At 41.2% G+C, this 72089-nt stretch overlaps 1 long non-coding RNA gene across 1 annotated transcript; it reads left to right on the top strand.

The window, feature by feature from the left end:
- The first annotated feature begins 12273 nt into the window (after positions 1-12273).
- LOC145529725 (uncharacterized) lies at positions 12274-57975 on the top strand. The gene is made up of 3 exons (XR_014071315.1): positions 12274-14045; positions 56171-56291; positions 57537-57975. It is a non-coding gene; the product is annotated as an uncharacterized LOC145529725 (long non-coding RNA).
- Positions 57976-72089: the final 14114 nt, after the last annotated feature.

The following is a 72089-nucleotide window of genomic DNA, read 5'->3' as shown; positions in this document are numbered from 1 at the left end:
TGAAATGTCCACATTTATCACATATGCTTTAGCATTTTCTCCACATACATATACACAGTATTTCTGCTTTTTTTGAATTGTTTGAGAGAAAATTGCATTCAGTATCTTCAATGTCTTTAACTGTAAGTACTTTAATGTATATTTCCTTGATGAGCATGGATACAGTTCTCCTGGATACAGGTAGATTTTATCAGTTGTCCCACTAATATCTTATATACCAAAGAAAAGAACTGTTTCTGGTCCAGAGTCCAGTCCAGGATCCTACATTGAATTTTGCTGTCATTTTCCCTTAGTCTCTTTTAATTTGTACAGTTCTTCATTCTTTTCTCTGTCTCTTTGTGGCCTTGACATTTTTGAAGAGCATGCGCAGGCCAGTTGTTTTGTAGAATATCCTTGCATTGCAGTTGTCCATGGTCCTCATGGTTAGATTCAGGTTGTGTATTTTGGGCAGGAATTCCTCAGCAGTGCTTCTCAGAGCATGATATATATTGGTGCCGCTATTGGTGATTGGGGACTCAGCTACTTAGATGAAATGCACCATGTCTCTTCCTGTCCACTGTCATTCCAACTCCGGTGGTTGTTGAACTGTGGTTTTTCAAATTCCATCGTTCCATTTACATTTCTTACTTAGAATTCTGCAAGGAAGAGCTTCGGACATGCTTCTGAGCAAACTCCAAGCAATAGTGGAGGAGAGAGAAGCCATGAGGTCACAAAGAGTCAGAAAGAACTTGGTGACTACACAACAACAGCAGAGGAAAAGCTCTTCTTTGTTTCTATCAATATGATCTCATGGTGCCTCTAAATTTAATAAATTGTATCAGGCATTACTTTGCTTTTGTATGACATATTAGCATTGACAGATTTACTGTTATGTATGAAAATGGAATCATTTAAAACACTACTAGTTCAAAATCTGTTTAATTTGGCTTTGGTATATTATTTGCTTCTTTAAAAAATGAGCTATTAGTAAAACTTGATTTTACTCAGAACATCCCTGGTATTGGATAAGCAAAGAGTAGAGAATAGTAAGTGTCAGGTAAATAAACTTGCCTAGAGTTAAATTTTTACTAAGGGAATGATCCTACATATAATATAAACTTGTTGCTTAGTCTCTAAGTCGTGTGTGACTCTTTGAGACCCCATGGATGTAGCCCATCATGCTCTTCTATGTGTGGGATTCCCCAGGCAAGAATACTGGAGTGTGTTGCCATTCCTTCTCTAGGGGATCTTCCTGACCCAGGGATCAAATCTGAGTCTACTGCATTGGCAGGTGGATTCTTTACCACTGAGCCAACAGGGAAGCTCATAATATAATTGTCTTCATTTCAAACCCAAATGTCACTGGGGTCTTGCAGATTGACAGATGATTTGTTGTCTTTATTACTAAAAAGGTTCTGCTTTAAAAACAAATACTAAGATTGTAGCATACTGAGGGAACATTCATAATTTGTTCCCCCAGTCAACCCTGGGTCTTGAAAAGAATCTTTTACATTTTGGCATCAGATAATTTTCTGCCCTAGGTTATAACCAATACACACAAGAGGTTTTGAAATAAAAATAATTATCTCAGTTGTTAATGGCCATATGAAAATTAGTATGTTATGGAAAATTAGTGTTTTACCTCACAGTGTAATAGTAAGTAAGTACACCTTTGTCTTTCAGTAGTATGATGAGACATTCAAGTTTCAATCGTATATAAAATACTGTATTAAGGTTAATTATTGGATTTTGGGTTTGAAGATGGTACTATTAAGTTCGTGTTTTCTTCTGCTTTCTGGCAATTGGCTAATAACAACAAAGACAGGGAAAAACTAAAATAAAAACGCCATAGTCTACTAAGTCACAGAATAGGGCAATGGCTGCCTGAAGCAGTGGAGACCAGGCAGGCCGCCTATGGGAGAAGGTGGATGATCCATGGCTGCAGAGCTTGGAGCCAGCAGGAGATGCTTCATGAAGTTGAGAGGCCCAGCTTGGGGTGCAAAACCTGTTAGCCTTTGTTTGTAAAAGCAGGATGGCTTCCCAAGCCAATGACAGGAGTTTCCCTGCCTCTGGTTTGATTTTGAGAAGCTGGGAAGTAAAACCAAATAGGGAGTCACACAGCCAAGGGAAGGAGATGTTTTTGACAAATGTCAAGACCTTCTATCTCCTGTGGATGCTGAGAAGTAAATAGCTAACTGATTCTCATGTAAAACCATGAATCAAAACAGAATTTTGCTGGTGCAGAACTGATCCACTATGGCCTTCTGCACTAGCTTCCTGTAGACAGCTTGTCCTGGAGAAGGCAGTGGAGCCCCAGTGGTGCCCCACTCCAGTACTCTTGCCTGGCAAATCCCATGGACGGAGGAGCCTGGTAGGCTGCAGTCCATGGGGTCGGGAAGAGTCGGACACGACTGAGCGACTTCACTTTCACTTTTCACTTTCATGCATTGGAGAAGGAAATGGCAACCCACTCCAGTGTTCTTGCCTGGAGAATCCCAGGGACGGGGGAGCTTGGTGGGCTTCCGTCTATGGAGTCGCACAGAATTGGACACGACTGAAGCGACTTAGCAGTAGCAACAGCAGACAGCTTGTCCAGGAAAACCTCATCACTTTCAGTGATGACTTGGCAAAAAGAATCCAGCTCAAGGCCACTCCTGCCATTCAAGAATTGAAAAAGGAGAAAGGAATGGAAAAACAAAGGACAGGTGAAGAATACTGATCAAAAAACAATATTGCTGTAAAGAAGATGAAAAGAATGACCAAACATTTTACCATGAATTTAAGACCGTTAATGGAAATATTTATCGGTGAGAGTACAAAACAGTGGTATGAGGTCAGGGAAGAGACAGTGTGACTACATGAGAAAGTGCAGTGTAAGCTGACTGAGTGGAAAGAAAAATAAGATAAGAAAATAAAACTATGGCTGAAGTGAAGATGAAATTGGAAGGCTCACAAGGGACAGTAGAGACTGTGGAAAACACAATAAAGAACAATAAGCTAGAAATGGATAAGTGGGTAGAATTTACCAAAATGAATAAGAATGTTAAAACAAATTAGAGTGAGAAAACATGGAAATCACAAAAGAAGACAGAAAACTATAAAACACTGGTGAAAGAAATCAAAGAGAACACAAATAGATGGAGAAATATACTGTGTTCATGGATTGGAAGAATCAATATAGTGAAAATGAGTATACTACCCAAAGCAATCTATAGATTCAATGAAATCCCTATCAATCTTCCAACGGCATTCTTCAGAGAACTAGAAAAAATAATTTCACAATTTGTATGGAAATACAAAAAACCTCGAATAGCCAAAGCAATCTTGAGAAAGAAGAATGGAACTGGAGGAATCAACCTGCCTGACTTCAGGCTCTACTACAAAGCCACAGTCATCAAGACAGCATGGTACTGGCACAAAGAGAGAAATATACATCAATGGAACAAGATAGAAAGTCCAGAGATAAATCCACGCACCTATGGACACCTTATCTTCGACAAAGGAGGCAAGAATATACAATGGAAAAAAGACAATCTCTTTAACAAGTGGTGCTGGGAAAACTGGTCAACCACTTGTAAAAGAATGAAACTAGAACACTTTCTAACACCATACATAAAAATAAACTCAAAATGGATTAAAGATCTAAACATAAGACCAGAAACTATAAAACTCCTAGAGGAAAACATAGGCAAAACTCTCTCCGACATAAACCACAGCAGGACCCTCTATGACCCACCTCCCAGAATATTGGAAATAAAAGTAAAAATAAACAAATGGGACCTAATTAAACTTAAAAGCTTTTGCACAACAAAGGAAACTATAAGCAAGGTGAAAAGACAGCCTTCGGAATGGGAGAAAATAATAGCAAATGAAACAACGGACAAAGAATTAATCTCAAAAATATACAAGCAACTCCTGCAGCTGAATTCAAGAAAAATAAACGACCCAATCAAAAAGTGGGCCAAAGGACTAAACAGACACTTCTCCAAAGAAGACATACAGATGGCTAACAAACACATGAAAAGATGCTCAACATCACTCATTATCAGAGAAATGCAAATCAAAACCACAATGAGGTACCATTTCACGCCAGTAAGAATGGCTGCTATCCAAAAGTCTACAAGCAATAAATGCTGGAGACGGTGTAGAGGAAAGGGAACCCTCTTACATTGTTGGTGGGAATGCAAACTAGTACAGCCACTATGGAGAACAGTGTGGAGATTCCTCAAAAGACTGAAAATAGAACTGCCATATGCCCCAGCAATCTCACAGCTGGGCATACACACTGAGGAAACCAGAACTGAAAGAGACATGTGTACACCAATGTTCATCGCAGCACTGTTTACGATAGCCAAGACATGGAATCAGCCTAGATGTCCATCAGCAGATGAATGGATAAGGAAGCTGTGGTACATATACACAATGGAATATTACTCAGCCATTAAAAAGAATACATTTGAATCAGTTCTAATGAAGTGGATGAAACTGGAGCCTATTATACAGAGTGAAGTAATCCAGAAAGAAAAACACCAATACAGTATACTAACACATATATATGGAATTTAGTCAATCAGTAAAGATAACCCTGTATGCGAGACAGCAAAAGAGACACAGATAAATAGAACAGTATTATGGACTCTATGGGAGAGAGCGAGGGCGGGATGATATGGGAGAATGGCATGGAAGCATGTAAATAATCATATGTGAAAGGAATCGCCAGTCCAGGTGTGATGCATGATACAGGGTGCTCGAGGCTGGTGCACCGGGATGACCTGGCGGGATGGGATGGGGAGGGAGGTGGAAGGTGGGTTCTGGAAGGGGAAAACATATACACCCGTGGTGGATTCTTGTCAATATATGGCAAAACAAATACAATATTGTAAAGTTAAAAAATAGAAAATAAACTAATTAAAAAAAAGAGATTGTTATGTAGTCTGTTTTCATCTTAAAGAAGAAACATAATGAAACAGCCAATATTTAATGATACAGTCCAAAGTGACATTTCTGACATAAAAATAAACACACACACAGAGAATACTGTAAGAATATTTTGACCATGTTTTTGTTTGTAACATGGGAGTGTTTGGGGGAGGGATTAGATTTTTCTTTTTTCCATGGCCAGGCCATAAGATGATGCTTAATCACGTCTTTACTTGAAGTACTTATCAGCTGCATTAGATATAGTAGGTTGAATTTGAGGATGGATATTAGAGGTAGTCTGAGTAAACATCCAAAATTTTCTTCATGTATTCTGTGTTTTTTTAAATTTACCCTTTCTAAAGAAACCTTTGAATGCAAAAAAGAGTGCTTTAAGTAAAACTTTTCAAATAAAGAGAAAATTTAGAACTGGTTCTCAAGCTATTATTTCTTAATTTGTAAGACTTATAATTATTGCAAATGCAGAAGTACTTTTTGGGGGTTGGTGCATTTCAGCTTAAGTTAGACAAATTTTGGTTGTTGTTGGTAGGCTTAGGCCAGTGATTCTTATCACTCCCTTAGTAAGTTTTTAAAGATACCCATTTTGGCTTCTAAGGGCAGATACAAGATCTCCTCCATCCACATGTTACTTTATCATTTGGGCTTATGTAACAGAAAAATAATTTAATGAAAATAGAAAGCAGCTAATACATCTTGTTTAATGACATAATATAACCTTGTTAAAATATTTAGAAATGTGAGATAACCTAAAGAAAAATAGAACTATTCTATTTCATATAATGTCATTCAGGTAAACATTTTAAAAGTAAAGCTATAAATATGGTTCTGACATTTCTTTATTTAGAATAATGACAAATGGTGTTTATCATATATAAATTGTTTCTTTTTTCCATTCTACTTAGAGGCTTTATTAGGAAAGGTTGTGATTTTTTTTTTATGTGCTTTTCAGCACTGACTGATGGTTGACAGACATTTTTATACTGAAATGTCCTTGCTTTCCTAGTTAAGTCTTTACTCATTTTGTTTGATGTATTTCTGGATTTGGTATATTGCTTTGGGTGGTGTAGCCATTTTCACAACACTGATTCTTCCAGTCCACTAACATGGTATGTCTCTGCACTTGTGTCAACTTTGTTTTCTTTCATCCAGTATATTTTTCTGTCTTCTGGTCTTTCTGAAGTGATTCATTCCATCAGTACCTTATTCTGATTTTATTTTTTTAACTTGTTGCTTAGACTAAACATACATCTCTTTGAGTGAACTACCACCCTACATATTTTCCTGGTTTCCTTTCTGGACAGTTAGAATTTTCTTCTTGACTTTTTCTTTTGTTTTGAGTCATGAGGACTCCCTTCCTTAACCTCTTTTTTTCTGGTTGCTATGGATAAGTTTGTGATTGAATCAACTAATGCTTTTTTTTTTTTTTCTTAATGAGTTTGGGATTTTGTGTCACAGTAGACAGACTTTTTTCTTTCTGAGATTATCACTATCTACTTTTTTACACTTAAATATTGAGCCATCTGGAAACTTATTTTAAAGTAATGTAAAGAGGTTGAGAATCAATGATATTGAATGCTTGCTTCAAACAAAAATTGTGCCCCCTTTTCATAATATGGAATTTAATTGAAATATGGCTGCCCAATCAAGGATCTCATTTTCCAAGTCCTTTAACTTACATGTGTGGCCATGTGACCAGTAGTCACTAGATGTACATGAGAGTGATGTATATCACCTGCAGGCCAAGACTTTTAAGAAGTTCTCTGTCCCATTTGCCATCTAAACACAGGTAACAGAAGAGGCAATTGGATTCTGACACCAGAGGTTTGGCAGGAACCTGGGTCCCTGAGTTACCGGGGTCAAGATAGCCACTCACTGACCAGGAATATCAACGGTGACTGTTGCACAAGTGAGAATTAGACTCTCATTGTGGTAAGCCACGAAAAAGTTGGGGTTTATTTATTGAAGTGGCCAGTATGGCTTCACCAATACAGAATCCAGAGAAAAGCTAACATTCCCTGAGCACTTGTGTCTGAGCACACTTCATTGTATTTAGTGAGCACTCTGTCCACTGTCAATGAACAGGAAATGTTAGTTATATAATATTTGTAAAGGATCGGGAAGGGGAGGGCGGTTTATCAGTGGGTGACTTTCACAATTAACTACATGTTAAAGTGAAAATTCTATTCAGTGATCTTATGTCATCCACATCACTAAACTAGACCATGGAAAAATCTGAATGTAAAAAGCCAGAGATATATCAAGCCAATCCAGGCTTATTTTCATTTATCTCTTAATAATAATACTTCATCTAAAACAAGGCCTCCAGTACAAACTTAAAATAGGTGGCATACCAGGATGACAGTAGGGAACAATTTTGGCTTCTGGAGACAGAATTCACAATTGTGCAGGAAATTTATCAATTACCTCTATTAAGCAAAATAGGCTTCATCTATAAATATGAATGGATAACCCAAGATTACATCTGGAGGAATACATGAAAGGAGGAGATGAGCTAATAAAATACCTAAAGTTACTGAACAACAAATATTTGGCAATTAAGTTGAGGTTGAATGAAAAATATTCAAGCATGATAGCACACAGTTGTTCCTCTTAGCTGCCCAGTATCAGGCAGAGTTTACAAATACTTGATTCTTTGTGGAACTGCTTTGAAAATCAAGCTGCTGCCCTGCAAAGTTATTGAGCTAATTTGTAAAACTGTGACCAGTTTCTAAATAGAGTCCTCTACTCTTTTTTGTTGCAATTTGTTCAAAATCAGTTGTGATTCTTTAATCAAAATGTTCAATGAAGGGAACACCATAGAAACATAAAGTTTTGAAGACTTCAGCAAAATGGAATTCTTGAAAACATGGTACATAAACAGGAAGGAGTTGAATTTGTCAATTCAAAAGTGAGGGACAAAATTACAAAATCAAATAAGAGTTCAGTGTACCTGATTGAACTTTTATAACTGTGGTTTGTAATTTCATAAATTGAGAGAAGAATTTTTGGATGAGCTTCCATTTGTAGGGTAAATTTACATTCTATAATGAATAGAATGAAATTGAAAAGCCCTATTTTTGTGACATCTCCATTTTGTTTGGCAAAGTATTCAAGATAATTAGAAACAGAGACAACACTGTTGAGGAATTTTGTGTTATAAAGTATTTGTCTAAGAATGAGTTTTAATGAAATAAAAATGATAATATGATGAAAATGTTTTGACTAAAATATTTAAACATTTCCATACATAAAAGCGTAATTATGTACCTTCACTGAGAATTTTCCTGAGCTTACCAGGAATCTCAACATATATAGAAAGAGTTAATTTTTTCAACAAAATACGGGCTACAGAGAAGAGCTTTTTGAAGGTGTCAATAAATTTTGATTTATTAATGATAGAATGCAATCTTTGGGACTATTACAATTTTATGACAACTGAAAATAATGAGAGCATATTTGTAATTAAGGTCACTGAATGAAAGGGGAGAGACAATGTGGCAGAAAAAACATTTGAAGAAAGAAAGGCTAAAATATTTTCAAATATGATGGAAAATATCAAGCCACAGGTTCTAAGTGCTTAAAGGTATCTAAGAAGATTGAATAGAAAAAAACACCACATGTAATCTTATCATAGTCAAATTGCTGAAAGCCAGTAATAAAAAAATATTAAATGAATATAGAGGGGAAAAAGGCATATACCATAGAAAAGATAAATATGAAAGTGAAGACTGAATTCTAATCAGCATTGCATCAAGAAGACAACGCAATGACATTTTTAAAGTGTTGAAGGAAAAAGTTCTTTTCAACCTAGAGTTCTATATCTGTTTAAACTATTCTTCGAAAATGAAGAGAAAATAAAGGTATTGTTTCATTCATGGTTAAAGAAGAAATCACAAGGGAAATAGGAGCTTATTTTGGAATGAATAATAACAAACATCCCTCATAAAAAAAATTTTTGTGGATACAGTTAAAACAGTAGCTTAGAAAGAAATTGATAGCATTAAAAGTTTTCTTAGAAGAGAATAGATGTGACTTATCCTACCACCTTAAAAAACTGGAAAATGTAGAGAAAGTTAAACTCAAAGAAAACTAGAAAGAATAAAGAGTAGAAATCAATCAGTTAGCAAATAGAGAAACAGAAGAGAAAATAGAGCCAAAAGTTGGTTCTTGAAGAAATTTAATAAAATTAATAATTCCTTAAGAAATAGAAGATATATAATACAAATTCCCAATATCAAGAATTGCATTGGGGATTTCCTTAGAGACATTTAAATGATAAGACATTTAAGTCACCAAGGCTTCCCTGATGACGCATCAGTAAAGAATTGGCCTGTCAAAGGAGACTCAGATTCAATCCCAGGGTCAGGAAGATACTCTGGAGAATGAGACAGCAACCCACTCCAGAATTCTTGCCTGGGAAATCCCAAGGACAGAGGACCCTGGTCCATGGGGTCACAAAGAGTCTGACATGACTAAACAACAAGAAAATAATCAATTAGCCAATTAGCAGAATGGGCAAATTCCATATAAAATAAACATACCAAAATTGACCCAAGGAGAAAAAGAACATCTTAATGGCCTTCTATTTGTTAAAGAAAGGGAATCTGAAATAAAAATTCTTCTCAGAAAAACTCCACGCCCAAAGACTTCACCAGTGAACTCTACCAAACATTTTATAAGAAATGAAAAATAATGCTAACCATACATCATATATTTCAGAAAACTGAAGAAGAGGAATATTTACTGGCTTGTTTCCTGAAGGCAATGTAACCCTGATATCAAGACCTGAGAAACGCATTACAAAAAAGAAATTGTAACCAATATGCCTCATGAACATAGGAATAAATATCACTGACAAAATATCAACAAAAACAGCAATATGTGAAAATAACAATGTGCCATGACCAAATGTGAATTATTCTAGGAATGCAAGGTTAGTATAAAATGATTCCATGTAAGCTGATTTGATTTAAAAAATCATTCAGTATAAGTTGTCACATTCCACAGACTAAAATAGAAAAATAGACATGATAATCTCAGTTGACAGAAATTCGACAAAATTTATTACCCATTCATGTTAAAACATCCCAGAAAACTAGAATTAGATAGGAGCTTCCACAATCTGACAGAATATGGCTATGAAAAACTTCCAGGTAGTCATTATATTTGATTAAACATTGATTCCATTCCTTACAAAGTTGACAACAAGGCAATGATGTCTCTATGTTTTCCTACATTTTCCTGGACGTTTTAAGCCAGTGCTTAAGTAAGAGAGAAAGTTTGTGTAGGGAGAAATAAAATGGTCTTTATGTGATCTTTACATAATTGCATAGATAAAAACTACTAAAAAAAAACTACAAAGATCTACATAAAAAAATCTACACCAATAATGAGCAGGAGGCTGAATTGGTCATTAAAAAAACCTTTTTTTTTTAAACTCTAAGGATTGAGGTTTGTTTTTGTTGTCCTCATTTCAAGGTCAGGAAGATGGAAACATTTCTAGGTGTGAGAGAAAGTCAATGTGTTTTGAGGAAATATGACTATTGAAGACAGTCTTAAAGACAAAAGAAGAAATTGATTTACTATGTATGCTGTGAGTGGTGAATTCTAAGTACAGGGGAAGGAAAGAAAGATTGCTGAAAGATAAGAAGAAATAAATAAGGAGTGTGAGAAGCCTGTTTGGTCAATTTAAAAGAAAAAATAAAGGGAAAGCAAAATCAATACAGATTTATTCCTCAAGTTCATCTGGAAGAAAAATAAAAGTATCAATAATTGGTGAAAATAGAAAGTTTTTTAAAGAGAAAGTACAAGGAGAATAATGGGTTTCTCCTAATGTAAAATATAATGTAAATATTATATATTTAATATAAAAATAAATTAGATGGCTACAAGAAATAAAGCAGTGGGGCACTGGTCAAACACCTAATAAACAAAGCAATAAGACAAAATAATGAGTCCTGAAAGAGACTCTAAAACTAAAAAAAAAAAAAAAGAAAAGAAAACTTTGAAAATAAGATACAGGAAATATCACAAAGCAATGATGAAATAGGATGAGGGGAAAGATAGATCTGATTTACAATATATGCTCAAATAAAATCCAGGAAGAGGGAACTAATGGAAACAAAACAGAAGAAAGGAATAATATTTTCCAGGTAAACTGGTAGTTGGACTTTAGCTGAATTTGGTTGGGAAATGACTTCACAGTTGCTCAGCCTTGCTGTGTCCCTCCACCCAGAGGAGAGCTAACTGATCACAGAGTGAGAGCTGACTTCCTTTCACCTGTGGAAATTGTCTCCTGAAACAGGTGGATCTGGATTCTCAGGATCAGGACCTGATGTCTCAAGACTGTTTCTCTCACTGTGGTCAGTGGATCAACTGCATCCAAATTTCCTGAGATAAACTGAAGGGATCAATGAAGGAAGGAGGAAGAGAAGAGAAGGAAGGACAGGAGGGAGGAAGGGAGGGAAGAAAAAAAGGAGGAAAGAAGACATGATTAAAAAAAAGATTAAAAAGACATTTAGATTCTATCTTAAACTGAATTAAAGTCTCTGGCAGTACAGCTCAAGACGTTATTTTAACCCACATTTCAAGCACAGTATCAAGTTTTGAGAATTGCTGGCATAAAAAGAAACATTGCTAAGTAGACTAGAAGGAGGGCTTTTGAACAGAGGTGTTAGAACGTTTCAAGGTCCCTATTGTGACATCCTAGGGTCACCCACAGAAAGACGTGGGTTTCTGGTTAAGAACAAGGCAGGTTCTCTGACTCTGATCCCACTCCCTACCCTTCACATCCCCTACCATTCTGTCTGGCTTCACAGCAGCAGTTGATCCATTTGCTCACAATCAAATGGTAGAAGTGCAAGAGAGAAATCTGTACAGTGTCTAGGCAGATTTTCTGTCGCTTGCAGAGAAAGTAAGCTACCTGTCATTTGTCATCACTGGAAAAATTCCTGCTGACTAGGTCCAAACCAGAACTGGCTCGTCCAATCTTCATTTCACCTTCCTTCTAAGTTTGAGAGGTTAGAAAGCCGAACACTCTATTTCCCAGGCTTCTTTGCTGTTGGAGGTAACGAATGAAAATTCGATTCTGCGAATTGGATTGACTCACATGATACTTGGATCATAGGAGCTCAGTGAAGATTGTCTTCCCGTACTCTCTGCTGCTAAGCCAGGGGACTCTGAAGCATCTTCCTGTTATACGTCTCCAGTTTCTTGATGTATAGACACCAGAGTCCTGTTGATGTGGGGACAACTCCAGGGGTGGTCTCCAAGGAGGTAGTTCTACTGGTGGCCAGTTCTACAGTGTTCTGACAACAAAGATCCTGGAATCCCAGCTTAGAACTTGTGTTAGACTCCACAGTAACTGTGTAAGCACCTAAGACTATATTCAACTCTTTCTTGCTTAAAATATACAGAGTGGATTCTGTTCTTACATCAAACCCTCATGAACAAAATAACAATAAACAGTGTCAGGGGTTCACCTTTAAATGTCTTGATCAGGTTTTAAAATGCCAGTTTCACTGAAGAATTACCTTGAAGAAGCAGTAACAATTATTATGAAATGGGAGGTAAGCATAAAGCACTTCTGCTTCACACCAGGTTGTGTTTGTCCAAAGGAAAAACTCCTTGGAAGGTTGTTGAGTTGCGAAATGAACTATCTACTTTTTCACAAAACATCATTTTTACTCTAGATAACAAATGACAGGCAAAGCAAGTTTATTGAGATTTGAATATTGGCAGATATTTTCTCAAAAATGCACAAAATAAACCTGTCATTGCAAGAAAAGTCACTTGGCAGTTGTTGTCAATGACACAATTTGAACTTTCAAAGCAAAAAGCAAAATTTGGGGAAATTTGTGTCTACCACAGTGGACTAGACATTTTCTCAACTTAAACACTTTTCTGATGACATTGGTGGTGAAAATGCTAAATACATTTTTTTCCTGTTGTAGAATGTAGTGGAATATGTTAAAACTCATAACTCAGCAGCCAGTGGCTTTCCAGATGGTCACAGGTCAGTGTTACAAAATCAGGTGTGGATAAAGATAGATTCAAATTGCAACAGAGACAACAGATTTTAATGTAACAGAAAAGAAGTTCACTGATAGGCTTTAAGATTTCACAGAGCAGCTAAACCTTAAGAAACTGCAACTTGTCAGATTTCAATGTAGTATCAGAGAAGAATATACCCAATTATTTGAAAAGGCTATATACCTGTGAGGGTGGATTTTCTTCATGTACTTCAACCAAAGCACCGCCTTGAAATTGACTAAATGTAGAAGTGGACATGAGAATCTCGGTGTCTTTTATTAAGTTCTATACTACATATGCAGCAATTTCAAACAAGACAGTTATTCTCACCAATTTTTTGTTTTGGGAAACGATCTTTTTCATGAAGATGTTATTTATATTAATATGTAATGATTTTATTTTTGCTATTTTAATGATTTAAGAAATGTTAACATTTTTGTTTGCAATTTATAATACTATAAATATTGATTCTCAATATTGATCCTCAATAATTTTGGGGTGTACAGGGTTTCTGTGAACAAAAACCTTGAGAACTCTTTCAGTGTGCTGTTCAATACCACATGGCACCAGGAGGTGGCGTCATGAGCACACGTTGCACACTCCCTGGCCGTAGCTTAAATTGAACGCTTCAGTTTCCGCAGCACACACAACCTTGCACCAACAACCTAAGGAGTCCAATACTCTACATGAGTTGATGGTGAGGAAGGAGACGATAAAGAGAGGAAGATCAACTCTAAGTCTTATTAAAGCCCTAAAAGAACCTGTGATCGTCCTTAGGGAGGGATGGAAGAAAACCAAACAGACGATCAGGAATCTGCAGGGGTGAAGTAAGCGCATTTTAGTGGCAGCGCCTACATTAGTGATGCTGGCTCATCTGCACCTTGAACCTGGAAAGCATCTCTGCATGCCTTGCTGTTAAATGAGACCAGACTTTTCCCCAAAGGAAACCCTTCCACTCCTCTGGTTGCTCATTACACCCAGATAACGATTTCTTACTGTGAACATCAAGTTACTGTGAGACTTGGCCCTGATTTCATTCTTCATTGTCCACAAATTCAATTTCCCTCACCAAATTAACAGAAGCAGTTCTCTGAGTGGTAAGTCACAACCTTGTAGCTAGTGTGTACCTAGAAATGCAAGTTTCCTAGCATCATGAAAAATTATTTGATATAGCATATATTCATGTGGTTCGTTCCTTGGGAAATTTGTTCTGAAAAAGCCACATCATTTTGAAGATGTGGTGCCCACCCCCCGGAATGTAATTGTGGTTATTGTAAGGTTAGACTCGGCCAGTTCTTCATTGCTAATCATCCAGCCCCAGGAGCAACGCTTTGAAAGGTCAATGTCCCCTCCGTGGACTGAGGTCACTGCACTCAGAGGTCATCCACCCCTTCTAATTTGCTGCTGCTGCTGCTAAGTCGCTTCAGTCGTGTCCGACTCTGTGCGACCCCATAGACGGCAGCCCACCAGGCTCCGCCGTCCCTGGGATTCTCCAGGCAAGAATACTGGAGTGGGTTGCCATTTCCTTCTCCAGTGCATGAAAGGGAAAAGTGAAAGTGAAGTCGCTCAGTCGTGTCCGACTCTTAGCGACCCCATGGACTGTAGCCCACCAGGCTCCTCCGTCCATGGGATTTTCCAGGCAAGAGTACTTCCAATTTACAGCTGCTCTAAACTATGAAATGTGAGGCTATTACTGTCCTGAGCTTCAGTTCTGGAGCAGTGTCACTTCCTTTACCGACCTTCCTTCTCTGTTTCCTGTTCTGTGTCTGAATCCTCCTTGCTGGGCTGGCGCAGGCTCACTTCTTTCCTCCCGATTTTCATTTCTCTGTCCCTCAAGGAAATCCCCATGCATTGAGCTGATGTTGCATCCCCTGGCCTTCCTCTCACCACCCTCCACCCTCCACCAGACAAGAAAAGGCAATAGCTGTGTCTTCACCTGCAGAAGGAGAACCCTATCTAGATCTGGCATGGATAGGAGATGAGGCATGTTTTCTTAGGGTTTCTCACTTACTCCTGTCCCTTCTACCCTGTTTTCCAGACAGCCAGGTGGACTTGACCATCAGAGCCACCCCTCTGATTTGCCACCCCATGGACTGTAGCCCCCCAGGCTCCTCTGTCCATGGGGATTCTCCAGGCAAGAATGCTGGAGTGGGTTGCCATGCCCTCCTCCAGGGGATCTTCCCAACCCAGGGATTGAACCCAGGTCTCCCTCATTGCTGGTAGATTCTTAACCAACTGAGACACCAGGGAAGACCAAATATGTAAGGCATCATCTCAGCCTCAGGCTCTGCTTCCATTCCTCCCGGTCTCTGTTTTGTCTCATGAGATAAGAACCTCAATACCTTGTTTATGCAGAAGTCCAGCCACTCACAGGTACTGCTAGTGGTAAAGAACCTGCCTGCCAACGCAGGAAACATAAGAGATGCAGGTTTGATCCCTGAGTTGGGAAGATCCCCTGCAGAAGGAAATGGCAACCCTTTCCAGTATTCTTGCCTGGAAAAATCTCATGGACAGAGGAGCCTGGCGAGCTACAGTCCATAGGGTCACAAAGAGTTAGACATGACTGAAGCAACTTAGCACAGCACAACCCACTCACAGCACTGGTGAGCCCTGTGCACTTGTGGGACCTTAGAGGAGTTCACAGGAGGACATTGATAGAAATCACGCTGTCATGGGCTGCAGGTTTCATCAGGCTCCTTAGCCGGGTCCCCCTCCCCTGGTCCCAGTTGCATCCAACTTACTTGTTCCTTTCTCCCTATCCTTCCTTTGCTTTCATCTCTCCTTTGTCTTCCTGAATCATAAGTATCAATACTTTTCTTTGTTTAGGAAGAAAGGCTGGTTTTACCTTCTCTTCTGTGGTCAGGTCCCAGGAAGGACTCTGTCCTTTAAATTCTCACTGTTCATCCTAGGATATATCAAGCTGTATTTAGAAAATCAAAACAAAACAAGAGAAGCTCTTTTGGTTAAATAATGGATGACAATTTTTCTACCTCATTGTTATTTTAGATTTCAGTTTCTATAAACTGGGATCCCACAAGCAGAACCCAAGTCAAGAGTTTTCCCAAGAATGCCTTACTTGGGAGGTGACTGTGAAGGGGAGGAAAAGCAGTAAGTTCAGTGGAACACTTACCGTGATGGTGCTGGAACGTTCCTGTGTGAGTCTTTCTGGGACATGGGCTTCCATTCCTCCTGGGAAATGCCTGGCAGCATATGGTCGGGTCATATACCAGACGTAGGTTTAATTTTCTAGGAAATTGTCAAACTTTTCCAAAGTGGCTGTGACTTTTTACATTGGCATCAGCTCTGTGTGTGAGGGATCCGGTTTTTCAAGATCTTTATGCCAAAAATGATAACGCAGTGTGTGTGCGTGCGTGTCAAGTGCTTCAGGCCTGTCTGACTCTTTGCGACCCCATGGACTGTAGCCTGCCAGGCCCCTCTGTCCATGAGATTCTCCTGGCAAGAATACTGGAGTGGGTTGTCATGCCCTCCTCCAGGGGATCCTCCCCACCCATGGATCAAACCCACGTGTGCTGCATTTCCTGCTTTGCAGGTGGATTCTTTACCACTTAAGCCAGAAATGCAAAAGACCTGGACAGACAAAATAACTTTGAGTAAAGAACAACCGAGTTGAAGGGATAATTTAACCTGACTTCAAGAATTCTCATAAATCCGGGCAATGCTTAAAAGTTCTGAGGCCTGGCCCATGCTCAGCTGGGGTGGGACCGAGCAGCAGGAAGTTTGAGTTTCCCTAATTCCTGTGTGCTAATTCCTCTGTGCAGACTACTCTGAAAATCTACTTTAAAAGATTCTTAAGTGAACATATTTCATGAAACCATTAGGGGTCAGCCTAAGCTTAGGACTGCTGGGATATTGCATTTACATCGCAACGGAGGGTCAATCTGACACTTCCTAATTTTTTCAGATAATCACATAATGTGGGGAAGAGGGGAAAGGGGAAATAATAAAGAAAATAAGACGGATGTTTACTACCTCTGGTAGTACTTTTTTTTTTTTTTCTTTTTTAAAGTTTTCCTCCAGAATTTTTTTTTTTAATAAATTTATTTATTTTAGTTGGGGGCTAATTACTTTACAATATTATAGTGGTTTTTGCCATACATTGACATGAATCAGCCATGGGTTTACATGTGTTCCCCATCCTGAATCCCCCTCCCACCTCCCTCCCCATCCCATCCCTCTGGGTCATCCCATTGCCCCAGCCCTGAGCATTTGTCTCATGCATTGAACCTGGAGTGGTGTTCTGTTTCACATATGATAATATGCATGTTTCAATGCTATTCTCTCAGAACAACCCACCCTCACCTTCTCCCTCAGAGTCCATAAGACTGTTCTATGCATCTGTGTCTCTTAATCTGTCTCGCATATAGGGTTATCATTACCATCTTTCAAATTCCATATATATGCATTAGCATACTGTATTGGTGTTTTTCTTTCTGGTTAACTTCACTCTGTATAATGGGCTCCAGTTTCATCCATCTCAATAGAACTGATTCAAATGTATTCTTTTTAATTGCTGAGTAATATTCCATTGTGTATATGTACCACAGCTTCCTTATCCATTTGTCTGCTGATGGGCATCTAGGATGCTTCCATGTCCTGGCTATTGTAAACAGTGCTGCGATGAACATTGGCGTACACGCATCTCTTTCAATTCTGGTTTCCTCGGTGTGTATGCCCAGCAGTGGGATTGCTGGGTCATATGGCAGTTCTATTCCCAGTTTTTTAAGGAATCTCCACACTGTTATCCATAGTGGCTGTACTAGTTTGCATTCCCACCAACAGTGTAAGAGGGTTCCCTTTTCTCCACACCCTCTCCAGCATTTATTGCTTGTAGACTTTTGGATAGCAGCCATTCTGACTGGTGTGAAATGGTACCTCATTTTGGTTTTGGTTTGCATTTCTCTAATAGTGATTGATGTTGAGCATCTTTTCATGTGTTTGTTAGCCATCTGTATGTCTTCTTTGAAGAAATGTCTGTTTAGTTCTTTGGCCCATTTTTTGATTGGGTCGTTTGTTTTTCTGGAATTCAGCTGTAGGAGTTGCTTGTATATTTTTGAGATTAATTGTTTGTCTGTTGCTTAGTTTGCTCTTATTTTCTCCCATTCTGAAGGCTGTCTTTTCACCTTGCTTATAGTTTCCTTTGTTGTGCAAAAGCTTTTAATTTTAATTAGGTCCCATTTGTTTATTTTTGCTTTTATTTCCAATATTCTGGGAGGTGGGTCATGGAGGATCCTGCTGTGATTTATGTCGGAGAATGTTTTGCCTATGTTTTCCTCTATGAGTTTTATAGTTTCTGGTATTACGTTTAGATCTGGTAGTACTTTTAAAAATGCACTAAATATTCACTGGGCATGGGGATTGAGCATGCCTTGATTGGTTTTTGATTCTGTGTTGATTGATGGCATCCTGATATAAAAAGTAGCACCCACTACCTACACATGTTGGCGGCTGATAGAATTTTAGACTTAGCCTGGCATTTGAAACCTTATCAAACTTGGCTCTAGTTTAAACTTCCGCACTCTTTGAAGCTGTCTCAGACTCCTACATAAGCCCTCTGCTTCAGCCATGTTGATCTAGTCTAATCACCTCTTTCCCAACTTGAAGACCACCCTGCTCTGACCTTTGAGTCCCCCAGGCAGAGAACGCCCCAGTCCTCCTCCTCGGGATGTCCTCTGTTTCCCTCTAGCCCTCAGGAACTGCTCCTCCTCAGAGTCCACTAAGACCTCTTGTTCCTTGCTGGGGATTTATCACAAGCGTGTGCATGTGCGCAGTCATGTCCAATTCTTTGCGACTGCATGAACTGTAGTCCGCCAGTCTCCTCCGGCCATGGAATTTTCCAGGCAAGAATACTGGAGTGGGTTGCCATTCCCTACTCCAGGGTATCTTCCCCACCCAGGGATCGAACACACATCTCCTGCATCTCCTACACTGGCAAGAGGATCCTTTACCACTGAGCCACTTGAGAAGACCCACTTATTACAGGACACTCCCCTGTAATCCTGAATTGCTTTGTAACTTGTCCAACTGACCACATTGGAAGGCTCTTTGAGTCCTGGAGCCCCACTCCCTTTTAATTTAATAATCGTTGGTAGTGTTGCATGTAGATGATTGATATTTACTTAATGAAAAATTTTGTTATGATTAGATGAGCTTAAAGTGAATTTCCCAAGAAAAGAGCTACATTTTATGATTCTTAACTCTTGTGCTTAGCATCCTGCCTGGACAGTGCAGGTGCTTGATATATGATCATTGCCTTTAGATAAATGTGTCCACGTTCAGTATTTCCTTGTTTTAAGCTGAATCTTTTCCCTCCTCCTCTTTTCTCCTTCTCTCTTTTCAAGAGACTGCTTGGTGCAATCTGGCCCTGGGCTGCTGCTTTTCCTTCCCTCCCCCTACTTCCCCTCTCTTCTCCTTTCCTCTCTCTGATACATGTGCATCTGTGATAGAATAAGAAACCTAGGTTTGGTCTCTGCCCCCAGTTTCTGGCAAAGAACTTGCAAGACCCTTGTAACTTTCTGAGTGATGGGTGCCGAGAACATCTCTTGGTTTCATATTTGCTTCTTGATTCCTAGTTCCTGACCCAGGGCTCCTGAATTCATTATAATTTCAGGGGTGATAGGAACACCTTTTGTTCTAAGGAGGGCACTCTGGATAGGCTCTCAAGTGGCTTCAGAATGGAGGCTGGTCACCAGAAAGACAAGATGTGATTAGAAGCTTAGGAATTTCATCTCCATCCTCCATACTCCAGGAAGGGAGAGAGGCTGGAGACTGAGTCAGTGAGAGGTCACGCCTACAAGGTGAAGCCTCCATTTAAAAAATCCCTAAACTATGGGGTTTGAGGAGTTTCTGGGTCTGTGAACACATCCACGGGTGTGGGGTGATGCACCCCAACTCTGTAGGGACAGAAGCTCCTCAACATGGGACTCTTCCAGGCATCAACCTACACACCTCTTCATCTGGCTATTCATTTGTATCCTTTGTCATAAACAAGTCAGTCCTAAAGGAAATCAATCCCGAGTATTCATTGGAAGGACTGATGCTGAAGCTGAAGCTCCAATACGTTGGCCACCTGATACGAAGAGCTGACTCATAGGAAAAGACCCTGATGCTGGGAAAGATTGAGGGCAGGAGGAGAAGGGGATGACAGAGGATGAGATGTTTGGATGGCATCACCGACTCGATGGACATGAGTTGAGAAAACTCTGGGAGATGGTGAGGGACAGGAAAGCCTGGCGTGCTGCAGTCCATGGGCTTGCAAAGAGTTGGATACAACCAAGTGACTGAAAGACAACAATAAACCACCGTAAATGTAAGCACTTTTCTGAGTTCTGTCATCCATTTTCACAAATAATAGAACCTGGAAGGGAGTCTTGGGAACAAACTCCAGTCTAGACCTGGTTAGTCAGAAGTACAGGTGATGTGATGGCTTAGGAAGTGGGATCAGCCTTGCGGGCCGATTCCCTAACACATGGGTTCTGTGCTGACTCTGTGTGGTTAGTGTCAGCATTGAATTAAGTTGTAGGACACCCCTTACCACTGAGGTCGAGAGAATGGTTATCAGTGAGAAGAAAAACCCTATGCATTAGTGTCATAAGTTTTACAAGGGGAGAAATGGTTCTCCTTGAGCTCTGTTAACACATTCAATAACAAGACTGAAGCAGAGACAGGCACACTAGCCAAGGTATCTACAACAACTCTCAAGTGTTCTGCACAGAGCCATGGTGTTACTGGTGACACAGTCACAAGAGCCACCGATGCCACTCTGGTTTATCAGCCGATGTTCAGGGTTGAATAAAAGTGTTAAATTGTGGCAGAATTTAGTGAACATGAGATGTAATTTCTCCCCAGATATGCTCACAAATCCATTCTGTCTAGAAAACTTTGGTGCCAGGAGGGGTCTGTGGTGTCCCCAAGTTAAAAACCTCTCTTGCAGCATGATATGTGAAGTACATATTTTTCTTTAATGGTCAAAGTAATTCTCTTTCATTTTCTCTTTATCAAAAAATTCTAATCTTCAGAAAAGTTTCTAAGCTGCTACCTTTGAGTATAATGTCCCACGGATAACCTGAGACCAATATCAATGGCGTTTAGACTTAAGTATCAGAATCAGAGGGCATATTCAGTCCAGAGGCCAGGAATGGCTCACCTGAGGCACATAGGAACTGAGCATCTTCATTTCCAGCAAGCTCCCAGGCAATGTTCCTGGTGTGGAATGACCCTGAGAGTGCCACTCCCTTATAAGAGTTTGGCCTTCTGACACGCTGAGACTTTGAATTGGGCGAGTGACTACTTGGGAAGGAGGTAGCCCAGGGGAAGCAGGAAGAGCTGCTGTGTGTGCTCGTGATCTGAGGGGGCTTTGAGGGTGGACAGCTTTGGGGAGGGGCTGTGTGTGGACACTGGAGACCAAGCCGGGTGGCAGGCGACCTCACTCTGTGGTCACCCTCCAGCTTGCTGACATTGCCCGGGGCCAGGCCTGTCCCCCACACCACCGGGGTCTGTGCCCCTGCACACTGGGAGAGGGATGCCCTGGTTGGCGGCATCTTCCCGTCGAGGTCTCGGAACACATTTCCAGCCACACTGTTCTTGCACCACCTACTTCCATGTGTCTGAGAGCCTGTCGCCCAGGGCAGGGACAGGCAGGCTGCATCCCACTTTACCTGCCATCTCTGCCTTTCCTGTCTCACCCTCTTCTCTCTCCTCTCACCTTCCAAAGAAAATGACTCCTTCCCCAGTGCTCGCAGCAGAGGCTGTTTTGTGGGGGAAACTCAACTCACCCTAAGGCATGCCTTCAAATCCCAGCATGCCCCTCACCCTCGAGGCACTCCAGGAGTGGATAGGTCTCCTCAGCTCTATTTTTGCACCAGAACTAGGGGACCCACCTACCTACTTCCCAATTATCACTGAGATGGACTCATATTCCAGAGGCATCCTGGGGGCCAGAGCCTGCAGTGGGTTCTGGAGCTCAGCAGAGTGTAGTCCCTGGTCCTCCCTTGAGGCTGGCGGCAACCTGGGAGGAGGAAGGAAGAAGGCAGAGGAGAGAATGAAAGTGTCAGATCCGTGAAGCCCACAGGCAAGGGGTTCGAACCCACCTAGTGATCCTCAGGGTGAGTGGGCAGACTGTGTCTCTACTCTCCAGAGATGCAGCTTTCCCTCTTATAGAATCTGACTGACAGTAAAAACGTGGGTGGCAGCCTCAGATGCTTTGAGCCATCCTGCTTATCTCCTGGGATTTAAAAATCCTCCTCCCATAGCGCCTTCTCCCGTATAACATATTCGGTTTCAGAGACAGAGTTCTGAGTGGAGATGGCCTCATTGATTATCTAACAACCTGGTATTGCCTTCTCCTCCCTCCTCATCTCACCCAGGAAGTGGGTTTTCATTTTTATTATTCTGATCATTTATGTCAGAAGTATTAATGACATGCTTGGCATTCACTGGTTTGTTTGATGGTGGACCTTTTAATTTATTTATGGCTTGGATAAAATTCTATACAGTAGAGACAGAAATAAAAAAAAATCTTTAAATTGATTTTAGAATTTCTTGGTCAGCAAGCGTCTCCCCTTCCAACTGAAAACAATATATTGAAACAATCGGACAAGTGGTGCGGATGGGGAGAGGCGATCAGTGGGACTGCCTCTTCCTTCTCCTCTACTCTGTGTGAATTTTCAAGCAAGCTATTTCAGGGGAGATGTGTTTCTAAAAACATTTGCTGCAGGCAGATGCATCCAAAGGACAGAAAAGGAGGAAGCCAGAGCTAGAGAAGATGAAGAAAGCATGAAATGCAAGAGAATCCCAAATAAATATGTTTAGAGTGGCATATCACTTTCTGTAATTTAAAAGAATTTTAAAAGACAGTTTTAATGAGTTCAGACTGAAAGGAGGGCATCTTTCTTCTGAGGAAATTTTACATGTAATTTGAAGTACGGAGCTGTGGATAGCAAAGTGCGCTTTATCAGCCATTTCATCCCTCAAGTTGGTCTTAGCTCAAAAGAGCCTGTGTGAGCCAGTGAGTCCATTTTTCTGGCTCCTGGCTGAGCAATGGAATGTAACAGTGGGTCAGGAAGATCAGGGCAGATTTTAAATAGACAAATGGAATTTGAGATGCAGATGATTAAAAGCTAAGAAGCTGAAGTGAATTGCTTATTCTTTTGATAGATCATGGCAGCCTGTTTCTTCAACCACAGTAGACACCAAGCTGTTTGGGTCCATGATTCATACCTGGTACATCCTGAGTTTTTGCACAGCACCCCTGGCCCTTGAAAATATCTTGTGCAAATAGTTTTAGCCTTCAGATTTTATTGCATAACATCTTTGCTATATATAGTGTGTATGTATAAGCAAGATGTCAGATATCAAGTGTATACATGTGCATTCACACACTCAGAGTGAAGAGAGAGAAAGGATAAAGATAGACAGATAGAGACAGAGACAGAGAGAGAACTTTAAACACAGAGCCCAGAAATTTGTATGAATTCAGTTGGCCACAATAGTCGGTCACTAAAAGTTTGTGTGTGGAGTATTGATAAAATCAACATTTGCTTTCAAGAAATTTATAGTGGTGATAGATGGATTAATTGTCTAAGAATTGGTAGTGCTGGGGTTGGTGATTAGAAGTAGAAAGGATAATCTGGAAGCTCTTGAAGATTGTCTGGGTGAAAAATAAGTCAAGCTTACCCAGTACCTGGATGATGCCATCTAGCCATCTCATCCTCTGTTGTCCCCTTCTCCTCCCGCCCTCAATCTTTCCCAGCATCAGGGTATTTTCCAGTGAGTCAGTTCTTCGCATCAGGTGGCCAAAGTATTGGAGTTTCAGCTTCAACATCAGTCCTTCCAATGAACACCCAGGACTGATCTCCTCTAGGATGGACTGGTTGGATCTCCTTGCAGGCCAAGGGACTCTCAAGAGTCTTCTCCAACACCACAGTTCAAAAGCATCAATTCTTCAGCTTTCAGCTTTCTTTATAGTCCAACTCTCACATCCATACGTGACCACTGGAAAAACCATAGGCTTGACTAGACGGACCTTTGTTGACAAAGTAATGTCTCTGCTTTATAATATGCTGTCTAGGTTGGTCATAACTTTCCTTCCAAGAAGCAAGCGTCTTTTAATTTCATTGCTGCAATCACCATCTGCAGTGATTTTGGAGCCCAGAAGAATAAAGTCAGCCACTGTTTCCACTGTTTCCCCATCTATCTGCCATGAAGTGATGGGACTGGACAACATGATCTTAGTTTTCTGGATGTTGAGCTTTAAGCCAACTTTTTCACTCTCCTCTTTCACTTTCATCAAGAGGCTCTTTAGGTCTTCTTCGCTTTCTGCCATAAGGGTGGTGTCATCTGCATATCTGAGGTTATTAATATTTCTCCCAGCAATCTTGATTACAGCAGGAGGAGAAGGGGACGACAGAGGATGAGATGGCTGTATGGCATCATCGACTTTATGGACACGGGTTTGGGTGGACTCCGGGAGCTGGTGATGGACAGGGAGGCCTGGCATGCTGCGGTTCATGGGGTTGCAAAGAGTCAGACACGACTGGGTGACTGAACTGAACTGACCCAGTGCCAGGGGCTTCCTGAGGGTTCAGATGGTGAAGAATCTGCCTGCAAGGCAGGAGACCTGGGTTTGACCCCTGGGTTAGGAAGATCCCCTGGTGAAGGAAATGGTAACCCATTCCAGTATTCTTGCCTGGAGAATTCCATGGACAGAGGAGCCTGGTGGGCTTACAGTCCATGGGGTCACATCATGTCAGACACGATTGAATGACCAACACTTTCACTTTCACCCAGGACCGGGAACAGAGGTGAATTAACATGCTGGGGAGACATTGAAGGAGCCAGGGCCAGTGACACAGCAGCTCCTCGTGTGAGGGGTGAAAGGAAGGAGCCACAGAGAGTTCAGAAATGCCACGTCCTGTCTGTCCATCTCTGAGTCAGGACCTCATTAAGAGTCCCACACCCAGTTATTTATAGTGCTGGAAAGTCCTCCCGAGAAACGCTGTGTGTCCGCCAGCCTCTGCTACCCTAATGCTTTCCGTGCTGTGCTGTCTATTCCACAGGTGACAACACTCCTTCCTTCCAGGTAATCGGTGTGAAAGCTCTGGTTTTATGTAAAAGTAAGGGGGCAGCCTTTTAACATTGGATATACTCTTTTTAGGGCTTCCCAGGTGGCTCAACGGTAAAGAATCCACCTGCCAATGCAAGACATGCAGGAGACAAAGATTCCATCTCTGGGTTAGGAAGATTCCCTGGAGGAGAAAACAGCAACCCACTCCAGTGTTCTTACTACAGTCCATAGGGTTGCAAAGAGTTGGACATGACTGAGTGACTAAGCAGCGGCAACATACTCTTTTTTGAGATGGAATTTGGTTTGCCTTTATAAGATCAGCTGAATTATCTGAGAAGAAGAGAAGATGGCCTCCTCAGCTTTTGGATGGGAAAATGGTACTCTGGGGCACACAGACAACTGGAACTCTAGCCCCCACAAAGGATGGCAGGACCTGAAGAGTGCCAGCCTGGATGTTTCTGAAGTCTGGGCAGTAAGCACTGGACCTAGGGATGAGAGGAGAGGAACCCCAGGGATCCAGCCAGTGGTCAGTGGGGTGGACATCAAGAGGGACACACTTGTGGTTTTCCTGAGCCAGACTTCTTTCTTGAAGCCATATAAGAAAACTTCTGGTTTATCTATAGCCCAAGAGATGGAATGAGGGAGCCACAATAAGGACTGACATCACATGGACATCTTACCAGTCCTAGTAAATGGAATCTGAAACCCAGGCTTACCTTGATTTTTCTTTCACAGGTCTGTTCTCAACTTCATTCTGTTCCATTGATCCACTTGTTTATTTTTGTGCCAGTTTCATCAGCTCAGTTCAGTCACTCAGTTGTGTTCATAATTATTACATTCCATGTGTGTGCTAAATCACTTCAGTCATGTCCAACTCTTGCAACTCAGTGGACCATGGTCTGCCAGGCTTCTCTGTCCATGGGATTCTCTAGGCAAGAATATTTAAGTGGGTTGCCATTTCCTTCTCCAGAGGATCTTCCTGATTCAGGGATTAAACCCAAGTCTCTTAGATCTCCTGCATTCTGCTGATGGGTTTTATTTTTTAAAAACTAGCACCACCTGGTACCTACCGCAGCTCCATTGTAAGCCTTAATATCTGGGAAGTCCTTTAGCTTTGATTGTTTCCTTCTAGATTATTCAGAATTTCCATGTAAATATTATAACTAGTTTGTCAGTTTGCTATAGGAAAAACTTCTGGGGTTTAGACTGGAATTGCATTGAATCTATAAATCAGTTTTACATATTTGCAATGTCAAATTGTTCTTCCCATACATGAACATGGCATATTCCTCCATACATGAACAAGCTGCTAAGTCACCTCAGTCGTGTCCGGCTCTGTGCAACCCCATAGATGGCAGCCCAGCAGGCTCCGCCATCCCTGGGATTCTCCAGGCAAGAACAGTGGAGTGGGTTGCCATTTCCGTCTCCAATGCATGAAAGTGAAAAGTGAAAGTGAAGTCGCTCAGTCTTGTCCGACTCTTAGTGATCCCATGGACTGCAGCCTACCAGGCTCCTCCATCCATGGGATTTTCCAGGCAAGAGTACTGGAGTGGGGTGCCATTGCCTTCTCTGACATGAGCACGAGTCTCCCTTAATTTCTCTAAATAACGTTTACCTTGTTTTAGAGAATAAAGACATAGGGTGATTTATCTACTTAAATACTGTGGGCCACAAATACCTGCTACAGTGACTAAAGTGCATGGCTCTGAAGTTTTGTTGGGCATGCTTGTTAGAGGTGTTTCTATGACTAATTTAATTGGGTTTCAGTTCAGTTCAGTTCAGTCACTCAGTTGTGTCCGACTCTTTGCGACTCCAAGGACTGCAGCACTCCAGGCTTCCCTGTCCTTTACCAACTCCTGGAGCTTGCTCAAACTCAGTCCATGGAGTCAGTGATGCCATCCAACCATCTTATCCTCTGTTGTTCCCTTATCCTCCCACCTTCAATCTTTCCCAGCATCAGGTCTTTTCCAATGAGTCAGTTGCCTGCATCAGGTGGCCAAAGTATTGGAGTTTCAGTTTCAGCATCAGTCCTTCCAATGAATATTCAGGGCTGATTTCCTTTAGGATTGACTGGTTTGGTCTCCTTGCAGTCCAAGGGACTCTCAAGAGTCTTCTCCAAGCCACAGTTCAAAAGCATCAGTTCTTTGGTGCTCAGCTTTCTTTAGAGTTCAACTCTCATTGCAAAACTCTCAGCTTCCTGGGCTAGCCTGATGCTAGAGTGGAAATCTACAGCAGTGTCATCAGGAGCCTGGGAAATGTAAGCTATATTGTGGATAATTTTTTTAGCCCTTGTTAATTGTGTGTGTGTCTCTAAGTTCTTTCTGAGCCTCATCATGGTAATTCCAAGTCTGTCATACCATTCTGGAGATCGACTTTGGGCATCCCTGTTGTTGTTGTTCATTCTCTAAGTTGGGTCAGTTTCTTTTTGACCCCATGGACTGCAGCACACCAAGCTCCTCTGTTCTCTGCTATTTCTTGGAGTTTGCTGAAATTCATGTCCACTGAGTCAGTGATGCTATCTAACCATCTCATCCTCTGTCTGCCCCCTGCTTGTCTTGGATGGGTAGGATGACCATCTCTACTGAAGAGGAAAGTTACGTTCAGATCAGAAATAGATAAATAGGAAATACTTTTTCGAAAGTAGGGAAAACCACTAGTTCATTCAGGTATGACCTAGATCATATCCCTTATGAGTATACAGTGGAAGTGACAAATAGATTTAAGGGACTAGACCTGATAGACAGAGTGCCTGATGAACTATGGACAGAGATTTGTGACATTGTACAGGAGACAGGGATCAAGACAATCCCCATGGAAAAGAAATGCAAAAAAGCAAAATGGCTGTCTGAGGAGGCTTTACAGATAGCTGGGAAGAAAAGAGAAGTGAAAAGCAAAGGAGAAAAGGAAAGATATTCCCATCTGAATGCAGAGTTCTAAAGAATAGCAAGGAGAGATAAGAAAGCCTTCCTCAGTGATCAATGCAAAGAAATAGAGGAAAACAACAGATTGGGAAAGACTAGAGAGCTCTTCAAGAAAATTAGAGATACCAAAGGAACATTTCATGCAAAGATAGGCTTGATAAAGGACAGAAATGGTATGGACCTAACAGAAGCAGAAGATATTAAGAAGAGGTGGCAAGAATACACAGAAGAACTGTACAAAAAAGATCTTCATGACCCAGATAATCACGATGGTGTGATCACTCACCTAGAGCCAAACATCCTGGAATGAGAAGTCAAGTGGGCCTTAGAAAACATCTCTACGAACAAAGCTAGTGGAGGTGATGGAATTCCAGTTGAGCTATTTCAAATCCTCAAAGGTGATGCTGTGAAAGTGCTGCACTCAATATGCCAGCAAATTTGGAAAACTCAGCAGTGGCCACAGGACTGGAAAAGGTCAGTTTTCGTTCCAATCCCAAAGAAAGGTAATGCCAAAGAATGCTCAAACTACTGCACAATTGCACTCATCTCACATGCTAGTAAAGTAATGCTCAAAATTCTCCAAGCCAGGCTTCAGCAATACGTGAACCGTGAACTTCCAGATGTTCAAGCTGGTTTTAGAAAAGGCAGAGGAACCAGAGATCAAATTGCCAATATCTGCTGGATCATCGAAAAAGCAAGAGAGTTCCAGAAAAACATCTATTTCTGCTTTATTGACTATGCCAAAGCCTTTGACTGTGTGGATCACAATAAACTGTGGAAAATTCTGAAAGAGATGGCAATACCAGACTATCTGACCTGTCTCTTGAGAAACCTGTATGCAAGTCAGGAAGCAACAGTTAGAACTGGACATGGAACAACAGACTGGTTCCAAATAGGAAAAGGAGTACGTCAAGGCTGTATATTGTCACCCTGCTTATTTAACTTCTATGTAGAGTACATCATGAGAAATGCTGGGCTGGAAGAAACACAAGTGGGGATCAAGATTGCCAGGAGAAATATCAATAACCTCAGATATGTGGATGACACCACCCTTATGGCAGAAAGTGAAGAAGAACTAAAGAGCATCTTGATCAAAGTGAAAGAGGAGAGTGAAAAAGTTGGCTTAAAGCTCAACGTTCTGAAAACTAAGATCATGGCATCTGGTCCCATCACTTCATGGGAAATAGATGGGGAAACAGTGGACACAGTGTCAGACTTTATTTTTTTGGGCTCCAGAATCACTGCTAATGGTGACTGCAGCCATGAAATTAAAAGACGCTTACTCCTTGGAAGGAAGGTTATGGCCAACCTAGGTAGCATATTTAAAAGCAGAGACATTACTTTGCCAACAAAAGTCCGTCTAGTCAAGGCTATGGTTTTTCCAGTGGTCATGTATGGATGTGAGCGTTGGATGGTGAAGAAAGCTGAGCGCCGAAGAATTGATGCTTTTGAACTGTGGTGTTGGAGAAGACTCTTGAGAGTCCCTTGGACTGCAAGGAGATCCAATCAATCCATCCTAAAGGAGATCAGTCCTGGGTGTTCATTGGAAGGTCTGATGTTGAAGCTGAAACTCCAATACTTTGGCCACCTCATGCAAAGGGTTGACTCATTGGAAAAGACCCTAATGCTGGGTAGGATTGGGGGCAGGAGGAGAAGGGGGCGACAGAGGATGAGATGGTTGGATGACATAACCGACTCGATGGACATGGGTTTGGGTAGACTCCAGGAGTTGGTCATGGACAGAGAGGCCTGGCGTGCTGCAATTCATGGGGTCGCAACAAGTCAGACACGACTGAGTGACTGAACTGAACTGAAGATGTAGTAAGATGTAGCCTTATCCTGTGGAATGCTGGGTTCGTTCTTTTAAAAATACACACACACATACCCATAAACACACATGCAAACAAACAAATGTCAAGTCATCTAAATGGTAGCATTACTTGATTAGGACCGTATATCAGGTTTTCTGAATAAAGCTCTTGAGATTCTGCACTGAGGCTTAGAATCTGTTTTGTAGAAGAAGGAGAAGATAATCCTGTACTGGTCTAGAAGCCACCTTAGACTAATGAATGGAAGTTATTTTAGGGGGCTGGCTTCAATCCGATATGTGAAAAAAGAGCTTTCTTACAATGACGACATGACTACATATTCATAATACACTCTGTTGTCAGTTTTTAGAATCTCAGTTTTTAGAGCAGTCTTTTCTTTAATTAGTTAATTAATTTTTGACTATGCTGGGTCTTGGTTGCCTCCCATGTCACTTCTCTAATTGCAGTGCGTGGGCTTCTCATTGCAGTAGCTTTTCTTATTGCAGAACACAGGCTTTAGGGTGCACAGGGTTCAGTAGCTGCAGTGCACCAGATTAGTTTCACTGTGGCATGTGGAATCTTCCCATACCAGGGACTGAACCCATGTCTCCTACATTGGCAGGTGAGTTTTTAACCACTGCACCACCAAGGAAGTCCTAGAGCAGTCTTTATAGTACAATACTATTTTTATCAAAAGGAAAACATGCTATATGCACAGTATAAAAAGTTTGATAAGACTGAGTTTAAAAGATAGTATTTTTCGTTCTTTTAATGTATGTTTTCTAATATGTATCCACAAGTCTGCATTTCTTGTGTCACAAAAATAGTCATGCAGAATAAAAGGACTTATTGATAGTCAGAGCTTTTCAAAGATGGGGCAGGGTATAAGGCAATAAATCACTCATTAGCAGGGCAAATGAGCAAAAGTGAGAAGGTTAATTGATAGAAATTCCACAGAAAGAGAGCCTTCCACTTAATTACCATTGGGTGAAGATAGCCTCTAATCCCCAGCTCAGCTCCAAGGTCTGTAACTCAGAATTCCTCTCATGTGGGGTCTATTTTTCCAAGCCAATTACAAATACTCTGACAGTCATGGCTCCTGGTCACATAAAGTGAAGAGACTGCTAAGATATTTTTAGCTAGGGTTAAATCTCAAATATCCTCGGTATGTATTTTTTTTCAGCAAAGTGAAAAGGGTACCATTTTGTATAGAGACTGGGCTGGTTGCATAGTAACTGTCAGCACCCCTCATGCAGACCTGCCTCCTTCTGGAAACCCCACTTCATTATCCCTGAAGGAAGCCAAATTAGCAGTCACTTAATGGCAGATCGATAACTTCTTGATGAAGTAAATAAAATAATTGACAAATAAAGGATAACCCAGATTTTCCTGGCATGATGCAGTCTCTTTTTTTTTTTAAGAAAAAATCTAGAAAACATTTTAACAGGCAGTCATCCTCCTATCCAGACAGGCTTTTAAAAGAAAGGGGAGACCCTGCCATAGGGCCTGTCCATGGGGGCCCTTGTTCAGTTTCTGTAGCTGGAGCAAACACTTTTATATAGAAATGAGAAAATCTATTTGTGGAGGATCAGAGCAATGCTTCCTCATGGGGGAGACAGGAGCAGAGGGATCTCGTCAGAAGATTTTATCCATTTCATGGGTCTCCTGCGTCTCACCTTGTGAAATGAAAGGAACTCCGTGAATAGAAACCCCAACTCATGAAAGAAAAGACACAAAACACTGAGTACATTTTCTTCACTTTCCTCTTACTATTATTATTATTATTTTTCTCTCTTAGGACAGTTTGTTAGGCTGGTAGGATCTGCAGGCCACCTGGCCCCATATCTACCATTCCTCTAGATGTTCACTGGTCTTCTGCTTGTCCCAAGTGACATTTCAGAAATAATAAGGAGGTTAGCGATTGCTGCTGTGCAGAATTTAGCCAGCAGAGAGGGCATCTCCGCCTAAGTAACCCCATGCTTCTGGGATCATTTCTTAAGAAAAAAGATGAAGTTCAACCACTGAGAGAGATTTTTTGCATCATAGTTTTCATTGCCATTTACATCATAGTTTTCATTGCCATTTTTGTTATTGTTAGGCGAGAAGAGCAGTATGACAGGGTTTTTTCTAATCACAGGATATTTGTTCGGCATCTTTGACGCTGGGCTTTCTGACTGCACAGGGCTTCAAAGCCTCCAATTTTAACTCTGTCCACCGACTGTCTTAAACCAGCTTTCTGAACTCAATTAGAAGGGATTCATTTTCCATTTTCCCCTTCCATATAAAATTGTTACACAGACAATATTACGAAGGGAAGGAAGGCACCTTTTATTTATTTACATTTTTGACCTGCTACACAGCCTTCCTCAGTGATCAATGCAAAGAAATAGAGGAAAAACAATAGAATAGGAAAGACTAGAGATCTTTTCAAGAAAATTAAATATACAAGGGAACATTGCATGCAAAGACGGGCACAATAAAGGACAGAAATGGTATGGACCTAACGGAAGCAGAAGATATTAAGAAGAGGTGACAAGAATACACAGAAAAACTATATAAAAAAGATCTTCATGACCCAGATAACCACGATGGTGTGATCACTTACCTAGAACCAGACATCCTGAATGCAAAATCAGGTGGGCCTTAGGAAGCATCACTATGAACAAAGCTAGTGGAGGTGATAGAATGCCAGTTGAGTTATTTCAAATCCTTAAAGATGATGCTGTGAAAGTGCTGCACTCAATATGCCAGCAAATTTGGAAAACTCAGCAGTGGCCACAGGACTGGAAAAGGTCAGTTTTCATTCCAATCCCAAAGAAAGGCAACGCCAAAGAATATTCAAACTACTGCACAATTGCACTCATCTCACATGCTAGCAAAGTAATGCTCAAAATTCTCCAAGCCAGGCTTCAGCAATATATGAACCATGAACTTCCAGATGTTCAAGCTGGATTTAGAAAAGGCAGAGGAACCAGAGATCAAATTCCAACATCTGTTGGATCATCGAAAAAGCAAGAGAGTTCCAGAAAAAACATCTATTTCTGCTTTATTGACTATGCCAAAGCCTTTGACTGTGTGGATCACAACAAACTGTGGAAAATTCAAGAGATGGGAATACCAGACTACCTGACCTGCCTCTTGAGAAATCTGTATATAGGACAAGAAGCAACAGTTAGAACTGGACATGGAACAACACACTGGTTCCAAATCGGGAAAAGAGTATGTCAAGGCATTTTATTGTCACCCTGCTCATTTAACTTATATGCAGAGTACATCATGCGAAATGCTGGGCTGGAAGAAGCAGAAGCTGGGGTCAAGATTGCCAGGAGAAATATCAATAACCTGAGACATGCAGATGACACCAACCTTATGGCAGAAAGCAAAGAACTAAGAAGCCTCTTGATGAAAGTGAAAGAGGAGAGTGAAAATTTTGACTTAAAACTCAACATTAAGAAAACTAAGATATGGCATCTGGTCCTATCACTTCATGGCAAATAGATGAGGCAACAATGGAAACAGTGACAGATTTTATTTTTTATTTTGGGGGCCCCCAAAATCACTGCAGATGGTGACTGCAGTCATGTTCGATGCATGAGACAAATGCTCAGGGCTGGGGCAATGGGATGACCCAGAGGGATGGGATGGGGAGGGAGGTGGGAGGGGGGTCCAGGAAGGGGAACACATGTAAACCCATGTCAATGTATGGCAAAAACTACTACAATATTGTAAAGTAATTAGCCCCCAATTAAAATAAATAAATTTATTTAATAAAATAAATAAATAAATAAATAAAATATGCTTGCTCCTTGGAAGAAAAGCTATGACCAACCTAGACAGCATATTAAAAAGCAGAGATATCACTTTTCCGACAAAGATCCATCAGTCAGAGCTATGGTTTTTCCAATAGTCATGTATGGATGTGAGAGTTGGACTATAAAGAAAGCTGAACGCCGAAGAATTGATGCTTTTGTATTGTATTGATGGAGAAGACTCTTGAGAGTCCCTTGGACTGCAAAGAGATCCAACCAGTCCATCCTAAATATCCATTGAAAAGACTGATGTTGAAGCTGAAACTCCAATACTTTGGCCACCTGATGTGAGCAACTGACTCACTGGAATAGAACTGACTCATTGGATGTAGGAGGAGAAGGGGGTAACAGAGGATGAGATGGTTGGATGGCATCACTGACTCAATAGACATGAGTTTGAGTAGGCTCCAGGGGTTGGTGATGGACAGGGAAGCCTGGCGTGCTGCAGTCCATGGGGTTGCAAAGAGTCAGACACAACTATGTGACTGAACTGAACTGACCTCACAGCACATGGGATCTTAGTTCCCTCACCAAGGTTTGGACTCATGCTCTCAGCAGTGGAAGTGCCGAGTCTTAGCCACTGAACTGCCTGGGATGTCTCAGGAAGGTGCCCCTTTTAGCTGAAGAAATATGATCTCACCCTAAGGTGTCAATTATTTTGTACTGTTGTGCTTTCTTCTGATCCTTATGTATATTACATATGGTGCATATATATTTTATAGAGGTATTTGTAGAATAACCCAACTGTTGTTGGCTTCATATTCTGTGGTTTTCAGTTAACTTTGTGTTGTAAACACCTTTTCCCATTTCTTATGGTTGTTTGTAACTACTCTGTGACATAATATCATAGGGTATGATGTACTGTAATTTTCTAGGCCTTCTCTTATTGAACTTTTGGTCATTTTATTAATGTATTCACACTATTGTAGATATGATATAAAGATAGGCTTTGCTTGCATTTCAGTAAAGACACAAGCTATCATTTGACTCCCTGATGGGTTACTAAAGATGTCACTAGCTGTGTAATTGTTTTCTAGTGTCTTTTATACATGATTATAATGCCATTAGCCTGTTGTGTTTAAGGCATACACTTTCTACTTCTTTGCTTTCTGGGAAACTCGAATTGAAACATGACACCATGAGGGCCACTCAAGTCTGAAGATGAAGTTTATTTATAAAAAGAAATTTGAGAAAATCCAAAAAGACCTTGATTGAACAAGAAAAGTTGAGGGGAGAGTTTATCAAATTTCCTGATATTTGCTACTGCTATTATTAGTAGTATATACGTAGAGGTTAAAAAACTATTTTCATGATGATGTTGTTGTTGTTTTGTCACCAAGTCATGTATGACTCTTTGCGACCCCATGGACTGCAGCACACCAGGCTTCCCTGTCCCTCACCATCTCCCAGAGTTTGTCCAAGTGCATGTCCATCGAATCAATGATGCCGTCCAAACGTCTCATCCTCTGTTGCCCTCTTTGTCTTCTGTTTTCATGATACACTATTTTAAATCATGTATCTTGTGTTTGTAGAAAGAAAACACTTGTTCCTTCTTTATCTTGGTTCCCAACACTGTGTGTAAATCCATGTGTCTCTCCGTGTCAGGGCAGTGCCACAAATAGTCCCTCATGTGGTGAATGTAATCCGCTCCATTTAAGAGGGGGCTATGAAGACTTGCCCGCTGTCATTCTGGACACCGTGTGGCTGGAACATCGTGCCCGCCATTTCAGTAGAGGGGCCACAATATGACGAAATTTGAGGATTTTCTCCAGAACCCACGGCTCCCTTTTGCATGCATGATCATTTCAACAAGATTTCAGATACGAGTATTTGGGTCTGTACATTTTACCTGCTCTTTCCCATTACACTCAACTGCCACGAGAAATTCCAGATAATTCCAGAGCCATTTTTTAAGGTTTACAGAACTCCAGGACTTGAGAGGTGGCAATGATCATCCAGGTGAGGAATTTACAGCCCGGAGTAGTCATGAGTTTCCTTCAGAGATAAGGACTTGACTTGAAGCTCTGAAGCTTCATGACCCAGTGCTCTTTCATCACCTTCAGCTAATATTTAAAATTTTATTGCATGTACTCTTGGATCTTGTTATTTTGAAACAGAAGCAGTTGACAGAGAATCACTTAAAACATTCACTGATCTTACCCTTGATTTTGCTGTCAACTTGCTTAATAGGACTATATTAAGTCATAAAGAAAAGATACTTGATTTACTGTTTTTCTTCTATTAAATTTTTTATCGTGTATCGACATTGTGTTAGGATACGAGCTAGGTGCTCAGAGTACAAGACGAAGACAGTTTGTGAGGCAATTTGGTGTGCTAGTCAAACATACTGGGGCTTGAATCCCAGTGCTGCCATTTATTAGTCAAGTATTGCCCTTGGGAGGGCTTCCCAGGTGGTGCTAGTGGTAAAGAACTGACCTGTCTGTGTAGGAGACATAAGAGATGCAGGTTTGATCCCTCGGTCTGGAAGATCCCCTGGAGGAGGACATGGCAAACCACTCCAGTATTCTTGCCAGGAGAATCCCATGGACAGAGGAGCCTGGCGGGCTACAGTCCATGAGGTCGCAAAGAGTCGGACATGACTGTAACGATTTAGCATGCACACGCGCACGCACACACACACACACACACACACACATACACACACACTGCCCTAAGGAACAGTGGGTTATTGGTAGATTCATGTATTCATTCACAAACATTCAAAGACTGCTTTAGTAGCACACATGTGGTGAAAAAATAGCTAATACAACAATAAACTGATGAGATGTTACAAGAGTGACACAGACACATATGGGAAGAGGCCAAAACTTGAAATGCTGTGCAGTGACGTGCTACCCAAGGGGAAAGAACAGCATGGTTGTCTCTCAGAAGCACCTGGAAAAGAGAGAGCACAAGCAGTAGGGGATTTACAACCAAAATCAGCATGAAGACATGGTTTTCCAAGAGGTTAATGAAAAAAAAAGGTCCCTTGAATCCTGGTGTTCAGTCTTTCTTCGGGTTTTGAGAGACATGATAGCAGCCTGAACATTAGAGTTGGAGAGGTCTGGTCCTGTCACAGATGTTAGCTAGCGTGAGTTTCAAACCTTGAAACTCAGGGCTGTCATGTGGGATAAACAGAACCACTCCCTGTAGTTCCAAGGTGGGACTGAATCTTTGTAAAAGCATCTTAGTTTTATTGTCATTGCTGTTGTTCCTCCTCCCTTTATGTTAGATGTAGCAAGAGGAGTGGAAAATGAGTTAGAAACCCTCTTCACTTTTAAGGGTGTGCTTTTGTCTACAAATGGAAAATTACCTACACTCTGCGAATGTGAAAAGAAAGAGAACTTTTAACTCTTTTGGGTGAAGTGAGGAGCCTTCTTCCTTGCACTCAGGCACACTGGGTGCTGACTAATAGAAAGTTTTATGATATTTGTATGTGAAATTAAACGAGTTATGACTCAGGAAGCCACGGTGAATGAGAGATTGTGAACCAGGCAAAATATTTCTGTGTACTCCTTCCTAGTTTTTTATTAAATGAGTCACAGAAAGGAAATATGAAACTGACTCCATAGTAGCCAATCTGTTAAGTAAAAAAACCAACCCAAAGGTTAACAGCAGAAAAAAAAAAAAAAACCAACCATAAATTACTCTCCCAAATGGGAGCTTGATGACTGTGTGAGGCTAGTGTTCACTGCTTTCAAAAGCAAGAAAATTTGAGCTACAACCTTTCCTTCTTCTCAGATAATAAAGAATGCAATTGGAGTTGGAAAGGAAAATTTTTGAAGCTGCTTTATTCTAAATGAATCCAATAGTGCTGTGTGGTCCCATGTGCCAGAGACCAACATTCCACCAGATTCATGGTCTCGACGATTCCAGTGGTTTAATTATATGTAAGAAACAATCCCAGGCTTCCCAGGTAGTGCTAGCGGTAAAGAACCTGCCTGCCAATGCAGGAGATGGAAGAGACGTGGGTTTGATCCCTGGTTCAGGAAGATCTGCTGGAGGAGGGCATGGCAACCCACTCCAGTATGCTTGCCAAGAGAATCCCATGGACATAGGAGCCTGGTGAGCTACAGTCCATGGTATCTCAAACAGTCGAACACAACTGAAATGACTTAGCATACACGCATGCGAGAAATAATCCGTTCTTCATTGGCTTAACACAATTAACTGTCTATCATATCTTATAATTCCTTAGATACTTCAGGATAGGTGCATCTGGGTAGTTCTTCTGTGTCACGTGGCATTGCCTGTATTCACTTTCTGTTATCCATCTAGCAGAAGGGCTACTCTGGAGGGCCCAAGGTAGCCTCACTCATTCATCTGGCATCTTGTCTGAGGCCACTGGAGGGCTGAGCTCCACTGGGAAACTGGAACAGAACACCTACACATGGCATAGCCCAAAAGGCAGTCTCAGGACAGTCAGATTTATTCCATGGTGATTTAGAGCTTCTAGGGTGAGGCTCAAACATCACGAGTGATAGCTGAAAGCATTCACATATGCAAGTTCAGCCCTCAGTCCCAGAACATCAATTGTACCACATTCTGTCATTGGTCAAGCAACTCACCAAGCACAGCCCAGTCTGAAAGGGAAAAGAGTGAGAACTGACCTCTTCATGAAAGGAGTATCTGAGAATATGTGGCCATATTTATTTGATTATAGAGATTATTTATTTATAACAAACTCCTGGGTTATAAATGCTAGGGACAATTCAGACTCAAGTTTCTCATTATATACTATCATTTAGCTCTGGATAAGCATCTTTCTGTGTATTCTGAGGTCCTCTTCCTGCAATCATTCATTACTCTCTGTCCAAGAGTTTTCTCTAGCCACAGGGATTTTCTCAGCCCAGTTGAGGATGAATCTGGAAGACCTGGCGCTTAATGCTTGCCAGTGAAGGATGGAGATGGAAGGTCAATATTATTGTGTTACAGAAAATCATCGTGTTGTACTCATTTATCACTGAGGCTGTTCAGAAACTCTGACACACGGTGTTGAATACAAGCACTGTTAATGAACATGCCTGTTTAGCTCTGAGATGAAGAAACAAAACATTAACAGTCACTGCAGAAAACACCATGTTTCCTCATCCTAACTACTACCCCTCTCCTGAGGGCTACCCCTCTCCTGACTTCTAACCCCATAGATTGGTTTTGCCTGCTTTTTTTTTAAATTAATTTTTATTGGAGTATATTTGCTTTACTGTGTTGTGTTGGTTTCTACTCTACTGCAAAATGTATCAGCCATACATATACATATCTCTTATCTGTGCTCAGTTGTGTCCAACTCATTGTGACCCTGTGGAGTGTAGCCCTCGGGGCTCCTCTGTCCATGGGATTCTCCAGGCAAGAATACTGGAGTGGGTTGCCATTTCCTTCTCCAGGGGATCGTCCCGACTCAGGGACTGAACCCACATCTCCTGCAGCTCCCACATTGGCAGAGGGATTCTTTATCACTAGCACCACCTGGGAAGCCCCTAAACAAATGTCCCCTCCCTTTTGGACTTCCTTCTCATTCAGGTCACCACAGAGCATTAAGTGGAGTAAAATGAAATGAAACCGGGTCGTTGGTTTTGCCTGCTTTTGAATTCTCCCCGGGTGGAATTGTATAGCATATGCTTTATAAAGTCTGGCTTTTCTCACTCAACATTATGTTTAATCGGCTGTTTAAATCACCAGTATATGTAGCAGCTGTAGAGTGTCCCTTTGTTTAATATACCACAGTTTACTTTTCAATTCTGTTTTTCAGACATTGGCTGGCATTTGGGTGGATTTCTGGCTTGGGCTCTTATGAACATGTCTTCTGATGGAAACAAAGAGCATTTCTTTGTTGGGCACGAACTGAGAAGTGGAGTCTCCCAAGTCTTCTTTGGAAATGCATTTTCCTTTCCTTTTCATACACTAGACCTCTCATCTTTGCACCTTTACTTATGTCTCTCTTGAGCTACTGCAACACTTTCTGGTTTAAGTAGATCCATTCTCCAGTCTATCTGTTTACTCTTTCATCACAGTTACTCTTCTAAAACTGATATGGCTTGATGTCCCTCTTCTAACCCCAAAACATCTGGTGAATCTTCACCATCTTCAAAACAGAGATCAGTGTAGGGGCCTCTTCCAATCTCATGCTCTGACAGATTCTGCCAGCTTCCACTGACCTCTGCATCCTCTGGCACATTCCGTTGATTGGTCATATTATCTTATTTACAGTTCCTGAGTCACAGGTGGTGTTAGTGGTAAAGAACCTGCCTGCCAATGCAGGAGACATAAGAGACTTGGGTTCGATCCCTGGGTCAGGAAGATCCCTTGGAGAAGGGCATGGCAACCCACTCCAGTATTCTTGCCTGGAGAATCCCATGGACAGAGGAGCCTGGAGGACTACAGTCCATAGGGTTGCAGAGTCAGACATGACTGAAGCGACTTAGCACACATGCATGAGTCACACCAATCCTGTTCTTTGGGGGTATTTGTTCAGCCTAAAATACTTGCTCTTCATTTTACTGTTCTCAAAATTTTAGACAAATGTTTGTAGCACAAAATAACAGTTGCTGTAGAATTACCAGTGGATCCTTGGCGATAGAATGTGTGCATGCTCAGTCGTGTCTGACTCTTTGTGATCCCATGGACTGTAGCCCCCCAAGCTCCTTTGTCAATGAGATTTCCCAGGCAAGAATACTGGAGTGAATTGCCATTTCCTCTTCCAGGGGATCTTCCCCACACAGGGATCAAACCTGCATCTCCTGCATGGTAGGCGGATTCTTTACTACTGAGACACCGGGGAAGTCAGCTGTGAAATAAGTATTGGCACCTCTTGACGGACTCATCTTGTATCTGCTTCTCCTCCATCCCAACCCACTCAAATACACTTCGCACTGGCTCAGCTCAACTCGGAAGCCACCTTCATATCCTCCTGCCCTCCTCCTCTCCATATTCAACTCCTGAACGGGTTCTGACCACCTGCTTTCTCTGCAGAACTCATCCCAGGTCTGACTCTGGCTCCTTCCCACTATCAGTCTTGTGCCAACTTAAGCACCCCAAGCTTGGACCACCCTGACACCTCCCTGTCTTCCCAGCCAGTCCCTTGCTCCCTGCAGTCAGCTCCCCACAGCAGCCCATATGGTTATTAAAAATGAATCCATTCCACATCATCCCACAATTCTGAAAACCCTCAAGTATTTCTGACTTCACTTGAATGTATGGCAAAAACTACTACAATATTGTAAAGTAATTAGCCCCAACTAAAATAAATAAATTTATTTAAAAAAAAAAAAAACAGCCTCCTTACTGCCACCTAGAAATCTGCACGATGAGATTTCTCTCATCAGTGTCTTCTTCCCAAATGTTACTTCCTCTGAGATGGTGCCCAGGCCGCTTCAGCTCACTCGTTACCCCCTTGCCTTGCTTTAATCTCTAGACTACTATTGTCAAAGGGTGGCCTGGCGTGCTGCAGTTCAAGGGGTCACAGAGAGTCAGACACAACTGAGCGACTGAACAGCAGCAGCTGAAATAATATTTGTTATTTGTTTGTGATCTCCACTCATTGGGATGTCAGCCCTGATGGCAGAGCTTCACATGGGTCATCTTTGCACCCCTGAGGAACATCATGGTGTCTGCCCATAGTAGGCACTGAATAAATACTTGTTACGTGAGTGAATATGTGAATGAATAAGTAGATCAATAAATACACAGCACCACAATTCCTCTACTCATATCAGGACTCCAGATAAAGGCTTTCACTCCTCTGTCATTGTCCACAATGAGATCGACTTGCTCCTTCCTCTAGAATAATTTATATCAACTTTTCACATACTACTTATTTCATTCAGTCTGATAAACATAATCAGCTTACTTGTCAGCCTCCCCCATGGGTGACAGGCTCCTGGTTGCCAGGCCTATCCACGCAAGGCCATCTCTGTCCTGAACAGACCCTGGACGTGGGCTTCCACCCTTCCAAGGTCGTTGGTGCATCATGGAGAGCCATAGTGTGTGTTGTTGGAAACTATTTTGAAATTCTTGGTTGTAACAGAAGGTGCCTGTGATGTCCCTGGTTCTCTTATGTGAATGTGGAGGATAGATATGCAAAGGAAATGCCACCTTGCACGGAACCCACAAACATTTGTTTATTTATATATTTATTCATTCATTCATCTGACAGCATTTACTTTGTAATAACCAACGGGAATAATAGAGATACAGGGACATCTTCTTTTCTCTTTTGAGATTTTCTGGTAGGACATCTCAGGAGAACTAAAGATGCTTCATATGTAAAGAAAGAAATAACAATACAGTATACTAACACATATATATGGAATTTGAAAGATGGTAATGATAACCCTATATGCAAGACAGAATAAGAGACACAGATGCATAGAACAATTTTATGGACTCTGAGGGAGAAGGTGAGGGTGGGACGTTCTGGGAGAATAGCACTGAAACATGTATATTATCATATGTGAAACAGAACACCATTCCATGTTCGATGCATGAGACAAAGGCTCAGGGCCGGGGCAATGGGATGACCCAGAGGGATGGGATGGGGAGGGAGGTGGGTGGGGGGCCCAGGAAGGGGAACACATGTAAACTCATGGCTGATTCATGTCAATGTATGGCAAAAACTATTACAATATTGTAAAGTAATTAGCCCCCAACTAAAATAAATAAATTTATTAAAAAAAAAAAAAAGAAAGAAATAGAACTAACGTTTCAAGCCATATTTCAATTATTTTGACAATCAACTAGAGGATGAGATGGTTGGATGGCATCACTGACTCAATGAACATAGATTTGGGTAGACTCCAAGAGTTGGTGATGGACAGGGAGGCCTGACGTGTTGCGGTTCATGGGGTTGCAAAGAGTCGGGCACGACTGAGCGATTGAACTGAACTGAGGGTTTCTTTCTTTTTCCCCTTCATTATTCTGCCATCAAGTAAATAGGACAGATAATCAGGTCATCAGAATAACAAAAAGAAGTCTGAGGTAAAATCCTGTGAAGTAGCAAATTCCTATTTTATTGCAAATATAAAAAGTAGCAAAGGAAATATTTCATTGATATATGAATTTCTTTTATGTCCCATGCTAGTTTAGATATCATAGCCCTGGCTCTAAAATGACTGGACGCATACAGGTATGTGTAGAAAGTTAGTCATATCTCAAATCATTTCATCATATCTCTAAAGCCTTCCCAGGTGGCATTAGTGGTAAAGAATTCCCTTGCCAATGCAGGAGATGCAAGAGACAAGGGTTCAAGCCTTGGGTTAGGAAGATCCCCTGGAGGAGGAAATGGCAACCCACTCCAGTGATCTTGCCTGGAGAATCCTATGGACAGAGGAGCTTTGTGGGCTATAGTCCATAGGGTTGCAAAGAGTTGGACATGACTGAAGGGACTTAGCATGCACGCATGCAAGCTGAAGTCTACAAAGTGACAATAACTTGTTACAAGAATGATATTGCAGTAATAAACGTCTCTTTGGAGAATTTCACCCTAAAACTTAACCATTTATAGTTAAGGGGATATAGCTGTGACACATCTAGTGCTTAAAAGCAAGTCTTTCGTTTGATGACAGACACCATCTTTCTCCAGTATGGCCTTACCGTTTACTAGCAAAATAAACTCAGATGAATTATGAGGCTTTGATGAGGGTTCTTGGTTATAGGCAGCAACTAAGACTCTGGCTTACTTAGACAGGGAGCGAGTTAATTAAAAGGATAACAGACAGGAAGGTTGGGAAACCAGAGAGGGGAAAACACAAAAGAACAGGGAAACTAGCTGGAACCATAGCCTACATCCTGCCCCATAAGCATCTATTGAGGGGCTGCAGTCACTATGTCTTGACCCTAGTGCCACCACCACACCAGACATCCCCATGGTCACCTTGGACTTGGGTGTTATAGCAGTGATAGTGTTGAAGAGGCCCAGGTCAGTCCTTGGTTTTCTCTTCACCACCTACACTCAATCTCTTCAACTCACTTGGTCTCATGGCTCTAAACATTATCCCTATGATGCTGACTCCTCAGTTTACATCTTTTCTTCTCCTCTTTCCTGAACCCTAGACCCTTATCCAGCTGCCTGCCCAACATCTTTACTGGGATGTCCGAGAGAGAAAGCTCCACACAGCATGTCCAAAACTAGACTTCTGTGCTCTTTCATTTCAATGAAAACTCACTTTTCTCACATTCTACTTTCAACCCACTGGGAAATTCTCCTCCTTCCATATTTAAAATATATGCAGAATCTGACCTCTGCTCTTTGTTCCTGCTCCCACTCTGATCTGAGACACCACCATCTCTCATCTGGATTATTGCATGAGCCCCTATTTAGTCCTCCTGCCTCTGCCATCGACCCACCACCCCACCGCGCCCTACTGTTAACACAGAAGCCAGAGTGATCACGTTAACTGTCAGTCCTTGCTGGTCTCATGCTTGTTTCTCACTGCTGCAGCCATTCTGCCATCCTCACGGCATTGGTGTGGACCACTGCCTCTATGTGAATGATTTTCCTCTGGGTCCATGGATCTTCAGATGTATACTCAGGTGCCTGGGGCATCAAATCCAACTCACAGAGGTGCTGAGGGTTATTTTCCACAGCTTTATTGAGATATAACTGGCATACATCACTGTATAAGCTTAAAGTGAACAACAGAACAGTCAGATTTACATATATTATTATATTTTTAAAAGTCAAGGGAAATACAGTGACATCTGCTGGACACACCACAAACTACTAACTTCAGGTTCTTAGCAGTTTCAGCATTAAGTTGTGTCACATTATTTTCTCGGACATCCCAGTTGTGGGGGGGGGTGGGGGGATAATAAACTTGGAAGTTAACAAGGAAGCATTGAATGAAAATTAACATAAAAAAAGAAATGAGATAGTTCTTTCCTAATCCAGTTTCAAGGATCCGAAAGTTGTTGCATGCCCAACTAGGCACCTGAAAGTAATCCCATTAGAAAGCTATCATGGTTATTTATGAATTCAATGTATATATTTCTATTAAGGAAATCTAAGTAAGCATGCCAGGGTCCTTGCATAGAAATAATCACTGCTTACTCAGTCTTTATTGATGGCTGGTGAGGTAGTCTCCCATCTGAATTCATACAACAGACTTTCCTAAACTTAGGGAGATTACAGAGACACTGGATAACCAAAGTTTTTTTTTTTTTAATTAGTTTATTATCTATTTTTTAACTTTACATTATTGTATTTGTTTTGCCATACATTGACATGAATCCACCATGGATGTACATGTTTTCCCCTTCCAGAACGCCCTCTTCCACCTCCCTCCCCATCCCATCACTCCAGGTCATCCAGGTGCACCAGCCCCGAGCACCCTGTATCATGCATCGAACCTAGACTGGCGATTCCTTTCACATATGATAACTTCCATGCTTCAGTGCGATTCTCCCATTTCAGCCAGCCCTCACCTTCTCCCATAGAGTCCATAATACTGTTCTATATATCTGTGTGTCTTTTGCTGTCTCTCATACAGGGTTATCTTTACCGATTGACTAAATTCCATATATATGTGTTAGTATACTCTATTGGTGTTTTTCTTTCTGGCTTACTTCACTCTGTATAATAGGCTCCAGTTTCATCCACCTCATTAGAACTGATTCGAATGTATTCTTTTTAATGGCTGAGTAATATTCCATTGTGTATATGTACCACAGCTTCCTTATCCATTTGTCTGCTGATGGGCATCTAGGATGCTTCCATGTCCTGGCTATTGTAAACAATGCTGCGATGAACATTGGGCTACACATGTCTCTTTCAATTCTGGTTTCCTCAGTGTGTATGCCTAGCAGTGGGATTGCTGGGTCATATGGCAGTTCTATTTCCAGTTTTTTGAGGAATCTCCACACTGTTCTCCATAGTGGCTGTATTAGTTTGCATCCCCACCGACAGTGTAAGAGGGTTCCCTTTTCTCCACACCCTCTCCAGCATTTATTGCTTGTAGTCTTTTGGATAGCAGCCATTCTGGTGGATGTGAAATGGTACCTCATGGTCGTTTTGATTTGCATTTCTCTGATAATGAGTGATGTTGAGCATCTTTTCATGTGTTTGTTAGCCATCTGTATGTCTTCTTTGGAGAAGTGTCTGTTTAGCTCTTTGGCCCACTTTTTGATTGGGTCCTTTATTTTTCTGGAATTGAGCTACAGGAGTTTCTTATATGCTGCTGCTGCTGCTGCTAACACACTTCAGTTGTGTCTGACTCTGTGCGACCCCATAGATGGCAGCCCACCAGGCTCCGCCGTCCCTGGGATTCTCCAGGCAAGAACACTGGAGTGGGTTGCCATTTCCTTCTCCAATGCATGAAAGTGGAAAGTGAAAGTGAAATCGCTCAGTTGTGTCCAACTCGTAGCGACCCCATGGACTGCAGCCTACCAGGCTCCTCAGTCCATGGAATTCTCCAGGCAAGAATACCGGAGTGGGGTGCCAATGCCTTCTCCATTGCTTGTATATTTTCGAGATTAATTGTTTTTCCTTACAAATGTCCTTGAGAGAACTCTCCATGGGACATCTTGCCTGCAGATCTCTGCCTCAGAGTTTCTCGGGAAATCCATCCCAAGAGAGAAAGAAACGGCATGTTGATATTACAGGGCTGGCTTTTTCAGAGGGATGCTGAATAATTTATTGCAGCTGAGTGTAGGGAAGCTGATTTATCGCAGTGAATGTGATGGGGGAGTGAGACAGGAGGTTTTCATGAAATATAACTTTTATTGCATAGGCAGTTGGGGGAGGGGGCTACTGAAGGTTTGGGGGCCAGAAGAACATTCTGGAAACAGAATGAAGGGTGGAGGAAATGGAGAGACTAGCAGCAGGGAAGCAAATCTGAAGCTGAGTGTGATGTTTGAATAAGATATAAGGAAATAAACTACCCACTAACCCCAGTTGGTGGGACCTACAAAGTATACCTGACAAGGAGTTGTTAGGACTGAGTGAGTCGACAATGGTGAAGGGCTGAGAACAGCTCCTGGCCTGTTGAATCCCTGTGTGTGTGTTCATTAGGTAAATGTGTGTTAGGCTGGGTGGTTCCTCCATGGCCAGAGAATTTACCAGTCAATACTGGAACATCCAGAGTTCAAATAGGAGGGAAGGGCAGACAATAGTGTGATTCATGGTAAGTTCAGTGTTCTAGGAAACTCACTAATGGGAGAAAGCACGCTGGGTTGATGGTCATCATTCCAAGTTCAAGGCCTTTCTGCCTCTCTCAAATTGGGTTTGTGCTCTTGATAATAAGGGCCACTGGAAAGAGAAGCAAAAATCCATCATTGTGACAGTAAAAATAAATCCAGCTCTTACATCTTGCTGACATCTGATCAGCCGCTCTGAAGTATCCCGAGGAAACTTCAAGATGAAAGCCTATCCATCACGGCTGGCAGTGGCCTTTACTCTACTCTCACTCTGCAAAGTGGACATATGGCTGGAGACTTTCAAACCCTTCGTGGCTGCACTGCACCTCCTCCACGAATAGGAGGGTAAACTGTGGATGATTTGACCTGGCAAGTTCCTGCTGCCTCATTGCATAGGTCACAATGGATTATTTTCCTGAAAGACAATTTCCCACTTACTCTGGGTTTAAAAGGCTTCCTCTGATATTTCAGTTGCTGGCTCCAGCTAATGGGCCCAGCTAGTCCAGAGCAGTCACTCTGTAGCTATGTAATTAAGAAAGTATCATTTTCATTTCTAATTTTGTTGATCTGATTCTTCTCCCTTTGTTTCTTGATGAGTCTGGCTAATGGCTTATCAATCAGATCAACAAAATTAGAAATGAAAATGGAGAGATCACAACAGACTCCACAGAAATACAAAGGATCATAAGAGACTACTACCAACAGCTATATGCCAATAAAATGGACAACTTGGAAGAAATGGACAAATTCTTAGAAAAGTATAACTTTCCAAAATTGAACCATGAAGAAATAAAAGATCTTAACAGACCCATCACAAGCACGGAAATCGAAACTGTAATCAGAAATCTTCCAGCAAACAAAAGCCCAGGACCAGACGGCTTCACAGCGGAATTCTACCAAAAATTTAGAGAAGAGCTAACACCTATCCTACTCAAACTCTTCCAGAAAATTGCAGAAGATGGTAAACTTCCAAACTCATTCTATGAGGCCACCATCACCCTAATTCCAATACCAGACAAAGATGTCACAAAAAAGGAAAAATACAGGCCAATATCACTGATGAACATAGATGCAAAAATCCTTAATAAAATTCTAGCAAACAGAATCCAACATCATATTAAAAAGATCATACATCATGACCAAGTGGGCTTTATCCCAGGAATGCAAGGTTTTTTTTAACATCCGCAAATCAATCAATGTAATACACCACATTAACAAATTGAAAGAAAAAAGCCATATGGTTATCTCAATAGATGCAGAAAAAGCCTTTGACAAAATTCAGCATCCATTTATGATTAAAACCCTCCAGAAAGCAGGAATAGAAGGAACATATCTCAACATAATAAAAGCTATATATGACAAACCCACAGCAAACATTATCCTCAATGGTGAAAAATTGAAAGCATTTCCCCTAAAGTCAGGAACAAGGCAAGGATGCCCACTCTCACCACTACTATTCAACATAGTTTTGGAAGTTTTGGCCACAGCAATCAGAGCTGAAAAAGAAATAAAAGGAATACAGATAGGAAAAGATGAAGTAAAACTCTCACTGTTTGCAGATGACATGATCCTCTACATAGAAAACCCTAAAGACTCTACTAGAAAATTACTAGAGTTGATCAATGAATATAGTAAAGTTGCAGGATATAAAATTAACACACAGAAATCCCTTGCATTCCTATACTCCAATAATGAGAAAACAGAAAGAGAAATTAAGGAAACAATACCATTCACCATTGCAACAAAAAGAATAAAATATTTAGGAATATATCTACCTAAAGAAACAAAAGACTTATATATAGAAAACTATAAAACACTGATGAAAGAAATCAAAGAGGACACAAACAGATGGAGAAATATACCGTGTTCATGGATTGGAAGAATTAATATAGTGAAAATGAGTATACTACGCAAAGCAATCTATAGATTCAATGCAATCCCTATCAAGCTACCAATGGTATTTTTCACAGAACTGGAAAAAATCATCTCACAATTTGTATGGAAATATAAGAAACCTCGAATAGCCATAGCAATCTTGAGGAAGAAGAATGGAACTGGAGGAATCAACCTGCCTGACTTCAGGCTCTACTACAAAGCCACAGTCATCAAGACAGTACGGTACTGGCACAAAGATAGAAATATAGATCAATGGAACAAAATAGAAAGCCCAGAGATAAACCCACGCACATATGGACACCTTATCTTCGACAAAGGAGGCAAGAATATACAATGGAGAAAAGACAATCTCTTTAACAAGTGGTGCTGGGAAAACTGGTCAACCACTTGTAAAAGAATGAAACTAGAACACTTCCTAACACCGTACACAAAAATAAACTCAAAATGGATTAAAGATCTAAACGTAAGACCAGAAACAATAAAACTTCTAGAGGAAAACATAGGCAAAACACTCTCCGACATAAATCACAGCAGGATCCTCCATGACCCACCTCCCAGAATATTGGAAATAAAAGCAAAAATAAACAAATGGGACCTAATTAAAATTAAAAGCTTTTGCACAACAAAGGAAACTATAAACAAGGTGAAAAGACAGCCTTCAGAATGGGAGAAAATAATAGCAAATGAAGCAACAGACAAACAATTAATATCAAAAATATACAAGCAACTTCTGCAGCTGAATTCCCGAAAAATAAACGACCCAATCAAAAAATGGGCCAAAGAACTAAACAGACATTTCTCCAAAGAAGACATACAGATGGCTAATAAACACATGAAAAGATGCTCAACATCACTCATTATTAGAGAAATGCAAATCAAAACCACAATGAGGTATCATTTCACACCAGTCAGAATGGCTGCTATCCAAAAGTCTACAAGCAATAAATGCTGGAGAGGGTGTGGAGAAAAGGGAACCCTCTTACACTGTTGGTGGGAATGCAAACTAGTACAGCCACTGTGGAGAACAGTGTGGAGATTCCTTAAAAAACTGGGAATAGAACTGCCATATGACCCAGCAATCCCACTGCTGGGCATATACACCGAGGAAACCAGAATTGAAAGAGACGCGTGTACCCCAATGTTCATCGCAGCACTGTTTACAATAGCCAGGACATGGAAGCAACCTAGATGTCCATCAGCAGACGAATGGATAAGGAAGCTGTGGTACATATACACAATGGAATATTACTCAGCCATTAAAAAAAATACATTTGAATCGGTTCTACTGAGATGGATGAAACTGGAGCCCATTATACAGAGTGAAGTAAGCCAGAAAGAAAAACAACAATACAGTATACTAATGCATATATATGGAATTTGAAAGATGGTAACGATAACCCTATATGCGAGACAGAATAAGAGACACAGATGCATGGAACAATTTTATGGACTCTGAGGGAGAAGGTGAGGGTGGGACGTTCTGGGAGAATAGCATTGAAACATGTATATTATCATATGTGAAACAGAACACCATTCCATGTTCGATGCATGTGACAAGGGCTCAGGGCCGGGGCAATGGGATGATCCAGAAGGATGGGATGGGGAGGGAGGTGGGTGGGGGGTCCAGGAAGGGGAACACATGTAAACCCATGGCTGATTCATGTCAATGTATGGCAAAAACTATTACAATATTGTAAAGTAATTAGCACCCAACTAAAATAAATAAATTTATAAAAAAAAAAAAAGAAAGTATCAGATGTCATGTAGAATAAAGAGGAGGGAGTTTATGGCAAAATAATAATAATAATAAGATGGACTGATGCCACCTAACAACTCAGTCAGAAATAAGGCAGAGTCTGCCCAAACTAAGGTTTTAGGTACAAAGCCATCTAATGGGAGTGCTTTAATGAAGGGCTTTTTTGAAGATGACAAGTGAATTTCTGGAGAGCCATGAAGCCTGCATTCTCAAGAGGAAATGACACACAATTTTCTCAGTTGGGACTACATCCTCGAAAGAGAACCTGTGCCAGGGCTTATGCAGGGAGTCTGTCTGGGAGAGTGAGTCCAAGGTCAGGGGTGGGGCTCTGAGAAGAGTCTAGGTACACACACAGATGCTATTACAGTGTGATTTTTTTCACAACCTAACTACAGGTTTCTGTCTTTGTGGGTAAGTCATGATTTGCTTATCCATTTTCCCATTGTTTAGTATTTGTGTTGACCCCATTTTTTTTTTCTGTTAAAAACAGCATTTTGAAATGTCCCTGTGCATTACCTTTGCAAACATAGCTAATTTCCCTAGTATAAATTGTAAAACCGAAATTGCTGAGTCAAAGATTTTGATGCAGATTATCACATTTTCCTACAGAAAGTTATACTAATTTACATGCTTTTGGATAGTGTGTGGGAATGTATATTGCTTCCTAAGTGGCATATTACTACTCTTTTCAATTCTTCCTAGATAGAAAATGAGATCTCAGTTACTTCTTTCTGATGTGAACATTTTAACCTGGAACAGAACATTTAAAGATGTACTTATTGGCGATTAGAATTTTTTCTTTTATGGATTTCTCATTCATATCTTTTGTTCTTCTTCTTCTTTTTTTTTTTTAGTGAGTGTGCCAGAATATTTTTCATATTTATTTGAACAAATTCTTTAAATAATAAGGAGTTTCAGTTCAGTTCAGTTCTGTCGCTCAGTCGTGTCCTACTCTTTGTGACCCTATGAATCGCAGCACGCCAGGCCTCCCTGTCCATTACCAACTCCCAGAATTTACCCAAACCCATGTCCATCGAGTCAGTGATGCCATCCAACCATCTCATGCTCTGTCGTCCCCTTCTCCTCCTGCCTTCAATCCTTCCCAGCATTAGGGTCTTTTCCAATGAGTCAACTCTTCGCATGTAAAGATGAGAAATACAGACATTTGAAAATGTTTAGAGAAAACTGTATAACTCTATGCTAATAACTTGAAACTATAAGTGAAATAGCAATTTTCTATGAGAACATGAATTTTCAGTTAATTCATATAGAAAATTTGAAAAGATCAATAACCATTTAAGATTTTTACCTTTTAATTTTAGTTTTGAAATGAATAGAAATTGAATTTTTAAACTTTGAAATCTAGAGAATTTTTTTCTTTTTGATATCTTGCCTTACTTGTAGACTGAACAAAGCAGCTCTTTTGTCTGGATGGATGAAATATTTTCCTTTAGAGTCATTTATGATTTATTTAATTTTTTATTAACTCATATTCCATCCAGGATCTAATTTGTGTAAGGTTTGACAGAAAGAACTAACTTAATTTTCTCTTTCAAACAGTCAGCTTCTAAACACCAGTTGTGAATCATCTATTTATTCCTGTTTTGGTGGTGCTCCCTTTACTGTATACTAAGTTCTTAAAAATTCTAGGCTCTTTCTCAGGGCTTCAGCTATGCTACCATGGGTCTCTTGTTGATAGTCCAACTTTCTAATTACTGAAAAGCTACAATATCAAGTAGGTTTTTATCATATTTTAAACCATACAACTCTTTTATTCCAGTGTTAGGCTCTTAAGAGGTACACGGTGGAAAGAGAGCATACAGCTCAGGGAACCACACCCCAGGTATCCTGCCAAGTAACTGGGTGGCCCTTGAGAAGCCTCTGAACCTCCCCAGCCCTCAGTTTTCTCATTTGTTAAATAGATAATCAAACCTGAATATTCATTGGAAGGACTGATGCTGAAACTGAAACCCCAATCTTTGGCCACCTGATGTCAAATGCTGACTCATTGAAAAAGACCCTGATGCTGGGAAAGTTTGAAGGCAGGAGGAGAAGGGGGAAGCAGAGGATAAGATGGTTAGATAGCATCACTGGCTCAATGGATGTGAATTTGAGCAAACTGGGCTCAAATGGTAAAGCATCAGCTTGCAATTCGGGACACCTGGGTTCCATCCCTGGGTCGAGAAGATCCCCCAGAGAAGGGAATGGCAACCTACTCTAGCATTCTTGCCTGGAGAATTCCATGGACAGAGGAACCTGGTGGGCTACAGTCCATAGGGTCACAAGAAGTTGGACACAACTGAGCGACTGGACAGATAGATATAATCATTATTAACCTCCTGGTTGTTGGGCTTAATTCCTCCAGAGAAACAAGCAATAGAATATGTAAACATACACACACAGACAAACAGAAAGAAACAGAGACTGAGTGACAGAGAAACAGGGGCAGAGAGAGGCAGAAAGATAGAGACAGAGAGAGACTGAAAGACTTATTGCAAAAATTGATTCATGTGATTGTGAAGCAGGGAAAATTCGATGCTGCAGTATGAGTCTGAAGGCATTCCAGAGGTGCAATGCCTTCTTCTTCAGGGGACCTCGGTCTCTTCTATTAAGGCTTTCCCTTGATTGGATGGATATTTTGGCCACCTGATGCGAAGAACTGACTCATTGGAAAAAACCCTGATGCTGGGAAAGATCGAAGGCAGGAAGGGAAGGGGGTGACAGAAGATGAGATGGTTGGATGGCATCAACAACTCGATGGACGCAAGTTTGAGCAATCTCTGGGAGCTGGTGATGGACAGGGAAGGCGGACATGGCTGAGTGACTGAACTGAACTGAACTGAACTGATTGGATGAGGTCCCTCCACACTGCAAAGGGGAAACTTTTCTCAGAGCCCACCGATTTAAATCTTATCATGGCTTTAAGTGTCTTTACAAGCAGTATCTAGACTGGTGTTTGACCCAAAACAGAATACCATGGACTAGAATCACAATTATATAACCTTCAAGGTACTTTTAATTCTAAAGTTCAGAGGTACCATGAATCTGAGTAAGCACTTCTTGTGGGTTACATGCATTCATTGTACCAGATTCTTTACTCCAGTTGGACTCCCTGTCCCAGAACCTTCTCACTGTAGTTCCTTCTTTAGCCTACACTGGGTGGATGACCCGGTTTTATCCTACAAATGTGATATCCCATGTTAAGTTGAGTTCTGGGTCTCTTTCTCCCATCAGCATGTGTCCTCAAAGATGTCTAGCTTTCTTGTGTGCAGGACTGGAGTTGCTTTGCCAGAAGACACCTCTTCCTTAACATTCTCAGAGAAAACTCAGATATTAGGAATGGCCTCTTTATGAACATAAATTTGGTGTCTAAATTTGGACTTGTCAAGGGGCATTTCCCTTGCAGGATATCATGCTGTTTTCCTGACTGTTCGGAATGCTTGAGAGTGGAACAAGAAGAGGCAAACTGCCATCTTGCCTTGGAATAGCATGACTTTTCTTTTCCAGAGTGAACTTAGTACAGTCCTGCATTTGAAGACTCTCTCTCTGAGATATCCCATAACCACTAATATCTCACCCTTTCCCATTAAATCAATTGAATTGACTTTTATGAAATCTTGTAATCCACAGCTTCCTATATCCAATTTAAGACAGACATAACAGTCATGTAGGAGGCCTGGTAACTCAGATAGTAAAGAAACTGACTGCAATGCAGGAGACATAGAGATGCAAGTTCGAGCCCTTGGCTGGGAAGATCCCCTGGAGAAGGGCATGGCAACCCACTCTGGTATTCTTGCCTGAAGAATCCCATGAACAGAGGATCCTGGAGGGTCGCAAGGTGTCAGACATGACTGAAGCGACATAGCATGCATGCATAGCCGATTAACAACGTTGTGTTAGTTTCAAGTAAAGAGCGAAGGGACTTAGCCAGACATGTACATGTATCTATTCTCCTCATCCACTTTGCACAAAAGCTTTATACCTCATCCACTTTGCACTAAAGTCATGTTATCTGTGACATAACCTACTGACTCTGCTTTCAATGTCTGACTAAACAAACTTAGAGTAACACATACTTCAGAATCTCAGTGAAAACAATCGTGATGTATTGGTCACATCACTTTTTGATGTTTACTCTCAAACATTGCCAGGTCGAATCATGAGGCATTCACGCTAACCCTTGTTTTAACGTGTGACTTTTAAAGGTCATTTTATCTTTTTTCCTTGAGCTCTGGATCTCATAAGACTTTAGTCAAACTCATAAAAATTCTGACCTGATCACAGAGAAATGATCAGGCTCCAGAAGAGGGGACTTGAGAGCGACCCAAGGAGCTGCGTGAAAGGTGAGTAAGTGCCTCTCTGTGTTGGTTCTGATTATATTGCTGCTGTTCAATGTTCCAGAAGGGAAATTCTTCTTGATTAAAGGGGGGGAAACTACATTTTTTTTTAAACCAGAGCTTGTTCAATATAGTTTATTTTGACAAGGACATATTTGAGTAATTCTGGGTTATGGAGTGAAAGTGATAAGTTTTATTTATTAGCCTCAATTGGCAGGAAGATACATCACAGTGAATACAACTCTGTATTCACGCAGGGCAGCCAAGGGAGAGACTATACCTTCTAAGCATATTCTCAGGGCTTTAATTGTTTCGTGAAACCACAGACATGACAGATGTAGAATTAAGGAAAGAACACACACACACACACACACACACACACACACACACATGCATGTCAGTCTCCCAACTCAGCTGGGTAATAAATAAATTTAATTTTTTTGCATGATTCAAGTTAATATTTCAAACCTGTTTCTGCCAGAGTGACTTGGAACTAGCGTGACTTTTCTTTTCCAGGAAGAATTTATTTTAAGAGGTGAGAAGAAAAAGAGAAATGGGAACAACAGTAAGAAAAGAGAGGCAGGAAGTGGTCTTCAGGGCTCAGAGACTCCAGCCCTGTCCTCAGGGAGAACAGTTCTCTGATCTGCTGTCCCCATTACATGTCCCTTTTGCCCCACTTCCCCACATCTTTCTTTCTAACTTTATTCGTTCCTCTCTTTATAAAAGGGAACACCTTTTTGCCTAACTCTTGAGATGCCTGTAGAGCTTCTAGGGTTACAGTGTTTTTCATTCTGCGACAGCCTCCCCTTTTCTGATAACAATAGCTGACCCCTACTCTTTCCAATAATTCAAAGTTTGTTTTCTATGGGACAGCAAGTATTTTGATACCCATTCTATATAGAAAGGAAAGTTGAGGTTGGCAGGGGTTGATGCATGCCCCGGGTCTTGTTGTCTGAAGCTTAATGAAGGCTGCTGAAGAGTGGCACAGACTGAGTTCAAACCAGGGTCCTCCCCAGATGTTATTTCTAGGGCTTTGTGTACTGCCAGGTGGGTTCTTTCTCAGTGTTCTTGCAGGTGACTTTGCTTGTATAAACTGAGAAGATTGGAATAGAGTACAGTTCTGAAATGATGCAGGGATAGTACCAAGAAGGCCTGATGCCCAGGACAGAGCCCAGAAGAGCTGTGTCAGATGAGAAGACCAGGCCCTCTGACACCTGAGAGCCCTCAGAAAGTGAGCTGTCTGCTCAGAAAATGTTCCTGTCAAAAAATAAACCTAGGAAGAGAGTGATAGTCTCAAAAGAGGTAAGGGAGGGGAATTTGCCCATCCAGCTTAAAATCTAAAAATAAAAATCTGTGTGCCGAGTTTTCATATTAAGAGAATACATCACATGAAATCTTTGGGTGTATCTTGGCTTGTTCCTATCACTGAGATCTGCTTTTGACTCATTCTGGTTGCCTGAAATTATCTTTTGTTTGCTCTGTCAGAGTGAATTGCTTCTAAGGAAAATCCAGAGAAAGATTACAGAGAATCTTTGAGTTATGGGAAGGAGATTCAGGCAATGCAGCGTGGTCCCAAGCCGGCAGCATCAGCATCCCTTGGGAACTTGTGAGTAGCGCAGATCCCCAGGCCCCATCCTGGTCTCCTGAACCAGAAATGCTTGGGGGGTAGGCACAGACTTCTGTGTTTTGACAAGCCCACCAAGGGATTCACATAACCCTCAAGGGTGTCCTGGATTAAGGATGGGTTTTCAGGTCAGGTCTGCCCTGAGCAACAATCCTGAGGATGAATGGGGCTTTACCATCTTATACTCCTCTCTTCTCAGGCAACTGTGTTCTGCAAAGTAACTCAGCCCCACCCCCTCTCAATCATGCTCCCTTCCCAGGTGTCGTTCGAAAGTGTTTCTCTCCCCGCCCCACCAGGAGTTCCTGTATTCAAAAAAAAAAAGAAAAGGAATCAAAATGTATTGAGCATCCATGAATGTGATAGGCCCTTGGCTTGGCACCTTTGATGAGTTATTTATGTGATCTTCACAAAAGCCCAAATAGTAGAAAAACACGTCCCGTATTTCATACAGAGGGATATTTGAATGTTGTTAAAAGAACCCTTAAAGACCTAAAACATTTCATGACCTGGAAGGATTTCTATTGGTGGAATCTCATGCACTTTATGGAGGTGGAAGAGATATTTTTGTCAAGGAGGAAGACCAGGCTGGCCCATGCACTAAAAGGATGGTACTTTCTAATGTAACTGTGGTCGTCTTGTCATCCCCTTTACCAGGGTGAATACAGACCCCCAGGAGCAGGGCTTCCTCTGTCCCAACTCTTGCTACAATTTCTGGTCTCAGTATCCCTTTTGCACATGATTTCAGATTAAAAGAAAAAAATTCCACAAAAACATGGCTGATGGCTAAGCATGCATGTCCCCCTTCAACCTTTGTTTTGCAGTTTTAGTAGCCCCTGTTTTCTCATTTAAGAGTAATGCTGCCTCAACGGAATGTTACCTGGTCATAAAAAAGAACAACATTTTGCCATTTGCAGCAACCTGGATGGACTTGGAGGACACTAGTCTAAGTGAAATGTCAGGCAGAGAAAGACAAATACTGTATGATCTCATTTACTTGCAGAATCTAAAACATGAAGCTAACTAGTGAATGAAACAAAAAAGAAGCAGACTCACAGATATAGAGAACAAACTTAGTGATCACCAGTGGGGAGAGGGAAGTGGGGCAACATAGAGGTAGGGAAGGAAGAGGTCCAAACTCTTAGCTATAACATAAGATATAAGAATACAGTGTCAGTTCAGTTCAGTCACTCAGTCATGTCCGATTCTTTGCGACCCCATGAATTGCAGCACGCCAGGCCTCTCTGTCCATCACCAACTCCCGGAGTCTACACAAACCCATGTCCATCGAGTCAGTGATGCCATCCAACCATCTCATCCTTTGTCGTCCCCTTCTCCTCCTGCCCCCAATCCTACCCAGCATCAGGATCTTTTCCAATGAGTCAACTCTTCGCATGAGGTGGCCAAAGTATTGGAGTTTCAGCTTCAACATCAGTCCTTCCAGTGAACACCCAGGATTGATCTCCTTTAGGATGGACTGATTGGATCTCCTTGCAGTCCAAGGGACTCTCAAGAAGAATACAGTGTACAGCACAGGAAATAGAGTCAATATTTTGTAACAACTATAAATGGAGTATAACCTTTGAAAGTTGTGAATCACAACGTTGTACACCTGTAACTTACATAAGATTGTATAGCAACAATACTTCAATTAAAAAAAAGGATTAAAGCTGTCTGCTAGGTGTGTGCCGGGTGGAACAGCTGAGAAGAGGGAACCCAGGATGCCAATCTGGGTTCTCTCCTTCTTTTAAAAGTCTCCCTAAATCCATTTGTGTCTATACCAGAGAGCTTGAGGCTGTCTGTAGAGCAGGCAGAATGGCCTGCAGGCTAGAGTCTTGGGCTCTGAAATCATATCCTGTGATCAAGGCTGTGACCTCCAAGGACCCACCTAACCATCTACCTCCAGCTTCTTCCTCTTGAGAATGTAGTATTGGTGCTTCCCTTGTGGCACCATTGTCAGGAATAAATGAGACAATGCATACAAAATACTGAAGCACAGTCTAATTGGCAGAAAGCACTAAAAAGCATAATCATCACTATTACTATTCAAAGATAAAAATGAGTAAAATATGTGGAGCTATATGTTCAGTGAGGGTAAATCTCAAAAACGTGTGTGTGCCTGTTAGAAAGCAAAACAGCATGTTCATGTTCATGTTCAGGTAATGTACATGGCATCTTCCAGATAGTGGTTACCTCTGGTGGTGACAGTGGTGGTGTGTGTGTGTGTGTGTGTGTGTGTGTGTGTGTGTGTGTGTGTGCACGTGTGTGTATGTGCACATGCACATAGGCAGAACAGAGGTGGTATGCATGCTTGATAATTAAAAACTTTGGAGAATGCATTATAAAAACTTCCATCTAATAATGAGAAGGCTGTCTTGCTCATTTGTATTCTGCTTGGCCATTCAAACTTTTCTTTTGATATGCAAGAGAAGCTGCAGTGTGATACCCATCTGATATGTGAATTATTAATGAGGTTTTTGGTCCTGGGATCCTTCCAGACCAGGATTCTGTGGCTGGAATGTGGGGGCAGGATGAGAGGAAGTCCAGGAGACTGCTTTTATGAATTTACAACATACCGCCTTCCATGATCTGGGGAAAGAGAGATTTACAGCAAAACACTACAGACAGCTTGCTTAATCTCTCTCAGAACATTCCCTTTGCTATAAAATAGGAATAATAAATCGTATTTTACAAGCTTGCTGTGAGAAGTAAATAAACACAGAACATGGCACTTGGTAAGCATATCAAATACCCAGCATTCTGACACCCAATTTATTTTTAAAGCTTCTATGTGACAGACTTCAGAGAGGGAAAAAATATCCATCTTTTGCCAGGCTGAAAGATGTTTTCTGCAGGGGTCAGAGCAACCAGCAAAATCTCCCCTTCACTACAACCCACCCCAAATCAATGGGTGCATTTGAGACACCATAAAAGAAACATCCGAGTAAGATCTTTCTGGGTGTTTATGAAACCCCGCCTGTCTACCCCTACCTTGTGATGTGTGAGTGCTTCAAGCATCCAGTGAAGGGGCATGGAATGGGAGTGGGTCCCTCCCTGGGAGGGAGGACAAACCCAAGGCAGCGGCCACAGGTGGCTTTGGGAAAGGGTGAGAGGCTGAGCAAAGCCAAGAGAAGGAGGGTTTCAAGGGAGAGAGGGTTGCAGGTGATGGAGGGAGGAGCTGCAGAAGGACCAAGGCTCAAGTAGAAAAGGTGAAGGCTGAGTGATGCCATCCGAGGTCAGGGATGATATGTCTGAACTACAGCGCAGGGAGAGGAGAAATGTGACCTCCATTGGAGGATCGGATCCAGGAGTGCTCTGAGCCTCCTAATCCAGCTTGTGACTTCAAGCTGGACAACATAAAGGTGTTCTTTCTGTATGAATCTGTAGTTAATCTATCCATCAGGGAACTAAGGTAGCAAGAACAGCAGATAGCCATAAATGAATATTCGGTAAGGGGATGATGTGTTCTACACAGCCGGGAAAATCAAATATCATTTATATTGCCAGTTCTGCTAATGATTCAAATCTCCATTTTGTGACTCTTGTCCTCCATGGATGTGAATGTTTTTTAAAAAAAATCGCCAAGCTATTTGGTGCTATTTTGACTCAGACATCACCATTTCAAAAAGCATTTTTGTCACTGATACTTTTGGCCACAATGGATGACAAAGGAGAAGAGTGTGGACTCCATTAGGAGGCAACTCAGTCTGGTCAAAAGAATGGATTTGTGGTCGGACATACTCTGGCTTGCTTCTTAGGTGGCACAGTGGTAAAGAATCCATGTCCCAATGCAGGAGATGCTGGTTCAATCCCTCAGTCAGGAAGATCTCCTCCAACATTCTTGCCTGGAGAATTCCATGGACAGAAGAGCTTGATGGGCTACTACAGTCCAGGGGGTCACAAAGAATTGAACACAACTGAGTATGCTTGCACACTCAGACTCATACCCAGGCTTGTCCATTCTTTCATTCAACAAATATTTATGGAACATGTCCTATGCACTGGGCTTGTAGTATTTACTTTCTAGTAGAGAGTGATAAAAATGCCAGTAAGAAATGAAAGATGATGATTTAAGGTGTAGTAGAGAAAGTGAAGGAAGTAAACGGAGCTGACTACATCAAAGTGTCCAGTCAGAGTGGGGGCTTTATAGTGGGGTGACCATAGGCTGCAGCCTCAATACAAAGCAGCCAACCCAATGTTAGTCACTCAGTTGTGTCCAACTCTTTGTGACCCCATGGACTGTAGCCCGCCAGGCTCCTCTGTCCATGGAATTCTCCAGGAGTGGGTTGCATTCCCTTCTTGAGGGGATCTTCCCAACCCAGGGGTTGAACTCGGGTCTTTTGCATTGCAGGCAGATTATTTACCACTGAGCCACCAGGGAAGCTGGGGATGGGCATTTCATGCACATCATGTAATGAGTTCACTCTGTATTGCTCTATAGAAAGGGACTCAATTTTAGTGTGCCATTCATATTTCTAAACATCTTTCCCAATTTTCATAAAATTTAAATGGTTTGAAGTGGACTCTATTGAGTTTTCTAGGTGGATGAATATATAATTGAAAGTATTAATTACTTGTCTTCCCCCCCCTTTTTAAAATAAATTTATTTATTTTAGTTGGGGCTAATTACTTTACAATATTGTAGTGGTTTTTGCCATACATTGACATGAATCAGCCATGGGTTTACATGTGTTCCCCATCCTGAACCCCTCTCCCCTTTTTAAAAATTGATTAGCTTGAATCTCCAGAACAGTTTCACGTAGTAGTTGTGACAGCTGGCATCTTTTCTTTGTTCCTGCTTCAGTGGAATTGCTTATGATGTTTCCACATTTAGTGCGGTGTCTGTTGAAATGGTCTAGTAAAAGTAATTCAGGTTTTTGCATTGTTGAAATTTGCCATTTGGTATTGGAACACATTCTTAAATAAAGGTGGTTATGTTAGAAATCATGTTCATTTGTTGTTTTACTTATTTATTATTTTTTGCTAATGACATTACTAGCTATATATTTTGTATATATTTTAGACTATGGAAATGATGTTAGACAAAATGTAAATTCAAGCAATTTTCTTATTTGAGTACAAAATGGGTTGTAAAGCAGCAGAGACAGCTCACAACATCCAGAACACATTTGGCCCAGAAACTGCTAATGAATGTACGATGCAGCAGTGGTTCAAGGAGTTTTGCAGAGGAGACAGGAACCTTGAAGATGAGGAGTGCAGTGGCCAGTCATCGGAAGTTGATAATGACCAGTTGAGATCCATCATTGAAGCTGATCTCTTACAACTAAACAAGAAGTTGCCCAGGAGCTCAACATCCACCATTCTATGGTTGTTTGGCATTTGAAGCAAATCAGACAGATAAAAAAGTTCAATAAGTGGGTGCCTTATGAGCTAACCAAAAATTGTAAAAAAAAAATCTCATTTTGAAGTGTCATCTTCTCACATCCTATGCAAAAATAACAAACCATTTCTCAATTAGATTTTGAAGGCAATGAAAAGCGGATTTTAGAACGCAGCCAGATATGACTAGCATACTGGTTGGACCGAGGAGAAATTCCAGAGAATTTCCCAAAGTCAAACTTGCACCAAAAAAAAGGTCATGGGCACCATTGGGTGGTCTGCTGATGGTCTCATTCACTACAGTTCTCTGAATCCTGGCAAAACCATAACATCTAAGAAGTATACTTAGCAAATCAGTGAGATGCACCCAAAACTGCAATGCCTGTAGCCAGCATTGGTCAACAGAAAGGGCCCAATTCTTGTCCCTGAGAATGCCTGACTGCATATTGCACAACCAATCTTCAAAAGTTGAATGAATTGGTCTACAAAGTTTTGCCTCATCTGCCATATTTACCTGACCTCTCACCAACTGACTACCACTTCTTCAAGCATCTTGACAACTTTTTGCAGGGAAAATACTTCCCCAAACAGCAGGAGGCAGAAAATGCTTTCCAAGCATTTGTCAAATCCCTAAACATGGGTTTTTATGCTACAGGAATAAACAAACTTATTTCTCATTGGCAAAAACGTGTGATTGTAATGTTTCCTATTTTGATTATTGAAGATATGTTTGAGCCTAGATATAATGATCTAAGTTTCATGGTCTGAAGCGGCAATTGTGATCACACCAACCTAAATAAGTATCTTTCTCATTTTGGTTTGTGAAGAATTCTTTTTTTTCCCTAATATTTTCCTGGCATCTGTGGTATTTGTTACAGGTTTTTTCTTCTTTAAACTGTGAATATAGTAATTTACATGAATGCTTTTTAACATTGAATAATTCTTAATTTTCTTGGGTAACTATCATTTATGATCATTTTGTCTTAATATGTGATCAGTAAGCTGATATTTTATGTAAAATTTCTCTCATCCATATTCATAAGTGAGATTGGCCTATGGTTTTGCCCGTCCTTTGCAACCATTTTATGGTTTGTGCATTGAAAACTGTACTTGTTTTACCAAATAAAATGGGTAGACACCACTCAGAAATAATGTATTTAAGATGGGGATTATCTGTTCTTAAAAGTTTAGTGGAATACTCCTGGATCTACTGCCTTTTCAGGGAATAAATCTTCCACTACAATAACATTTTCTTCTGTAATCATTGATCTATTCGGATTTTCTAGTTTTACTGCCAAGCTTGATGGTTCATATTTTTTTACTTTATGTTGTATCAATTATTGATATGAATTTGTATGTAGTATCTTCTTATGTTTATGTTTTCTGTATTTGTTAATTACAATTTTTTGGTCATGGGTGTGTATTTCTCCTCTCATTCTCTTTCTCTACTTTTTTGAGTCATACTAGCCAATGATTCATCTATTTTATTAGTTTTCAAAATTTACAATTTTAATTATCTTAACTATATTGCATTTTTGTTTTGTTTAGCACTCGTATTAGTCAGTGTTCTTCAGAGAAAAATATAAAATATGAACAGAGAGATATTGACAGATCTATCTGTGTGGATCACAATAAACTGTGGAAAATTCTGGAAGAGATGGGAATACCAGACTATCTGACCTGTCTCTTGAGAAACCTGTATGCAGGTCAGGAAGTGACAGTTAGAACTGGACATGGAACAACAGACTGGTTCCAAATAGGAAAAGGAGTACGTCAAGGCTGTATATTGTCACCCTGCTTATTTCACTTATATGCAGAGCACATCATGACAAACGCTAGGCTGGAAGAAACACAAGCTGGAATCGACTGCCGGGAGAAATATCAATAACCTCAGATATGCGGATGACACCACCCTTATTGCAGAAAGTGAAGAAGAACTAAAGAGCCTCTTGATGAAAGTGAAAGAGGAGAGTGAAAAAGTTGGCTTAAAGCTCAACGTTCAGAAAACTAAGATCATGACATCTGGTCCCATCACTTCATGGGAAATAGATGGAGAAAGAGTGGAAACAGTGTCAGACTTTATTTTTTTTGGCTCCAAAATCACTGCTGATGGTGACTGCAGCCATGAAATTAAAAGACGCTTCCTCCTTGGAAGGAAGGTTATGACCAACCTAGATAGCATATTTAAAAGCAGAGACATTACTTTGCCAACAAAAGTCCGTCTAGTCAAGGCTATGGTTTTTCCAGTGGTCATGTATGGATGTGAGAGTTGGACGGTGAAGAAAGCTGAGCGCCGAAGAATTGATGCTTTTGAACTGTGGTGTTGGAGAAGACTCTTGAGAGTCCCTTGGACTGCAAGGAGATCCAATCAATCCATCCTAAAAGAGATCAATCCTGGGTGTTCATTGGAAGGACTGATGCTGAAGCTGAAACTCCAATACTTTGGGCACCTCATGCGAAGGGTTGACTCATTGGAAAAGACCCTAATGCTGGGTAGGATTGGGGGCGGGAGGAGAAGGGGACGACAGAAGATGAGATGGTTGGATGGCATCACCGACTCGATGGACATGGGTTTGGGTAGACTCCAGGAGTTGGTGATGGACAGAGAGGCCTGGCGTGCTGCAATTCATGGAGTCGCAAAGAGTCGGACACGACTGAGCGACTGAACTGAACTGATTACAAAAATTGCCTTAGATTATGGAGGCTGAGAAGTACCATGTATCTGCTATCTGCAAACTGGAGAACCAGGACACCTGCCTGTGTAATTCAGTTTGAGTCTAAAGACCTGAGAACTGGGAGCACCAAGGATGGAAAGCAGGAGAAAGTGGAGGTCCCAGCTTAAGAGAGAGCAAGTGTGCTCTTCGTCAGTCTTTTTGCTCTTTCTATTCAGGCCTTCAAAGGATTGGATGACGCTCACCCATGCTGGGTGAGCTCATCTTTCCTGGAAACTCCCTCACAGACATACCCAGAAACAATGTTTTACCAGCTTTCTGGGCACCCTTTACCTCAGTCAGGTTGACACATAAAATTAACCATCATAGCATCTTACTACTTTCTGCTTTTATCTTTATTATCTTCTACCTCTACTCTTCATTGTTGTTCTTTTATTCTACCTCCTAGTATTGATGAAGAAATCATATTTCCAGGCCAAGCTGCAAAACCTAGTAAGAGACAAGTCAATAAACTGAGGGATCTGAGTGTTCTACTAGATAAATTTCATGACCAATTTAAAACATCTTAGATTGCATCTGTTTAGAAAAGAAAACTGTGATTTGATGTTCAGTTCAACTCGGTTCAGTTCAGTCACTCAGTCGTGTCCGACTCTTTGCAACCCCATGAATTGCAGCACGCCAGGCCTCTCTGTCCATCACCAACTCCCGGAGTCTACACAAACCCATGTCCATCGAGTTGGTGATGCCATCCAACCATCTCATCCTCTATCGCCCCCTTCTCCTCCTGCCCCCAATCCTACCCAGCATTAGGGTCTTTTCCAATGATTTGATGTTAGCTGTATATAAAATTCTAAAATTTAATTATTTCCCACCAACACCTGGATGATATTCATCTACTGTCAACTTGCATTTGGATGTCTGTCCATCTGAATATGGACCGGCTTTGGTGACTTGCTTGTAATGAGTAGAAGTTGATGCTGCCCAACTGCTTTTTGCCTTATTGAAGGTGATACAGCCTCCATCTGACCTCTCTTGGGATGCTTGCTCTTGAAACCCTGCCACCATACTGTGAGGAAGCCCAGGACATATGATGAGGCCATACTCAGTAGTCCAGCCAATGATGCCAATACAAGGTCCCAGCCACCAGCAAGCAGTAGCCAACAGGAGAGTAAGGAAGCTTTTGAGATTCCCCAAGTGCAGCCACTGTCTGATGCAATTGTATGAGGAACCCTATGTGAAAACCATTTAGTTAAGCCCAGATTATCCTCAGAAATCTTGAGCTGGGCCTCCAAGCTCTGCCATTGACAAGCTGTGTGACTTTGGGCAGATTATATAACTTACCTATTAAAAGGTGCTAATAATATCTACACCAGGGGGCTGTATTGTTAGTCAAAATAATACCTCTCCAAGGTAGTATTGTTAGGCTCTTTTTCATCCATGAGAACATGTACCAGGAAAGTTCAATTAATTTACACAAAGTCAGTCCAGCATATACTAAGGGGCAGAATGTGAATTTGAAGTTAAGTCTGACTCCAAATCTGATCCTCTTTACCATTATTCAATTTCACTTCTAAAAAGCAATCACCATAGCAACTCATTAACCTACCTCGTCTCACACAAGGACCTAAGGAAATTGTGCCATCCTTTTGCGTGTCGAGGTTTATTTTAGATCAAACTTGGCAGCAGACAACGTTGCAATGCCATTTAAAGGAAAAGAGAGGAAAAAAAATTGTACCATAGGTTTTGAATACCTGAGTCCATGGGCAGGGTGAGCAGATATCACACTGTGCCAGTGTGAGCGAGAACAGCAAGTTCTTTCTAGCCTCACTTTCTCATAGTGCTGTTTGGGGAAAATGATTTCTTACCAAAATAGCGTGCCATGGATGAATCTTGTTCAAATGCCAGAATCACTCTTGGAACCAGAATGTAGTTGTATTGCATGTATTTGTAGAGGTTTCCAGCTCATGGAAAGGAGGAGAGAGGAGCTGAGTAACAGAATGGTGTGGGGGAGGGTGGGCAGAGTCTCCATTCAGAAGTAGATTTGCATGTGAATTTCATCCATCAGTCTGGGTTCAGATGACATCTCAATGTATATGATCAACACCAACAGCAGAAGTCATATTTTATCTGAGCGTGTACCCTGGAAGCAATATTACGAACCAAAATTAATGTCAGGGTTCTACCTTTGTCACATGGAGGAACGGGGAAAATTTATTTTAGAAAAGGAAGGCTTATTTCTCTGCTTTACTGTGATTTACTGCTGACAAACTGGTTTACCCCCTCATCGGTGTCATCCTTGCCATCATCAGTTAATTTGTTGAGCACATCCTAAAGGAAACCAGCCCTGAATATTCATTGGAAGGGCTGATGCTGAAGCTGAAACTCCAATACTTTGGCCACCTGATGTGAAGAACTGACTCATTGGAAAAGACCCTGATGCTGGGAAAGATTGAAGGCAGGAGGAGAAGGGGATGACAGAGGATGAGATGGTTGGATGGTATCACCAACTTGATGGACATGAATTCGAGCAAACTCCGGGAGTTGGTGATGGACAAGGAAGCCTGGCATGCTGCAGTGCATGGGGTCATAAAGATTCAGACACGACTGAGTGACTGAACTGAACCAAACTGAACTAATATACTTAATATGTAATAAAGTTACTGTGTTATATATTTACTATGAACCAGGTAGAATGCTTAATAGTTTTCTTGTATTCTTTCCTTTCAACCTCAAAACAGAATATGTTGTAAATACTTTTGAATGTGCATTCTACAAAAGATGAAATTGAAGCTCAGAGAGGCCAATTTAGCTGCCAGGGTAGGAAATTTGGAATGTGTAAAGAGACAGAATTAAAATTCAGAGGTCATGTTCTTAAGTTCACAGTTATTTATTAATATTATTAATATTAGTATGGGTGACTGCTCAGTCACTTCACTTGTGTCAGGCTCTTTGCAACCTCATGGGCTGTAGCCTGCCAGGCTCCTCTCTCAATGGGATTCTCCAGGCAAGAAACTGAAGTGGGTTACCATGCCTTCCTCTAGGGGATTTGCCCCACCCAGGGGTTGAACCCATGTCTCCTGTGTCTCCTGCATTGCAGGCGTATTCTTTAACCACTAAGCCACCTGAGAAGTCCCATTAATATTAGCATAATCATTATTAATTATAATTATTATTTATTGATATATGTGCCAGGCTAGATGCAAAGCCTTGACCAATGTAGAAGAATGAAAGAGAGTGAAAAGGAGATGTTTTTCCTCAATGTGTGAGTCAATGTTACCTAATTCCTTGCCTCTTTCCTTACTACTCCTTAATGAGTCCTTTAGGTTCCTTGGTACAATGTTTGAACTCATGGGTTCACAGGAAGCCAGAACTATGTCTTTTCTACTAGCTCCTTAATTTAACAGATGAGATCTGAACATCGATATAACATGAGAACTGTGCTCTCTGTCCCCTGGGGGCAGGAGTGAAATTATTCAAACTCATTCTCCTATACCAGGTTCTATGCCCCTGACTCACTGTGCAACACTGGCCAAAGTGTCTAATCTCATGGGGCCTTGCTTTTCTCATGCATGTGAGAAACTGGCTAACCCATGACATCTCAGATTCTTCATAGCCATTGTCTGGGTGGAATGTCTGTGGTGTGGCTATTTCATCCTAATATTAGGAGATAAAGCACTCACTTATACAAAGATTTCATTGTTCTGTAAATCCAATCAGATTATCCTGTCCTAACCAGTGCTTCCCCAAGTAGGGGGTAAGATCACCCCTAGAGACTTCTGATTATAAAGAAGAAAGGGACATGAATTCAATGACATGAAATTACATCTTTCTCTTTTGGTCTCTCTGCCCTCATCAAGGAGAAAGTCTTACTTTGAAGGTGATGTGTCCTAATCACTTCTCTAGCACTCATCTCTCTTTTCTAAAAAAAAAAAAAAAAACTTCCCAGACAACATATGTAGCCAAAATGTAGTAATATTCTTCAGTGATTTTGTTGTATTTGTTTTTGGTTAGTTTCCATTTGTGTCAAGTGAAATTATTTTCTATTTGCACAGTGCTATGAAGACTAAAAATTCAGTGGAAAAGTTGCTTTAAAGAAAAATGTTAAACACACAGTAGTAGGTTCAGTCGCTAAGTCATGTCCAACTCTGCAACCCCATGGCCTGAAACACGTCACGATCTTCTATCCTCCACTATCTCCCGGAATATGTGAAAATTCATTCCCATTGAGTTGGTGATGTTATTTAACCATCTCATTCTCAGCTGCCTCCTTCTCCTTTTGCCTTCAGGTCAGGTCAGTTCAGTTCAGTTCAATTGCTCAGTTGTGTCCGACTCTTTGCGACCCCATGAATTGCAGCACGCCAGGCCTCCCTGTCCATCACCAACTCCCAGAGTCCACCCAAACCCATGTCCATTGAGTCAGCGATGTCATCCAACCATCTCATCCTCTGTCATCCCCTTCTCCTCCTGCCCCCAATCCTACCCAGCATTAGGGTCTTTTCCAATGAGTCAGCTCTTCAAACGAGGTGGCCAAAGTATTGGAGTTTCAGCTTCAGCATCAGTCCTTCCAATGAACACCCAGGACTGATCTCCTTTAGGATGGATTGATTGGATCTCCTTGCAGTCCAAGGGACTCTCAAGAGTCTTCTCCAACACCACAGTTCAAAAGCATCAATTCTGTAGTGCTCAGCTTTCTTCACCATCCAACTCTCACATCCATACATGACCGCTGGAAAAACCATAGCCTTAACTAGACGGACTTTTGTTGGCAAAGTAATGTCTCTGCTTTTAAATATGCTATCTAGATTGGCCATAACTTTCCTTCCAAGGAGTAAGCGTCTTTTAATTTCATGGCTGCAGTCACCATCAGCAGTGATTTTGGAGCTCAAAAAGATAAAGTCTGACACTGTTTCCACTCTTTCTCCATCTATTTCCCATGAAGTGATGAGACCAGATGCCATGCTCTTAGTTTTTGGAACGTTGAGCTTTAAGCCAACTTTTTCACTCTCCTCTTTCACTTTCATCAAGAGGCTCTTTAGTTCTTCTTCACTTTCTGCCATAAGGGTGGTGTCATCCGCATAGCTGAGGTTATTGATATTTCTCCCGGTAATCTTGATTCCACTTTGTGTTTCTTCCAGCCCAGCGTTTCTCATGATGTACTCTGCATATAAGTTAAATAAGCAGAGTGACAATATACAGCCTTGACGTACTCCTTTGCCTATTTGGAACCAGTCTGTTGTTCCATGTCCAGTTCTAACTGTTACTTCCTGACCTGCATACAAATTTCTCAAGAGACAGGTCAGATGGTCTGGTATTCCCATCTCTTTCAGAATTTTCCACAGTTTATTGTGACCCACACAGTCAAAGTCTTTGGCATAGTCAATAAAGCAGAACTAGATGATTTATGGAACTCTCTTGCTTTTTCGATGACCCAGTGGATATTGGCAATTTGATCTCTGGTTCCTCTGCCTTTTCTAAAACCAGCTTGAACATCTGGAAGTTCACAGTTCACGTATTGCTGAAGCCTGGCTTGGAGAATTTTGAGCATTACTTTACTAGCATGTGAGATGAGTGCAATTGTGCAGTAGTTTGAGCATTCTTTGGCATTGCCTTTCTTTGGGATTGGAACGGAAGCTGATCTTTTCCAGTCCTGTGGCCACTGCTGAGTTTTCCAAATCTGCTAACATATTGAGTGCAGCACTTTCACAGTATCACCTTTCAGGATTTGAAATAGCTCAACTGGAATTCCATCACCTCCACTAGCTTTGTTCGTAGTGATGCTTTCTAAGGCCCACTTGACTTCACATTCCAGGATATCTGGCTCTAGGTGAGTGATCACACCATAGTGATTATCTGGGTCGTGAAGATCTTTTTTGTACAATTCTTTTGTGTGTTCTTGTCACCTCTTCTTAATATCTTCTGCTTCTGTTAGGTCCATACCATTGCTGTCCTTTATCGATCCTATCTTTGCATGAAATGTTCCCTTTGTATCTCTAATTTTCTTGAAGAGATCTCTAGTCTTTCCCAATCTGTTGTTTTCCTCTATTTCCTTGCACTGATCGCTGAGGAAGGCTTTCTGATCTCTCCTTACTATTCTTTGGAACTCTGCATTCAGATGGGAATATCTTTCCCTTTCTCCTTTGCTTTTCACTTCTCTTCTCTTCCCAGCTATCTGTAAGGCCTCCTCAGATAGCCATTTTGCTTTTTTGCATTGTTTGCAATTCTTTTCCATGGGGATGGTCTTGATCCCTGTCTCCTGTACAATGTCACGAACCTCTGTCCATAGTTCATCAGGCACTCTGTCTATCAGATCTAGTCCCTTAAATCTATTTGTCACTTCTACTGTATACTCATAAGGGATTTGATCTAGGTCATACCTGAATGGACTAGTGGTTTCCCCTACTTTCTTCAATTTATGTCTGAATTTGGCAAGAAGCAGTTCATGATCTGAGACACAGTCTGCTCCTGGTCTTGTTTTTGCTGACTGTATAGAGCTTCTCCATCTTTGGCTGCAAAGAATATAATTAATCTGATTTCGGTGTTGACCATCTGGTGATGTCCATGCGTAGAGTCTTCTCTTGTGTTGTTGGAAGAGGGTGTTTGCTATGACCAGTGCATTCTCGTGGCAAAACTCTATTAGCGTTTGCCCTGCTTCATTCTGTACTCCAAGGCCAAATTTGCCTCTTACGCCAGGTGTTTCTTGACTTCCTACTTTTGCATTCCAGTCCTCTAGAATGAAAAGGGCATCTTTTTTGGGTGTTGGTTCTAGAAGGTCTTGTAGGTCTTCATAGAACCGTTCAAGTTCAGCTTCTTCAGCGTTACTGGTCGGGGCATAGACTTGGATTACCGTGATAGTGAATGGTTTGCCTTGGAAATGAACAGAGATCATTCTATCGTTTTTGAGATTGCATCCAAGTACTACATTTCGGACTCTTTTGTTGACCATGAAGGCTACTCCATTTCTTCTAAGGGATTCTTGGCCACAGTAGTAGATATAATGGTCATCTGAGTTAAATTCACCCATTCCAGTCCATCTTAGTTCGCTGATTCCTAGAATGTCGACGTTCACTCTTGCCATCTCCTGTTTGACCACTTCCAATTTGCTTTGATTCATGGACCTAACATTCCAGGTTCCTATGCAATATTGCTCTTTACAGCATTGGACTTTGCATCTATCACCAGTCACAACCACAGCTGGGTATCGTTTTTGCTTTGGCTCCATCCCATCATTCTTTCTGGAGTTATTTCTCCACTGATCTCCTGTAGCATATTGGGCATTTAGTGACCTGGGGAGTTCATCTTTCAGTGTCCTGTATTTTTGCCTTTTCATACTGTTCATGGGGTTCTCAAGGCAAGAATATTGAAGTAGTTGAGTCGGCTCTTCACATCAGGTGGCCAAAGTATCAGAGCTTCAACTTCAGTATCAGTCTTTCAAATAAATAATCAGGATTGATTTCCTTTGGGATTGACTGGCTTGATTTCCTTGCAGTCCTAGGGACTCTCAGGAGTCTTCTCCAGCACCACAATTCAAAAACAACAGTTCTTCAGTGCTAAGTTTTCTTTATGATCCAATTCTCAGTCAGTACGTGACTAATAGGAAAACCATAGCTTTGATTATACAGACGTCTGTTGACAAAATGATGTCTCTGATTTTTAATACACTGTCTAGATTTGTCACAGCTTTTCTTCCAAGGAGCAAGTGTCTTTTAATTTCATGTCTGCAGTCGCCATCTGCAGTGATTTTTGAGCCCAAGAAAATAAAATTTGTCACAGC

Source organism: Giraffa tippelskirchi, chromosome 12, assembly GCF_054371585.1.
Source record: "Giraffa tippelskirchi isolate mGirTip1 chromosome 12, T2T-mGirTip1v1.2.pri, whole genome shotgun sequence".
NCBI classification, from domain to species: domain Eukaryota; kingdom Metazoa; phylum Chordata; class Mammalia; order Artiodactyla; family Giraffidae; genus Giraffa; species Giraffa tippelskirchi.
This window is presented reverse-complemented; position numbering and strand designations above follow the sequence as displayed.